The 72,089-nt window shown below is 49.0% G+C and overlaps 1 protein-coding gene across 1 annotated transcript; it reads left to right on the top strand.

The window, feature by feature from the left end:
- The first annotated feature begins 34,591 nt into the window (after positions 1 to 34,591).
- Positions 34,592 to 37,556, top strand: fgf4 (fibroblast growth factor 4). The gene is made up of 3 exons (XM_038806142.1): positions 34,592 to 35,157; positions 36,000 to 36,103; positions 37,380 to 37,556. Exons 1-3 carry the CDS (start codon positions 34,839 to 34,841, stop codon positions 37,554 to 37,556), a joined length of 600 nt encoding a protein of 199 aa, XP_038662070.1. The 5' UTR covers positions 34,592 to 34,838.
- Positions 37,557 to 72,089: the final 34,533 nt, after the last annotated feature.

The following is a 72,089-nucleotide window of genomic DNA, read 5'->3' as shown; positions in this document are numbered from 1 at the left end:
GGAGGCCAGGGAGATCCGTTGATTGGCGGGGTGGACCGCGAGGAAGCAGCGCCTTACTGTGTCTGGGTGTGTGAAGCTTTCGGTGCTCCCGGAGTCCAGCAGGCAAGAGGTCACATGGCCATTGATTTTCACCGTTGTCGAAGTGGTGGCCGGATTGTGAGGACGAGACTGGTCCAGTGTCATCGAGGCGAGCTGCGGGTGGCCACCCGAGGTTTCAGATGTAGAGCGTCGGCGACCCAGATCTGGCGTTCCAGCCCCGTGGGGGAGACAAGACGGCAGCGTCTGGGGATCCTGTAGGGAACAAAATGGTGGCGCCCATGGAGCGCACGTTGCGGGGGCGGGGCAATATGGCGGCGCCCATGGGCCGCACGTGGACTGAGGGGGGATGGCAGCGCCCACTGGCCGCATGTGGACCTGGGGGGAGAAGATGGCGGTGCCCATTGTGCGTTCGGCAGGGGGGAGGGGGCGATTGCGGGCGCGATAGCGGCGACTGCGCGGGCCTGGAACACAGCTGCAAAGTGGCCCTTTTTACCGCAGGACTTGCAAGTGGTGGCGCGGGCTGGGCAGCGTTGGCTGGGGTGCTTCTGCTGACCGCAGAAGTAGCAGTGGGGACCCCCAGGGTACGCAGATTGGCGGACAATCTGAATCTTCTGAGCCTCCGTCGGTGTGGGGTTCGCTGAGTTGATGTAAGCCTCGAAGCAAGCTAGCCAGTGATTAAAGTCCTTTCTGACGTCGGGCGAGTGCGGATCCAGCTGTAGGTGATCTGGTTTGATTCTGATATCAATCTCTTAGTAAATCTGACTGTAATAAATTGATGTGCGATCAATTGCACCAAAGACTCAGATTGGTACAACTGTGGCTTTATTACGGTCAGATGCGGGGCCTCCTACTGCAGCTGGCAAAATGGCCGATCAGAAGGAGAACACGCATATTTATTGGGCTCCTTGTGGGCGGAGCTAGCCGGCAGGGGCTAACGGCGAACCTGTAGTGCAGGACCTACCTTACATCCCCTAATACAGGTGCACACAGTGGTTCACCACAACCACCTCCTCCGGCAGCGAGTTCCAGGCACCCACTACCCTCTGTGCAAAAAACTTGCCTCGTACATCTCCTCTAAACCTTGCCCCTCGCATCTTTAAACCTACTGACCCCTCTACCCTGGGAAAACGTCTCTGACTATCCTCAGACTCGAGCCCCGGGCTGACCTGGGTTTCGGGTGTATAGCTCGCACCCATGTCAGTGTCACTGTCGCTGGTTGGCACCTGGCGCTCTGGCTGTGACTGTGGATAGGGTTGGGGGTCGGGGGTCACCAGAAGGCACCGCCCCATCACCAGCGGATCCTGCAAGACACAAGGCAGGACGCATGATTAGACTACGGGCTGGGGTGGGGGTGTGGAGGGGAGGGGAGTGAGAGTGTGTTTGGAGGGAAGCGTAGGGGCGGTGGTGGTGGTGGAGCGAGGTGTGGGGGTGGTGATGGGTGTGAGGGTGCTAAGAGGGTGGTGTGGGGGTGGTGTTGGGGTGGATGACACATGTTTCACAGGGAACCGCAACTCAGCGGGGTCTCACTTCCTCGCCCAATGCCGACCTCCAGCCCGGCGGCTGCCCTTTCCTCAGGTGTGCTGACCACGTCCAGGGCCCGCTGCCCTGCCATGGTGAGGGGCCGCTGCCCTGCCATGGTGAGGGCCCGCTGCCCTGCCATGGTGAGGGGCCACTGCTCTGCCATGGTGAGGGGCCGCTGCTCTGCCATGGTGAGGGGCCGCTGCTCTGCCATGGTCAGGGCCCGCTGCTCTGCCATGGTGAGGGCCCGCTACCCTGCCATGGTCAGGGCCCGCTGCCCTGCCATGGTGAGGGCCCGCTGCTCTGCCATGTCCAGGGCCCGCTGCCCTGCCATGTCCAGGGCCCGCTGCCCTGCCATGGTGAGGGGCCGCTGCTCTGCCATGTCCAGGGCCCGCTGCCCTGCCATGGTGAGGGGCCGCTGCTCTGCCATGTCCAGGGCCCGCTGCCCTGCCATGGTGAGGGGCCGCTGCTCTGCCATGTCCAGGGCCCGCTGCTCTGCCATGTCCAGGGCCCGCTGCCCTGCCATGGTGAGGGGCCGCTGCTCTGCCATGCCCAGGGCCCGCTGCCCTGCCATGGTGAGGGGCCGCTGCTCTGCCATGGTGAGGGGCCGCTACCCTGCCATGGTGAGAGGCCGCTGCCCTGCCATGGTGAGGGGCCGCTGCTCTGCCATGTTTGGGGCCCGCTGCTCTGCCATGGTGAGGGGCCGCTGCCCTGCCATGGTGAGGGGCCGCTGCCCTGCCCTGTCCAGGGCCCGCTGCTCTGCCATGGTGAGGGGCCGCTGCTCTGCCATGGTGAGGGCCCGCTGCTCTGCCATGGTGAGGGGCCGCTGCTCTGCCATGCCCAGGGCCCGCTGCTCTGCCATGGTGAGGGGCCGCTGCTCTGCCATGTCCAGGGGCCGCTGCTCTGCCATGGTGAGGACCCGCTGCTCTGCCATGTCCAGGGCCCGCTGCTCTGCCATGCCCAGGGGCCGCTGCTCTGCCATGGTGAGGGGCCGCTGCTCTGCCATGGTGAGGGGCCGCTGCTCTGCCATGTCCAGGGGCCGCTGCTCTGCCATGTCCAGGGGCCGCTGCTCTGCCATGGTGAGGGGCCGCTGCTCTGCCATGGTGAGGGGCCGCTGCTCTACCATGTCCAGGGCCCGCTGCCCTGCCATGGTGAGGGGCCGCTGCTCTGCCATGGTGAGGGGCCGCTGCTCTGCCATGGTGAGGGGCCGCTGCCCTGCCATGTCCAGGACCCGCTGCCCTGCCATGTCCAGGACCCGCTGCTCTGCCATGTCCAGGACCCGCTGCTCTGCCATGTCCAGGGGCCGCTGCTCTGCCATGGTGAGGGGCCGCTGCTCTGCCATGTCCAGGGCCCTCTGCTCTGCCATGGTGAGGGGCCGCTGCTCTGCCATGGTGAGGGGCCGCTGCTCTGCCATGTCCAGGGCCCGCTGCCCTGCCATGGTGAGGGGCCGCTGCTCTGCCATGGTGATGGACCGCAGATCTGTCTTTTCCTGTTTCCGGCGGTTATGGGCGGCCTTCACCTGGGGCGGGGGGGGGGGGGGGAGAGAGGAAACTGAAAACGCACAGATTAAACAGTCCGGGCCATGCAGCCGACGGGGTGGATAGCTGGTGGCTTCAGTGGTCAGGGCACCCGGTCATGGCATGTTGTGCAGGGTGGGGGTTTTGCCGCCCTGTGGTTTGGGGAGATGGTGGTGGCGTTACGGGTGTGTGGGTTGGGTGTTGATGCCAAGGGCACAGTGCTGTCTACTCACCCTGGCCACCCTGAGGAAGTCATGCAATTTCTTACGGCACTGAAGGCCAGTCCGGACAGTGTTGTTGATGGCGCTGATGACCTCTGCCACCTGTGCCCAGGGCCGGCGAAGAACGGCGGCTGGCAGCCTTCTCCTCGGGCCAGGATACAGGGTCGCCCACCTCTCCTCCACAGCATCCAGTGGGGTCTCAAGCTCAGTGTCTGTAAAACAGAGTGCCACTCTCCTTACTGCCACCTTGTTGGCTGGGATGGTGAGCGTGTGGGGGGGGGGGGGGGGGGGTGGGGGGGTGGGGGGTGGGGGGGGGGGGGTGAAGTGTGTATGTGCGGCTGCAGCTTGTCAGCCTCCTGAGTGTCAATCGTGAAATCGGCCAATCCGGCACCGTTTCCCATTGGAATCGATTGTGTTCCACGTGGCGCCGGTGCGAGCCCCTCAATAGTCACTGTTGAGCGCATAGTCCAGGTGCGGCACCGGCTTTACTGTCATTGAACTCCACAAATCCTACCCCGGCGTCAACACTCAGTCTCAGGAAAGGAGAATCCCGCCGACAGCCCCGTTGTTGAAGGAATCGGGCATTTTTAAACAATAATCTGATTTGCCACTGAGTGGAATTGCTGTTTTCGGCACTTGGTACTTCTGAAATATGCAGCACAGGCCCCAATGCAGCGTGACTCACAGTACAAAATATTACAGTCACAGTTAATGTGGGACTCGTCTAAATGGTCATTTAATTAACAAATACAATATGCTACATGTTGCATCCGCCGATGCAGATACATCCACTGCAGCCCAGTATATAATTTTCATGCTCGTAAACATAAAGAAAATAAGGAACTCGCATTGATATCACTGTCTTATGATCCTGGGCCAACAGTTTTGAGAGTCACCCACCACAGCTCTGGGTCTGCAGTCACAAGTAGATCACTCCAGATAAGGGTGATAGGCTTCTTTCCCGAAACAACATTAGTGAATCAGATGGGTTTTTAAAATAATCAACAATCACAGAATACGACAGCACAGAAGAGGCCCTTCGGCCCATCGAGTCTGCAGCAACACATAAAAAATACTTGACCTGTCTACCGAATCCCATTTGCCAACACAGCCCATAGCCTTGAATGTTCAGACCTGCCAAGTGCTCACCCAGATACTTTTTAAAGGATGTGAGGCAACCCGCCTCTCCCACCCTCCCAGGCAGTGCGTTCCAGACCATCACCACCCTCTGGGTAAAAATGTTTTTTCTCACATCCTCTCCTAGACCTCCTGCCTCTCACCTTGAACTTGTGTCCCCTCGTAACTGGTCCTTCAACTACGTAGCTACCCTGTCCATAACCCTCATAACCTTGTACACCTCGATCAGGTCGCCCCCAGTCTTCTCTGTTCCAGCAAAAACAACCCAAGCCTATCCAACCTCTTTTCATAACTTAAATGTTCCATCCCAGGGAACACCTTGGTTCATCTCCTCAGCACCCCTTCCTGAGCAATCGCATCCTCCCGATAATGTGGCGACCAGAACTGCACCCAGTACTCCAGCTGTGGTCTCACCAAAGTTCTATACAACTCCCAACATGGCCTCCCTGCTTTTGTCATCTGTGCCTCGATTGAGAAAGGCAAGCGTCCCATATGCCTTTTTAACCAGCCTGTTAAACTGCCCTCTATACTTCAAAGATCTATGGATAAACATGCCATGATCCTTTTTGGTCCCTGAAACTTCCCAGTGTTTTGCCTTTCATTGAATATTTCTTTGCCACATTTCTTCTTCCAAAGTGTATCACCTCACACTTTGTAGGGTTAAATTCCACCTACCACTTTTCTACCCACTTGACCATCCCGTCTCTATCTTCCTGTAACCCAAGACTCTCAGCCTTTCTGTTTGCCACCCGACCAATCTTTGTGTCATCGCAAACTTACTGATCATACCCCCCACATCATCATCTAAGTCATTTATATAAATGATGAATAATGAGGGACCCAGCACAGATCCCTGTGGTACGCTACTGGACACTGACTTCCAGTCACTAAAGCAGCCGTCCGTCATTATCCTCTGTCTCCTACAACTAAGCCAATTTTGAATCCATCTCGTCAAGTTGCCCTGTGTCCCATGTGCATTTATCTTTATAAGCCTCCCATGTGGCACCTTGTCAAAAGCTTTGCTGAAATTCATATCCACGACATCAACTGCACTACCCTCATCTACACACCTGGTCAACTCCTCAAAAAGTTCAGTAAATTTGTTAGGCATAACCTCCCTCTGACAAAGCCATGCTGACTATTCCTGATCAAACCCTGTCTCTCCAAGTGGAGAAAAATTCTCTCCATCAGAATTTTCTCCAATAGATTCCCAACCACTGACGTGAGATTCACTGGTCTGTAGTTCCCTGGCTTATTTCTACAGCACTTCTTAAATAGTGGGACCACATTAGCTGTTCTCCAGTCCTCTGACACCTCCCCCATGGCCAGAGAGGAATTAAAAATTTGGGTCAGAAACTCTGAAATCTCCTCCCTCGCCTCCCACAGCAGCCTGGGACACAATTCATCCAGACCTGGAGATTTGTCCACTTTTAAGCCTGCCAACACCTCGAATACCTTGTCACTCCCTACGTTAATTTTCTCAGGAACCTCTCAGTCTCTCTGCCGGAGTTCCGTACCTGCCTCATCATTCTCTTGGGCAAAGACAGATGTGAAGTATTCGTTCAACACCCAACCAATGTCCTCTGGCTCCACCCACAGATTTCCCCCTTGGTCCCTAATTTTCCTGGTTATCCTCTTCCCATTGAAATACTAATAGAATGTTTTGGGATTCCCCCTACTTTTATCAGCCAGCGATATCTCATATCCCCTCTGTACTCTCCGAATTGCTTTCTGAAGCTCCATCCAGCACTGTCTGTATTCCACCAATGCCTCCATTGATGTGGTCTCCTTGTACTTGCTCAAAGCCTCTCTTTTCCTTCTCATTGGATCCTGAATGTCTCTGATCATCCATGGTTCTCTGGACTTGTTACTCCTTCCTATTACACTGGAGGGAACATGTTGGGCCTGTACCCTCCCCATTTCCATTTTGAATGCCCCACACTGTTCTTCTGTAGGTTTCCCACAAGTAACTCTTCCCAGTTTACTTTTGCCAGCTCCCGCCTTATTTTACTAAAATCCGCTCTCCCCATTCCAAAGTCTTTTTTTACAACTTGTCCATTTCTTTGTCCATAATAAGATAAAATTGCACCATGTTGTGATCGCTATCACTAAAATGCTCCCCCACCTTTACCTGTCTGGCTTCATTCCCCAGAATTAGGGTCTGCACCATCCCTTATTGGACCCTCTCCATATTAACCTAAAAGGTTCCCCTGTATAAACTCTAAGAATTGCACTCCATCTAAACTCTTAACATGATGACTAACCTAATTAATGTTGGGGATGTTGAAATCACCTAATATAATTACCCTATAATTATCTTTGCACACTCCGTGAATTGCGCACATATTTGCTCCTCAATTTCCCGCTGCAGGTCCAGAATAAACACGTAGCAATGTGGCTGTCCCTTTTTTATTCCTCAGCTCTACCCACAAAGCTTCATTTGATGCCCCCTCCAAGATATCATCTCTCCTTACTGCAGGAACTGACTCCTTAACTAATAATGCAATGCCTCCTCCTCTTTTACTCCCTCCTCTGTCTCGCCTGAACATTCAATATCCCAGGATGTTGTGTTGCAAATCCTGTCCCTCCCTCAACCACGTCTCTGTGATGGCCACTATATCACAATTCCATATGTCCATTCTCGCCCTTAACTCATCTGCTTTACATATAATACTCCTGGCATTAAAGTAGAGGCCATCCACCCTTGCCTTACTCTCTTGAAACCTATTACAGCTGTATTCCCTCTGATTTAATAGTTTTACTGTATAATGCTTTGTCCCTATTCTGCTAACAGTCTGTGTATCCTGCCCCTGCTGAGTTATTTAACAATTGTTTCATGGTTATCATTAGATGACTTATAATTCCAGATTTCTACTGAACTCAAATTTCACCATCTGCCGTGGTGGGATTTGAACTCGGATCTGGGTGACTAGCCTAGTGACAATATCACTGTGCCCCTGCCTCAGGATATCCAAGAACCTTCAAGCAATGGGTTCATTTTGAAGTGTAGTTATTAACATCGGCTAGGTTATATAAGCAGCTAAAATTGAAAGAGAATGTCCCATAAGTGGTTAAAAAAAAATAATAGACCAGTGAGTCTTATTTTTATTTGTCAGATTAGTTCAAGAGCAAAATGTTGGGCAGGGCACAGGGATCACTGACCTGCTCGTCTGACATGGGTACAACTGAACAAGCAGATAGTGCCTACTTTAATCGGGCACCCTGTGGCTAAGATCGAACCTCTGACATAACAATATTTCCTCAGTGCTGCACTGAATTTTCAGGATAATTTATGCCATGCTAATCTTTTCTATATCGTTCCAATTTTAGTATATGTGCTGTCAAAGCAAGCACCTCAGGATAATTTATGGGCAAATGCCAGTCTGCATCAATGTGTTCATACACTAAAGGGATATCTGAGCTCCGTACCATCTGCAATACACCTCACTAAAAGAGGCAGAATATTATTAATCTTTATTAATTAATAATCTACACTGCAATGAAGCACTGTGAAAAGCCCGTACTCGCCACATTTGGGTAGCTGTTCGGGTACACTGAGGGAGAGTTCAGAATGTCCCTCGATTGGGGCTGGTTTGACACAGGGCTAAATCGCTGGCTTTTAAAGCAGACCAAGGCAGGCCAGCAGCGCGGGTTCAATTCCCGTACGAGCCTCCCCGAACAGGCGCCGGAATGTGGCGACTAGGGGCTTTTCACAGTAACTTCATTTGAAGCCTACTTGTGACAATAAGAGATTTTCATTTTTCATTTCAAATTATCTAACAACTCGTCATTTTGGACTTGTGGGAGGAAACCGGAGCGCCCAGAAGAAACCCACGCAGACACGGGGACAACGTGCAGTCTCCGTACAGACATTGACCCAAGTCGGGAATCGAGCCTAGGAACCTGGAGCTGTGACGCAACAGTGCTAACCACATTACAAGCATATCCTCAGGGTAAGATCATCCTTGGATCTGGTTGATCACATGCATGTCTTTGTCATCACCTTTGTTTGCAGGGAGTGCAAATTGTATCTCATAGTTGTAAGAATTTGGAAGGGATTATTGAAATCTTCCGTCGATTGAAAATTTCCAGATTACAATGTATTTTGTAAATCAAAACCATCCACAAAACCCCGGACCAGGACCCCTGGAGGGCTGCAGTCCTCATGACCAACACTCAGTCCAGTTTAATCCAAACCAAACTTCGCAGCTCGACAAGAACTTTCTGATCAAATTCCTTCCAAACTTTTTTAAAGCTTTGCCACACATTGCAAGTCACAGTAAAAGAGATTTGAAACATGACTTATTCCCAAACCTGCCAAAAATAATTCACAAGTGAGCGCATTTCTCGTCATCATTTCATGGATGTGGGCTTCAAAATGTCAAGTGGAAAAATCGGTCATTTGGATCTGTGTTGCTGGCGGAGTGCATTTGTAGCCTGTGCCTGGGAAAGCTGCACCTACCTATCCAACCTGACAGCTTCACAGTGAAACAATCCCTCACTGCCACCCATTGAGTCACAGCAGCCACACGGCTCCACAACATCTGACATGTAGCTCAGAGGAATGAGTCAGAGCCACATGTTGAGAGAGCCACCTAACCGGAGGACACAGGCGACCAGGTGCCCCAGCCGTCAAAATGTGAAGTTCAACCGCACAGAACGCGCATTAGAGGCTCAATGTTGCAAAACACTCTCTGCTAATTACAGTGTGCGTGTCTGGACAGATTGCACATGCAGGAACATTGTACTCCAATCGTTTGCACTAGCTTCTTGAAAGTTTTAGATAAAATAAACACAGGGCATCAGCGCTGCACCACATGGATTCAGTTCTGATAATAATCTGTCCAGTCCTAGCTTCAAACAATGTTAGAATCATACAATTTACAGTGCAGAAGGAGGCCATTCGGCCCATCGAGTCTGCACCGACTCTTGGAAAAAGCACCCTGCCCAAGCCCACACTTCCACCCTATCCCCATAATCCCACCCAACCTTTTTGGACACTTAGGTCAATTTATCATGGCCAATCCACCTAACCTGTACATCTTTGGACTGTGGGAGGAAGCCAGAGCACCCGGAGGAAACCCACGCTGACACGGGGAGAAAGTGCAGACTCTGCACAGACAGTGCCCCAAGCCAGGAATCGAACCTGGGACCCTGGAGCTGGGAAGCAACTGTGCTAACCACTGTGCTACCATGCCCCCCTGGAGATTGACAAAGATGTCGCGGACATAAAGACAAAAGGAATGTAAACTGGGACCATGCGGGTACCCATAGCAACACCTTTGGTTTGGACGAAATGAGATATTTTAGAGGAGAAGTTGTTCAATGAGAGGACAGGGTCAGCCAGGCGGAGGAGGTGGACGGGGATTGCTCAGGCTTCTGTTCGAGGAAGAAGCAGTGAGCCCTCTGACCATCCTGGTGGGGAACGGCGGTATAGAGGGATTGGACATCCATGGTAAAGAGGCAGTTAGGGTCGGGAAACGGTAAGTTGTTGATATGATCAAGGGCATCAGAGGAATTAAGCAGTTGAGCCCGAAACACCACATTAGTGTTTCCCTCCCTCCCTCCTCCTCTAACCAAAAACAAAAGGCGCTGTGATGAGGACAAGCAAGGTATGATTCTTATATCTTTCTTTAGTGTACAAGGGCAGAAATGGCAGTTCGGACGATGATATTCTCCTCCTGCCAGATGTGGGAAATCAAGGAGCTTTCTAGCATCCCTGACAACTATACGGGAAGTGTGACCAACAGCGTCTCTTCACAGACTGCGTAGTTTGGTTGGAGCAGCAGCTGGATACATTGAGAAGCACACAGGGGGCTGAGTGTGATAGACATGATCTTCAGGGAGGTGGTCACACCACAGGTTCAGACAGGTAGATGGCAGGCAGGTAAGGTAGGAGCCTCCTGTGTCTATTCCCCTCTCAAATAGGTAGACCGTTTTGGATACTGTTGGGGGGGTTAGCCTCTCAGGGGAAGATACCAGCAGCAACCAGGCCTGTGGCACCACAACTGGTTCTGCTGTACAGCAAGGTCGGGCTCAGTCCAAGGGAGTGACAGTAGCAGGAGACTCGATAGTCAAGGGCACAGTCAGGCGTCTCTATGGCCGCAAATGGGACTCTCGGATGGTATGTTGCATCTCTGGTGCCAGGGTCCCGGGTGTCTCTAAACGGCTACAGGACATCCTGAAACAAGCGGGTAAACAGAAAGATGTCATTGTCCACATTGGTACTAATGACATAAGCAGGAAGAGGGAAGAGGTCCTGCAAAGACAACACAGGGAGTTTGGTTAGGAGGGAAAAAGCAGCACCTCTGGGGTTGTAATCTCAGGATTACTCCCTGTGCCATGTGCTAGTGAGGCGTGGACCAGGGAGATAGCACAGATAAACACGTGGCAAAAGAGCTGGTGTAGGAGGCAGGGCTACAGATATATGGATCACTGAGATGTCTTCTGGTGAAGGTGGGACCTGTACAAGAAGGACAGGTTACACCTGAACTGGAGGGGCATCAATATCCTGGGCGGGAGGTTTGCTATTGCTGTTCGGGAGGGTTTACACTAGTGTGGCAGGGGGTTGGGAATCAGAACATCAGGCCAGTAGGTGTAGAGACTGGGGAAAAAAGTGAGACTGAGATAAACATGGCGCAGAGTAAGAGCAGACAGAGGGAAGCTGCAGGGCTCAGTGGGACTGTAGGTCTGGAATGCGTTTGCTTCAATGCAAGAAATATAACAGGTAAAACAGATGAACTGAGAGCCTGGATTACTACATGGAACTATGATGTATTTGCAATTACGGTGACATGGTTAATAGAGGGGCAGAACTGGCAGCTGAACATTCCGGGAGATCATTGTTTTAGACGGAACAGAAGGGGAAACAAAAGAGGTGGGGGAGTGGCGTTGCTGATTAGGGAGCAGATCACAGCTGTGTTGAGGGAGGACACATTGGAGGGATCTTGCAGTGAGGCATTATGGGTGGAGCTCAGGAATAAGAAGGGTGAAACAATAACGTTGGGAGCATACTACAGACCTCCCAACAGCCCGCAGGAGACAGAGGAGCAGTTGTGTACTCAAAAGATGTGAACAAAACAGGGTAGTTGTGAAGGGGGGACCATTTTACTGGGTCAATTACATAGACATAGAACAGTACAGCACAGAACAGGCCCTTCGGCCCTCAATGTTGTGCCCAGCCACGATCACCCTACTCAAACCCACGTATCCACCCTATAACCGTAACCCAACAACCCCCCCTTAACCTTACTTTTATTAGGACACAACGGGCAATTTAGCATGGCCAATCCACCTAACCCGCACATTTTTGGACTGTGGGAGGAAACCGGAGCACCCGGAGGAAACCCACGCACACAGGGGGAGGACGTGCAGACTCCGCACGGACAGTGACCCCAAGCCGGAAATCGAACCTGGGACCCTGGAGCTGTGAAGCATTTATGCTAACCACCATGCTACCCTGCTGCCCCTTACATTCCAAGTTATCAACCGGACAGGGGACCTTCTACGCACCCCCTCTCCCCCGCATGACCCAGAGTCAGCCATTCCCACCATGAGGGGTAATCCAGCAACATCTCAACGAGTTCCAATACCAGGCCCACCCAAGATGGCTGCCAGACCGCTCATAACCAGAACAAAGACAAAGACAAAGACAAAGAAGGGTCAGCAATCTACCCACCCCACCTCCCAGCAATACCACACCCCAATAAACAAACAAACAGCCACAAGGTGAACAAAGGCCCCTACCCTTCCCCTCCCCTACACTCAACAAAAATCCTAAACTCATTACCTTAAAGAAAAGCCCTAAAGTAATGAGCTTCAGATGCCCCCACTCCTCCGCTCCTGTTAACTAACTTCACAACTATCAGGGTGACCCCCACATAGAGTAAAACCAGAAAAATCATTTACACAACAACCAGACCCTGTCCACATCCAATTGTAGTACGAACAGATAGCGGGAAATAGAAAATCAACATTCATCTCACAAACAACCCCAAAAATACACAATACAGAGCCAAATGTGTCCCAAAACAACCCCAGCAAATCCCCATAATCACATGCTCTCACCCACAATGCAAAACCTCCACAATAAATACCGAAGAAAATAAACCGAGCAACTAACAATTAGTTCGCCCCGAGCACATGCTTCTTTACAAGCTTGTCCATATCCTCCAATGCAACAAGGTAATAGTCTCTCTCCTTAAAAGTTCCTCAAAGATATACAGGGTGTGCCACCACCAATCGCACGTTGCTCTTGTACAACAGGGTCTTTCTTGGCCTTGTTGAATGCTTATTGGGCATTACTTTTATGTGGGGACATCAGTCCCTCGAACTATTCCAATTTCCCCCATACATCACCCAGAAACTGGGCAAAAAGGACCAAAACCAGAGTACCTGGGCAGGAGCCCCCCACATGTGTGACCGCTCACCCCATAGCCACCACTGGAAGTCAGTTAGAGTGTGTTTGACTGCAATGGTCATGTTTCAGTCTGAGATAAAGCATAGTAGTTTGACTGGGGAAGCCCCTGTGTAGTTAACGTGCTTTCAGTCTCTGGAAAGTTAATTCGTTTTAAGCTTGGGGAGATGATGTCCGTGCTGGGTGGAGCTATGAGAGACATTTTGGTTTTTTTCTGAGAAAGGCTTTTTGGAAGTGAGGTCCGATCTGGCAACCCTCGTTTTCTTTGGACCACAAGTAAAAGCCATTTTCTTTCCCAGTAAGATAGTTTTGAAAAAGAGTAATATTTAAAAGCAGAGCAGTCTTGTCTGAAGACAAGGAAGGGGCTGAAACAACCCAGTTGAAGCAGCTATTTGAAGATATTCAGCCAGAGTCCGAGGGGTTCCAACAAGAGCCAGAATCTGTTCTGCAAAGCAAACATTACTCGATGCCCTGTTGATTTTTAAGCTGGATTGAGAGCTGTGTTTCTTTTCTTGTAGTTTAATGGGAAATTGAGTAGTGATGATAAGGGGTAATTGTAAGCTGTATTTTTCAGATCTGGGGCGGAATTCTCCGACCCCCGCCGGGTCGGAGAATCGCCGGGGGTCGGCGTGAATCCCGCCCCCGCCGTACTCCGAATTCTCCCACCCCCCAAAATTCACCGTGGCGTGAATTGCGCCACCCACCTCGGAGAATGGCGGGGACAGGCGCGACTCAATGGGTCCTGGGGCCGCCCAAATTCTCCAGCCCATGATGGGCCGAGTTCCCGCCTGTTTATGCCGGGTCCAGCCGGCGTAAATCAAGGTAGGTCCCTACCGCCGGGGCCCAGCTCTGTGGGCAGCCTCCAGGGTCCTCGGGGGGGGCGCGGGGAGATCTGGCCCCGGGGGGGGGTGCCCCCACGATGGCCTGGCCCGCGATCGGCGGCCCACCGATCCGCGGGTGGGCCTGTGCTGTGGGAGCACTCTATTCCTGCGCTACGGCCGTGTAGGCCTCCGCAATGGCTGACGCAAAGGTGAACCCCTGCGCATGCGAGTGGATGACATCAGCAGCCATTGACACTCCAGCGCATGCGCGGACCCGCGCCAACCAGCGGAGTCCCTTCGGCCCCAACTGCCGCGGCGCCAAAGACCTTCCACGCTGGATGGCAGGACGCAAACCACTCCGGCGCCATCCTAGCCCCTTAAGGTGCAGAGGATTCCACAGCTTTGGGGCGGCCCGACGCTGGAGTGATTCCCTCCACTCCACTGCACCATTTCTGCCCCTCCTGCCCCACCAATTCCCGGAGAATCCTGCCCATGATGTTAAAAAGTTTAATATTGTATTTATAATAAAGTTTAGTTTTAGAAATACCAATGCCCTATTTTTTCATGCAATCACTCCTGAAGCGAATTATTCTTTCCGCACAGTCTTGCTGTGGTGGAGAGGCTTGGACGTTCCGTTGACCCCGAGTCCAATGCCATCGGGAGTCTTCAACTTCTGGCAGAGTCTCCATTCACCCAATTACTCCGGGACCTGTTTGTGGCCAACGAACTAGCAGAAGAATAGCCAAGTAGCCAAGAATCAGGGGAAAGTAGCCAAGGCATGAGAGTGAGGGATCGACCGGGGTGGGGCGGGGGGGGGGGGGGGGGACAGCTAAATCTACGAGTAAAGAAAGGCTAACCACAGGAGAGGGGGAAGGGGGAAGGGGGGCAGAAGGGGGAGGGAGGGGGAAGAGGGAAGAGGGAGGAGACAGGGAACAATAGAGGGGAACCAGAGAGAGGGGGGGGGAAGGCGAGGGAATAAGAGCCGGAAGGAGAGCACGAGAAACGACAATAAACTTGGCAAATACAGTAACAGAGAACAAGGAAAATACGGGTGAAAGATGAGACGAACGGCCGAAGCGGAGGTGAACGTGCGACGGCGACGGCAGCGAAAACAGTCTGGGAGAAGCAAGCAACAACACCAACACCAGACCCATTCTCGTATTGCCCTTTCTGTATTGGACATAACTAATGTAATTGTTTCTCCGACACCCAAATGTATATGTACCTCCCCAGTATCACCCTCCACCCACAAACAGGTGCCTATTTATTTGTTAAACATAATATTGCTGACTGTACAGAATTGCTGTTTTTGAGCTAGTGCACATATTACCAGTTTTTTGTTCTCTTCCATATATATATATATTTTAATCTGTGTACATAACTGTAAATATACTATGTTCAAAAACCCAATAAAAAACATTTATAAAGAAAACCTCCTGGCAGAACCACCTATGATGGTGAGATTGAAGGGGAGGAACCGGACAAAGCTCAATCCAAAACAAATCCTCAACGGAGAATCAGGTGGAAGATACTCGAATTGTATCAACACTGCGATGGGGGATGAAGCCTGCAGCAGCCGGGAGATGCCCAAGTCATCGAGGTTCCCTTGCCACTGGAACTGGACCTATCCTCTGTCAAAGACTGTGTGTCTGCTGCTGTGCATCGGCATACCCACGTTAAAAGATGTCCCTCATCAGGCGTCCACCTAGAGCAAACCAGCTGCCACCCCCCCCCCCCCCCCCCCCCCCCCCGCCCAACATATTCAAGCCCTGCAGTGACCAGCAGGAGGTGATGTGAACAGGACTATGTGATCCTAGCTTCGGACTGGCACGTCGGTGGTGGAGTTGGATTCAGTCGCCTCGCTCTTGGAATTGGAACAGGAGAGAATTTCGGCAGCTTTCTTCACAACTGAGCACCCTCTTCAGGATCTACTCTGCTCGATCCGCATGGGCAAAGGGCTAGAAACGGTGCCCTAAACATAGTCTGTTCAATCCCCAACCTGGCTGGAAAACCACATCCAGCAGCTCATCTGACTGTCGACAGAAAACCAAAGTTTTTTTTTTAAATTTAGCATGTCCAATTGTTTTTTTCCCCAATTAAGTGGCCAATCCACCTACCCTGCACATCTTTGGGTTGTGGGGGCGAAACCCACATAGACGCGAGAAGAATGTGCAAACTCCACACGGGCAGTGACCCAGAGCCGGGATCGAATCAGGGACCTCGGTGCCGTGAGGCAGCAGTGCTAACCATTGCGCCATCATGCCGCCCACAGAAAATCAAAGGTAAACGCAATTTTGGAACCTGGAATGTACGAACCATCATGGATAATGAGCAAAACAATGGACCAGAACAGAGAACTGCCCTTGTTGCCATGAACCCGGGCACTTCAACATTGATGTCGCTGCCCTGCTAGAGACCCGAAGAGCAGGCAAAGGGCAGCCAAGGGAAGATGACGGGGGTTAAATTCCTTCTGGAAAGGAAAACCTAACGATCAGCCGAGGACTAATGGATTTGGATTCGCCATCAAGAACAAACTCATAAACTGAATCTCAAAGCTCCCTGTCAGCATCAATGAAGGCCTCATGACCCTCCATCTCCAACTTGCCAAGAACCAGTATGCAACAGTCATAAGTGCCTTCGCCCCAACCCTTGATGTCAGTGATGTGTCCAAAGAAAGCTTCTACTCCAACATTCCTAAGGAAGATACAATTATCCTCCTTGGGGACTTCAATTTCCAGGTTGGAAAGGACTCCCAATGTTGGAAAGGAACCATTAGAAAGGAAGGAGTTGAAATTTGCAACTCCAATGGTGTTCTCCCGTCCGCCAAATGTGTGAAACATCAGCTGGTCATCACTAACATACTGCTCTGCCAAAAATACAAGTTCAAGACTTCCTGGAGTTATCCATGCACAAAGAACTGACACAGGATCGACTTTGTCATCGTCCAATCCTGAGACCAAAAGGATGCCCTCATCACCAAAGCGATGACCGGTGCAGGTGATTGCTGGACAGGCCACCGGCTCATCCACTCCTCTATGTCCATAAAACTACACCAGAAGCAGCGGGAGATGAAGAAACTACTCAAGAGCCAAGAATGCGAGTGAACTTTCAACAATATCTTCTCCAAAATCTTCAAAATGTCCATCTTAAAGAGTGGAGGAAAACTTAAAAGAGTTGCAAACATCATCTCAAGCTGCGAAGAAACCATTGAATATAGGACCAGGAAACACCAAGACTGGTTCGCCAAGAAGGAGCACACCATCCAAGACCTCATCAACAAGAAGAGGTAAGCTCTCCACGCCGGGCAAAATGGCATAAGGAGCAAGGCAAAGAGGAGAGCTCATCAATTAGCCAAAGCAAAGGTACAAAGAGGAACCAGAGAAATCAAGAACCAATGGCGGACTGAGAAAGTAAGGAGCTGCAACTCCCCACTGATAAACATGACACCTGGGGCTTCTTTAGTGCTACCAAGGCAATATATAAACCTAATACCCTCCGCCTCAAACTGATGAGGAATAAGGATGAAACCCACTCGAGCGACAGAGTAAGCTTTGGCCTTCGATGAAGAGAACACTTCTAAGAACCCCAAACCGTGATACAACCATACATAAGGACATGCTTGAGGGAATCCCCGAACTCCCCATCAAAGATTAACTTGGACCCCCACTAAGCGTGGACACAGTTGAAGCTGTCCTTAAACATGTGTAGAATGGAAAAGCCACAGGAGTGGGCAGGATCCCAGCAGAGATTTTCAAACTTGGAGGAGAAAAGATCACCCGTCAGTTGCTCCTGAAAATCTGGGACAGGGAGAAATTCTTGCCCACCTCAGGGATGTTGTCATCGCCACTATCTTCAGGAGACAAAGCAGACTTTGGGAATTACCGAGGAATCTCCCCACTTTCCATCACTGGAAAGATCATCACCCGTAACCTTGCAAGCTGCCTTCTCCCGTATTCTGAAGAAATCCTTCCGGAAAGCCAGAGCGGCTTATGACCAAACCATGGAATAGCGAACATGATTTTCATTGCTCGGAAATTTAAAGAGAAATACCAGGAGCAACATCGAACATCCTACCTGGCCCTCATTGATCTGGCCAGAGGTTTTGATTCAGTCAATTGGGAAGTGCTCTGGAAACTCTATCAAAGGCCGGCTATCCTGAGAAATTCATCAACATCCTCCAACTTCCCCATGAGAAGATATCAGCAACAATCCTCACCGACTGAAATAAGACAGAAACCTTCGAGGTCAAGGCTGGAGTCAAGCAGGGATGCGCCATTGCTCCACCTTTTTTTCCATCTTCATCACCACCATCCTTCACCTTGTCAAGAAAGGTTTCCCAGTGGAGTGGACATCGTCTACAGGATGGACGGAATACTTTTCAACCAAGAAAAATACTACACTGACATTGCTCATGGATCTCCAGTATGTGGATGACATTGTCATCTCCACTCTTCCAGAAGAGAATCTCTAAGCCATGCTTGACATCTTCGCAGAAGCTTACCGAAGAATTTGTCTCAGCCTCAACTTCGAGAACACTCAAGTCTTTTACCAATCCACCTCAGGACAGAATCTGATCTCCCCCCCCCCATCAAGCGCAATGTAGAAACCCTATCAAACATGAACATATCTCCTACCTAGAGAGCCACCTCTCACCTACGGCTGACATTGATACAGAGACCCAACATTGTATCTAATCTGCAAGGGTCTCCTTCGGACGCCTAAGGACGAGGTTCTTTGATGACCGCATTATCCGTGCTGACACCAACGTCCTCATAGAACATAGAACATAGAACAGTACAGCACAGAACAGGCCCTTCGGCCCTCGATGTTGTGCCGAGCAATGATCACCCTACTCAAACCCACGTATCCACCCTATACCGGTAACCCAACAACCCCACATGGGGTCATGTACATGGCAGTCATCCACCCAACTCTTCTATATGGCTCAGAAACCTGGATTGCGTACAGGCGCCACCTCAAGACCCTGGAGAGTTACCATCAATGGTGTCTGAGACAGATTCTCCCCATCAGCTGGGAGGATAGGGTTACTAACATCTTAAAGTCTTTGAAGGAGCCAAGAGCACCAGCATCAATGCCATAATCATCTAAAACCAACTTAGCTGGGCTGGCCATGTGCTTAGGGAGTCCTGAATGCCAAAGCAAACCTTCTTCGCGCAGCTCAAGAAAGGCTTCCTAAGAAGAGAAGGACAAAGGAAATGTTTCAAAGACACCCTGAAGTTTTACCTCAAGAAATGTAACATGGATGTCAATGCCTGAGAGGCCCTTTGCTCGGAAGAGACTAACTTGGTGGAACCTCCTGATTAAAGGGACAATTTCTTCGAGGACACCGAATGCCAATAGGAGGCCCGGAAAAGGAGCCTGGGAAAGGAATACAAGCGATCTAGAGTCCAAGAACTGATCCAACCTCCCAGAAACACCTGCCAAGTATGCGGTCTAAGATGTGGTTCTAGAATCTCATCAGTCAAGCAATGATCTACAGAACCCATGACCAGTAACATGGAGTTTCTTAGGTGGACAATCGTGCCTGTTTACCAAGAAGAAGTGTCAACCACATTCCTAGGGGTCATATGTCAGCCAGACCAAGTAAAGATGGCAGATTTCCTTCCCTAAGGGACACTAATGAATAAGATGGGTTGATACAACAGTCACCAATGGGTTCATGCTAACTATTACTGAGAGTAGTTTTTTTTTAATTCCAGATTTTATTAATTCAATTTAAATTCCACCAGCTGCTTTGGTGGGATTTGAAACCATGTCCCCACAGCCTTAGTCTGGGCCCTTGGGATTACTAGTTCCTCAGTAGGGGAGGACGCGAATGTTTGCGGAAGGGGTGCCAATCAAGCATACTGCTTTGTCCTGGATGGTGTCAAGCTTCTTGAGTGTTGTTGGAGCTGCACTCACCCAGGATTGAGGGACATAATGGCCTCAGTATTAGTTCAGTGGCAGCATTCTCATCTCTGAGTCAAACAGTGGTGGGTTCAAGTTGCACACCAAAGACGTACTGAAACATCCACAGGAGTACTGACGGAATGCTGCACTGTTGCAGATGCTGTTTTCAGGTGAGACAGTAAACTGAGGATTTATCTGTTCAATTCACTGCACAGAAGTGATCATGTGGCACTAATATGAATATGGATTGTGAATAGCTGTGATCTTATGGCACTCCAGTAGTCACAACCTGTCAACATAAGTATGACTAATTTATCCCCAAACTCTGCTTCCTGTCTATTAACCATTCCTTTATCCATGCCAACATATCATGCGACCCCCCCCCCCGCAACTCCATTAAGCGTTTTCTTGTGTAGTAAATTTTTATATGGCACATTACTGAATGCCTTTTGGAAATCACAGTATACAACATCTATTGGCCGGTTCCTCCTTATTTAATCTATTTTTTACACCATTTAAAAACTCTAAATCATGTTGACTTGTTCTAATCACACTCTGCTTTTCTAAATGCATTGTTAAGACTTCCTTAATAACAGGTTCCAGCATTTTTCTGAAGTCTATAGTCAGATTAACTGACCTATAGTTCCGTCTTCTCTCTCCTCCTTTCCCAAATAGTGGTGTTACATTTTCCAACTTCCAATCTGCCGGGGCCATTGCAGAATCGAAGGAAGTTTGGAAAACTATAAAGCCAGCACAATCACTGCCTTTTCAGAACACAAGGTGTGGGCCATCAGGTCCTTCGTATTTGTTGGATTTCAGTCCCTTAAGTTTTGCCAATACTTTTCCTCTGCAGATGTTGATTACCCAAATTCCTCACTCTTATTAGCCCAAGGTCACCCTTTATTCTGCTTTATAATGTGTCGCTTCCATTGGAAGACAGATACAATGGCCGGAATTGTCCGGGGATCGGGATTCACTTTTCCTGCTGCCATCCCATCCCTTCCGGCTGGTTTTGACGCAGCATGAGGCGGTATCAATGGGAATCCCATTGACAAGCGGCAGGACAATAGAATCCCACCATGGCGGCGGGCCACCCAGAAAGACATGACCGGGGCAGTGGATACTTCTGCCCAACATATTTGTTCATTGTCTCTGCCATTAGGGTCTGGTTTAGCTCACTCGGCTAAATCGCTGGCTTTTAAAGCAGACCAAGGCAGGCCAGCAGCACGGTTCGATTCCCGTACCAGCCTCCACGGACTGGCGCCGGAATGTGGTGACTAGGGGCTTTTCACAGTAACTTTATTGAAGCCTACTCGTGACAATAAGTGATTTTCATTTCATTTTCATTTCATTTTTCATTTCCTCATTCCCCATGATAATTCCTCCCTGCCTCTGCTTCGAAGGGACATACATTTACTTTGGCTAATCTCTATTTACATGGTTGTAAAATCTCTTACAATCTGTTTTTGATGATATTCTGGGGGGGGGGGGGGGGGGGGGGGGGGGGTCGGGATTTTGAGCAACCTCTCTCTCCAACTGTGAGAAAGATCTCGCGCAGGCTCAAAATCCAGAGAGAAGGGAAAAACGTGATTCTCTCCAATGTGATCTGACCGCCACACACACACACACAAGGGTGTATTGCGAATCGTGCTGTGCGAGTCTGAAGAGCTCATTTTAATATGTTAGCGTGCCATTAGTAAGCAGTCTCTCCACACCTTCTTTCTCTTGACATGGCGCATGAAATGGCGTCTTGTGATATCATTCTAGCATCATTTACACAGGTCTAGCCAAGTGTCAGACAATCAAGGGGATCCCTTGGGGGACGCACAGGTATGTATAAGCCCCAGGACATAGAGGAACATGCCCAGGCAGTGGCCCCCAATACAGGTAGGCACTGCCAGGTATGTCACTGCCAGGTACGGCACTGTCAGGTATGGCACTGCCAGGTATGTCACTGCCAGGTATGTCACTGTCAGGTATGGCACTGCCAGGAATGACACTGCCAGGTATGGCAATGCCAGGAATGGCACTGCCAGGTATTACACGGCCAGGTATGTCACTGTCAGGTATGTCACTACCATGTATGTCACTGCCAGGTATGGCACTGCCAGGAATGTCACTGCCAGGTATGTCACTGCCAGGTATGGCACTACCAGGTATGTCACTGTCAGGCATGTCACTGCCAGGTATGGCACTGCCAGGTATGACACTGCCAGGTATGGTACTGCCAGGTATGTCACTGCCAGGTATGTCACTGCCAGGTATGTCACTGCCAGGTATGTCACTGTCAGGTATGGCAATGTCAGGTACGGCACTGTTAGGTACGGCACTGCCAGGTACGTCACTGCCAGGTACGGCACTGCCAGGTACGACACTGCCAGGTATGGCACTGCCAGGTATGTCACTGCCAGGTGTGTCACTGCCAGGTATGTCACTGCCAGGTATGGCACTGCCAGGTATGTCACTACCAGATATGGCAATGTCAGGTATGGCACTGCCAGGTATGTCACTGCCAGGTATGTCACTGCCTGGTATGGCACTGCCAGGTATGTCACTGCCAGGTATGGCAATGTCAGGTATGGCACGGTCAGGTATGGCAATGTCAGGTATGGCACTGTTAGGTATGGCACTGCCAGGTATGTCACTGCCAGGTATGGCACTGCCAGGTATGTCACTCAGGTATGGCACTGCCAGGTATGTCACTGCCAGGTATGGCAATGTCAGGTATGGCACGGTCAGGTATGGCAATGTCAGGTATGGCACTGTTAGGTATGGCACTGCCAGGTATGTCACTGCCAGGTATGGCACTGCCAGGTATGTCACTCAGGTATGGCACTGCCAGGTATGTCACTGCCAGGTATGGCACTGCCAGGTATGTCACTGTCAGGTATGGCAATGTCAGGTATGGCAATGTCAGGTATGGCACTGTCAGGTATGGCAATGTCAGGTATGGCACTGCCAGGAATGTCACTGCCAGGTATGTCACTGCCAGGTATGGCACAACCAGGTATGTGACTGTCAGGTGTGTCACTGCCAGGTATGGCACTGCCAGGTATGGCACTACCATGTATGTCACTGCCAGGTATGTCACTGCCAGGTATGGCACTGTCAGGTATGGCACTGCCAGGTATGGCACTGCCAGGTATGGCACTGCCAGGTATGACACTGCCAGGTATGTCACTGTCAGGTATGGCAATGTCAGGTATGGCACTGTTAGGTATGGCACTGCCAGGTATGGCAATGTCAGGTATGGCACTGCCAGGAATGTCACTGCCAGGTATGTCACTGCCAGGTATGGCACTGCCAGGTATGGCACTGCCAGGTATGGCACTACCATGTATGTCACTGCCAGGTATGTCACTGCCAGGTATGTCACTGCCTGGTATGACACTGCCAGGTATGACACTTCCAGGTATGTCACTCCCAGGTATGGCACTACCATGTATGTCACTGCCAGGTATGTCACTGCCAGGTATGGCACTGCCAGGTATGGCACTGCCAGGTATGGCACTACCATGTATGTCACTGCCAGGAATGTCACTACCAGGTATGGCACTGCCAGGTATGTCACTGCCAGGTATGTCACTGCCAGGTATGGTACTGCCAGGTATGTCACTGCCAGGTATGACACTGCCAGGTATGGCACTGCCAGGAATGGCACCGCCAGGTATGTCACTGCCAGGAATGGCACTGCCAGGTATGGTACTGTCAGGTATGTCACTGCCAGGTATGACACTGCCAGGTATGGCACTGCCAGGAATGGCACTGCCAGGTATGTCACTGCCAGGAATGGCACTGCCAGGTATGGCACTGCCAGGCATGTCACTGCCAGGTATGGCACTGCCAGGTATGTCACTGCCAGGTATGGCACTGCCAGTTATGTCACTGCCAGGTATGGCACTGCCAGGTATGTCACTGCCAGGTATGGCACTGCCAGGTATGCCACTGCCAGGTATGTCACTGCCAGGTATGGCACTGCCAGGTATGACACTGCCAGGTATGTCACTGCCAGTTATGGCACTGCCAGGTTTGGCACTGCCAGGTATGACACTGCCAGGTATGTCACTGTCAGGTATGGCAATGTCAGGTATGGCACTGTTAGGTATGGCACTGCCAGGTATGGCAATGTCAGGTATGGCACTGCCAGGAATGTCACTGCCAGGTATGTCACTGCCAGGTATGGCACTGCCAGGTATGGCACTGCCAGGTATGGCACTACCATGTATGTCACTGCCAGGTATGTCACTGCCAGGTATGTCACTGCCTGGTATGACACTGCCAGGTATGACACTTCCAGGTATGTCACTGCCAGGTATGGCACAACCATGTATGTCACTGCCAGGTATGTCACTGCCAGGTATGGCACTGCCAGGTATGGCACTGCCAGGTATGGCACTACCATGTATGTCACTGCCAGGAATGTCACTACCAGGTATGGCACTGCCAGGTATGTCACTGCCAGGTATGGCACAACCAGGTATGTGACTGTCAGGTGTGTCACTGCCAGGTATGGCACTGCCAGGTATGGCACTACCATGTATGTCACTGCCAGGTATGTCACTGCCAGGTATGGCACTGTCAGGTATGGCACTGCCAGGTATGGCACTGCCAGGTATGGCACTGCCAGGTATGACACTGCCAGGTATGTCACTGTCAGGTATGGCAATGTCAGGTATGGCACTGTTAGGTATGGCACTGCCAGGTATGGCAATGTCAGGTATGGCACTGCCAGGAATGTCACTGCCAGGTATGTCACTGCCAGGTATGGCACTGCCAGGTATGGCACTGCCAGGTATGGCACTACCATGTATGTCACTGCCAGGTATGTCACTGCCAGGTATGTCACTGCCTGGTATGACACTGCCAGGTATGACACTTCCAGGTATGTCACTCCCAGGTATGGCACTACCATGTATGTCACTGCCAGGTATGTCACTGCCAGGTATGGCACTGCCAGGTATGGCACTGCCAGGTATGGCACTACCATGTATGTCACTGCCAGGAATGTCACTACCAGGTATGGCACTGCCAGGTATGTCACTGCCAGGTATGTCACTGCCAGGTATGTCACTGCCAGGTATGACACTGCCAGGTATGGCACTGCCAGGTATGGTACTGCCAGGTATGTCACTGCCAGGTATGACACTGCCAGGTATGGCACTGCCAGGAATGGCACCGCCAGGTATGTCACTGCCAGGAATGGCACTGCCAGGTATGGTACTGTCAGGTATGTCACTGCCAGGTATGACACTGCCAGGTATGGCACTGCCAGGAATGGCACTGCCAGGTATGTCACTGCCAGGAATGGCACTGCCAGGTATGGCACTGCCAGGCATGTCACTGCCAGGTATGGCACTGCCAGGTATGTCACTGCCAGGTATGGCACTGCCAGGTATGTCACTGCCAGGTATGGCACTGCCAGGTATGTCACTGCCAGGTATGGCACTGCCAGGTATGCCACTGCCAGGTATGTCACTGCCAGGTATGGCACTGCCAGGTATGACACTGCCAGGTATGTCACTGCCAGTTATGGCACTGCCAGGTTTGGCACTGCCAGGTATGACACTGCCAGGTATGTCACTGTCAGGTATGGCAATGTCAGGTATGGCACTGTTAGGTATGGCACTGCCAGGTATGGCAATGTCAGGTATGGCACTGCCAGGAATGTCACTGCCAGGTATGTCACTGCCAGGTATGGCACTGCCAGGTATGGCACTGCCAGGTATGGCACTACCATGTATGTCACTGCCAGGTATGTCACTGCCAGGTATGTCACTGCCTGGTATGACACTGCCAGGTATGACACTTCCAGGTATGTCACTGCCAGGTATGGCACAACCATGTATGTCACTGCCAGGTATGTCACTGCCAGGTATGGCACTGCCAGGTATGGCACTGCCAGGTATGGCACTACCATGTATGTCACTGCCAGGAATGTCACTACCAGGTATGGCACTGCCAGGTATGTCACTGCCAGGTATGTCACTGCCAGGTATGGCACTGCCAGGTATGACACTGCCAGGTATGGCACTGCCAGGTATGGTACTGCCAGGTATGTCACTGCCAGGTATGACACTGCCAGGTATGGCACTGCCAGGAATGGCACCGCCAGGTATGTCACTGTCAGGAATGGCACTGCCAGGTATGGTACTGCCAGGTATGTCACTGCCAGGTATGACACTGCCAGGTATGGCACTGCCAGGAATGGCACTGCCAGGTATGTCACTGCCAGGAATGGCACTGCCAGGTATGGCACTGCCAGGTATGTCACTGCCAGGTATGGCACTGCCAGGTATGTCACTGCCAGGTATGGCACTGCCAGTTATGTCACTGCCAGGTATGGCACTGCCAGGTATGTCACTGCCAGGTATGGCACTGCCAGGTATGCCACTGCCAGGTATGTCACTGCCAGGTATGGCACTGCCAGGTATGACACTGCCAGGTATGTCACTGCCAGTTATGGCACTGCCAGGTTTGGCACTGCCAGGTATGTCACTGCCAGGTATGACACTGCCAGGTATGTCACTGCCAGGTATGGCACTGCCAGGTATGTCACTGCCAGGTATGTCACTGCCAGGTATGTTACTGCCAGGTATGGTACTGTCAGGTATGGCAATGCCAGATATGGCAATGCCAGGTATGGCACTGCCAGGTTATGCACTGTCAGGTATGGTGCTTCCAGGTATGTCACTGCCAGGTATGGCACTGCCAGGTATGTCACTGCCAGGTATGGCACTGTCAGGTATGGCACTGCCAGGTATGGCACTACCTGGTATGGCACTGCCAGGTATGGCACTGCCAGGTATTACACTGTCAGGTATGGCACTGCCAGGTATGGCACTGCCAGGTATGACACTGCCAGGTATGACACTACCATGTATGGCACTGCCAGGTATGTCACTGCCAGGTATGACACTGTCAGGTATGGGGCTGCCAGGTATGGCACTGTTAGGTATGGGGCTGCCAGGTATGGGACTGCCAGGTATGGTACTGCCAGGTATGTCACTGCCAGGTATGGCACTACCAGGTATGTCACTGCTAGGTATGGCACTGCCAGGTATGGCACTGCCAGGTATGGCACTGCCGGGTATGGCACTGCCGGGTACGTCACTGCCAGGTATGGCACTACCAGGTATGGCACTACCATGTATGTCACTGCCAGGAATGTCACTACCAGGTATGGCACTGCCAGGTATGTCACTGCCAGGTATGACACTGCCAGGTATGGCACTGCCAGGAATGGCACCACCAGGTATGTCACTGCCAGGAATGGCACTGCCAGGTATGGTACTGCCAGGTATGTCACTGCCAGGTATGACACTGCCAGGTATGGCACTGCCAGGAATGGCACTGCCAGGTATGTCACTGCCAGGAATGGCACTGCCAGGTATGGCACTGCCAGGTATGTCACTGCCAGGTATGGCACTGCCAGGTATGTCACTGCCAGGTATGGCACTGCCAGTTATGTCACTGCCAGGTATGGCACTGCCAGGTATGTCACTGCCAGGTATGGCACTGCCAGGTATGCCACTGCCAGGTATGTCACTGCCAGGTATGGCACTGCCAGGTATGACACTGCCAGGTATGTCACTGCCAGTTATGGCACTGCCAGGTTTGGCACTGCCAGGTATGTCACTGCCAGGTATGACACTGCCAGGTATGTCACTGCCAGGTATGGCACTGCCAGGTATGTCACTGCCAGGTATGTCACTGCCAGGTATGTTACTGCCAGGTATGGTACTGTCAGGTATGGCAATGCCAGATATGGCAATGCCAGGTATGGCACTGCCAGGTATGGCACTGTCAGGTATGGTGCTTCCAGGTATGTCACTGCCAGGTATGGCACTGCCAGGTATGTCACTGCCAGGTATGGCACTGTCAGGTATGGCACTGCCAGGTATGGCACTACCTGGTATGGCACTGCCAGGTATGGCACTGCCAGGTATTACACTGTCAGGTATGGCACTGCCAGGTATGGCACTGCCAGGTATGACACTGCCAGGTATGACACTACCATGTATGGCACTGCCAGGTATGTCACTGCCAGGTATGACACTGTCAGGTATGGGGCTGCCAGGTATGGCACTGTTAGGTATGGGGCTGCCAGGTATGGGACTGCCAGGTATGGTACTGCCAGGTATGTCACTGCCAGGTATGGCACTACCAGGTATGTCACTGCTAGGTATGGCACTGCCAGGTATGGCACTGCCAGGTATGGCACTGCCGGGTATGGCACTGCCGGGTACGTCACTGCCAGGTATGGCACTACCAGGTATGGCACTGCCAGGTATGGCACTACCAGGTATGGTACTGCCATGTATGTTACTATCGAGGGCCTCCAGTGGCAACATGTAGGGAAACTCGCACAGTAGTGACTCCCACTAGTATACTTGATTTCTAGCCCTTTTTGCCAGGTTTAGGGTATATTTAAACTGCATTTGATCAATGGTTTATGGGGCCCACATAAGGGTAATGCCACAAAAAGCCAGAACAAAGAAAATCGATGATAACAATTCATTGACGGTTTTGGAGGCTTCTCGAGGCTCCTCGGTGTAGAAAATGGCGAGGCCGCTCCAATAACGGCCAAGATGCTTGCCGGTGTCTTGGCGGTGGAATTTGAGAATAATGAAGGGTTGTGTCCGGGCACCTTCGTCAGTCAATAGAGGGTGCCCTGGCTCACATTCAGTCACAGTTGGAACAGAGCTCCGAAACGGTAAACGAGCATGGTGTGGCGATTAGGGGTTGTTGTTGTCTTTGACTCATCATCTGAGGCAGCAGAAATCTTCCCGGGAGATTATACAGATTAGGGACTCGAGTGGGAGTTTGGTTTCCACCCCGTCTGAAGTCAATGCGGCTTTCAAAGGGTATTATTGCGATCTTTATAGATCGGAGCCCCTGGAGGAGAGTTTGGTCACTGCGATGTTTTTAGATGGGTTGTCCATCCCATTGGTGGAGAGAGAAAGGCAAAGGGAGGTGGAATCCCTGTTGAATCTGGAGGAGATTTTGAAAGGTATTGGGTTAATACAGACGGGTAAAGTTCCAGCCCTGATGGATTCCCCATTGAGTTCTACAAGATGTTTGCGGGTCAGTTGATTCCATTAATTGTGGACACGTTCGATGATTCCTTGTCCTGTGGTTTGTTGGCCATTTCACTTACACAGATTTTTATTTCTCTGATCCTGAAGAAGATGACGTCCCGACGGAACGTGGGTCTATCGATCCATAACGCTTTTGAACGCTGACGCTAAATTACTTACCAAGGTGTTGGCGCAGCGATTGGAGCCTTGACTCTCAGAGGTGATCGCGGAAGGCCAGACAGGCTTTGTTAAGGTTCTGCAATTGTCGGCCAATATACGCCAGCTGTTAAATATCAGTCTCTCCTGTACCCGAACCAGAGGTGCCGGGTGCCATGGGCGCCGAAAAAGCGTTTGATAGGGTGTATTGAGGATATCTCTTTGAGATCCTTGGGAGGTTTGGTTTGGGGCAAATGTTAATATCTTGGGTTCGGTTACTGTATAGGGCCCCCACGGCTAGAGTCCGCACTAATGCCTTGAGCTCGGGTATTTTTTGTTTAATGGGGTAATGGCCACTGCCTCCACTTCTATTTGCTTTAGCAGTTGAACCACTGGTCATGGCGTTGAGATCTCTTGATAGGTGGAAGGGGATAAGTTGGGAAGGGAACATAGGATGTCCCTGTACATAGAACATAGAACATAGAACAGTACAGCACAGAACAGGCCCTTCGGCCCTCGATGTTGTGCCGAGCAATGATCACCCTACTTAAACCCACGTAACCCGTATACCCGTAACCCAACAATCCCCCCATTAACCTTACACTACGGGCAATTTAGCATGGCCAATCCACCTAACCCGCACATCTTTGGACTGTGGGAGGAAACCGGAGCACCCGGAGGAAACCCACGCACACACGGGGAGGACGTGCAGACTCCACACAGACAGTGACCCAGCCGGGAATCGAACCTGGGACCCTGGAGCTGTGAAGCATTGATGCTAACCACCATGCTACCGTGAGGCCCCCGTGAGCATGGCTCACCTGCTTCTTTAGATTACGGGGCTGCCAGCTGCACGGTTCAATTCCCGTACCAGCCTCCCCGAACAGGCACTGGAATGTGGCGACTAGGGGCTTTTCACAGTAACTTCATTTGAAGCCTACTTGTGACAATAAGCGATTTACATTTCTTTTCATTTCATTTCATTTCAGTATCCGCGATGGCAAATAATGAAGCTACTTAGGAGTCTTGGCTCTGTCTCTGGGTATAAATTGAATCTGGATATGAGTGAATACTTTGTGGTCAATCCCTCGAAGAGAGGAGCCTATCTGGGGATGTTACTTTTTCGCCATGCCAGATCGAGCGTTCATTATCTGAATATCTGGGTGGCCTGATTGGGCCTCTCTTCATAAATTAGATTATGCTAATCTGTTTAATCTGATTTACAGAAGTGGAATAACCTCCTCCTCTCCTTGGCAAGCAGGGTTCAGACTATTAAAATGAATGTCCCCTCGAGGTTTTTAATTCTTTTTCAGTGTCACCCCACTTTTCTCGCTAAATCCTTTTTTGTTTGAGTTAACAGGTTAGAGTCCCCTTTTATGTGGTCTCAGTGATCCGGAGTGGGAGAGTTCCCAGTTATTTATTTTCCATTGCTGTTTGTGGGACCCCATTTCCTACGTTAGGACAATGAAGAAACTTCAAAAGTACCTGGCTGGCAGGTGAACACACCGAGATTGTGAAAGGTTGTACATAAATGCAAATTAGACTTCCTTCATAATCATGTGCACACATGTTTCTCTGAACACTGTCATTCTGACCTGTGTGAAAACAAAGGAAGAATTATGACATTAAGAACCAGTATTTCTCAGTGCAAGAACCACTCACTGCCTTTAGTTTACAGTGTGCCCTGCTCACTGGTACCCAAGACATTTGCATAACTTAACCACTGTGAGGCGATGTGCAGCATGAATGCTGCAGCAAAGTCATCATTTGCGAAGGAATTCTAATCATAGCAAATACTGACGAGTGCACACAGGCAACTATTTCCCAAAGGCAGGCAGATCAAATGAGCCGACTGAATAAAGACATGGGGGCTTGTGTGCAAAGCATACGCAGGCTCGAGCTCAAGTTGAAAGGAGAGGCGGGTGGGAGAGGTCTCCCAGAGGGACTGCAGCTATCCGGGCAGATCGTTCAGGAGAGAGAGAGGCCCACATTCCAGCCCTGGCCCGCAGACCATACAGACTGACTTCTCTTTGTTATACAGAATCAACGAAACGTGAACGTGAGAAAACATCCTCAGCGGATCCTCCACTCGGTGGCCAATTTCTACTTAAAGGGAAAAGCAGAGAGAGATATATGCTTGCTTTATCACTGAAACAAAGTGAGAAAGAACATTCGCGAGCTGAACAATGGCCTCAGGTCAGAGTCAGGGAGTATTCAACATCCACACATCCCAAAAGAAAAGATAGACGATCACTCTTAATGCCTGTCTTGTCCGATACATGCAAAGAACAAAGAAAAGTATAGCACGGGAACAGGCCCTTCGGCCCTCCAAGTCTGTGCCGACCATGCTTTCCGTCTAAACTAAAACCTTCTACACTTCCTGGTCCGTATCCCTCTATTCCCAACCTAGTCATATATTTGTCAAGATGCCCCTTAAACATCACTATTGTCCCTGCTTCCACCACCTCCTCCGGCAGCGAGTTCCAGGCACCCACGACCCTCTGTGTAAAAACGTTGCCTCATACATCTCCTCTAAACCTTGCCCCTCGCACCTTAAACCTATGCCCCTCATAATTGATCCCCTCTACCCTGGGTAAAAGCCTCGAACTATGCTTTTAATTCAACAGAATTGGCAGGTTGGATGTTGGAAGGAATTATAGAATCATACAGTGCCGAAAAAAGTCCATTCAGCCCATTGAACCTGTGCCAGCTCTTGGGGACCAGCCACCCTCTCCCCTTTAAGTCCTTCTTTAAATTATTTCAAGGCAAGGCCAGCATTTGATCATCCCAAATAGTCCTTGAACCAAATGGCTGGTCGGGCCATTGTCGGGGACAGCTGTTGAACTGGAGTCACATGTGGGCCAGACCAGGTAAGGACAGCAGATTTCCTGCCCTTAAAGGACATTAGTGAAACAGATGGGTTTTTACAGCAATCGGCATTGCTTTCATGGTCATCATTACTAAGACTAGTTTTACATTCCAGATTTTTTCAATTAATTGATTTGAAATTCCACCAATTGCCATGCTGGGAACTGTTCCCATGTCCCCAGAACATTAACCTGGCTTCTAGATTATTCTCCCAGTGATATTATCAGTACATCACCATCTCCAGGGCGGCGAAGTAGCACATTCGTTAACACTGTTGCTTCACAGCACCAGGGTCCCAGGTTCCATTCCCGGCTTGGGTCACTGTCTGTACAGAGTCTGCACGTTCTCCCTGTGTCTGCGTGGGTTTCCTCCGGGTGCTCCAGTTTCCTCCCACAGTCCTGAAAGATGTGCTGTTTGGTGAATTGGACATTGTGAATTCTCCCTCTGTGTACCCGAACAGGCGCCGGAATGTGGCAACTAGGGGATTTTCACAGTAACTTCATTGCAGTGTTAATGTAAGCCTACTTGTGACACTAATAAAAATTATTATTATATTATTTTATATATATATATATATACATAGCCACTTGCTTTGTCTGTAAAGTTTTAACCAGATTCCACTTCCCTGTCCAAATCGGAGTTCGCCCTGACAGGCAAATTCAGCTGTAACTTGCAGTGAGAAATCTATTAGAGCTTAAAAGATAAAATAGCATCTTCGACATTTGTGAAGGTCATTGATTTTCCCATCTTCCATTGAGCTGTCACCTTCACCTTAGCCAGGGCCGGGGGGGGGGGGGGGGGGGGTCGCTGTGCCTAAAGTGAAAAAGGGAAAAATATATACTGCTGGCCTCCAAGGAGCTGACTCATTTTAAACTCATTGCGCGCGGATGCACTGTTCTGCCCTTAGGTTCTGACATCTGACCAACCACCTGTTGGCTGCTGCTGCTTGTGTCTGCTCTTAGCAAAGCTGCATCTCAGCAAATCAGGGGAGAGGTTCGCTCCTGCCTAATTGTAAAGCTGATGTTGAACCATCTGAAGCAAGGTCTGGGGCGGGGGGGGGGGGGGGGGGGGGCTATTATCCCAATTCAGATCAAAATAAAACAATTTAAAGGTGTTTGATTTCATTTTCATTAACTCAGGCGCATTGCTAATCGTTTAAAAATATTCAACCAAGAACAACAGGGTAACGGTCCCAAAACCGTTGTTTAGCTGGTGCTAAATCCTGTATTATAATCTTTACAGCGTGGCTTGCATTTTCACAGTGGCTACCGTACAGTATACGCGATATGTTTAAGTTAAAGCGTTGTTTAAAAAATACATTGGACGAGTAGAAATACTTTGACAATGTTTTACATGGTGTATGAACCCAGGCGGTAAACTTTGACAGATGCCATATTATTCAGCTTTATGCAGTGGTCCCGGGTTGGTGACTAATGCCAAGCGCTTTAACCATATCTGTGCGTGTGTAAAAAAGCAAATTTCTGCGGATGCTGGAATCTGAAACAAATAGAGAAAATGCTGGAAAATCTCAGCAGGTGCTGCCAGACTTGCTGAGATTTTCCAGCATTTTCTCTCTCTCCCTCTCTCTATATACATAAGGCCATAAGACACATAAGGCCATAAGCACAGTTAGGCCACTCGGCCCATCGAGTCTGCTCCGCCATTCAGTCATGGCTGATATTTTTCTCATCCCTATTCTCCTGTCTTCTCCCCATAACCCCTGATCCCCTTATTAATCAGTAACCTATCTATCTCTGTCTTAAAAACACTCAATGATTTAGCCTCCACAGCCTTCTGCGGCAAAGAGTTCCACAGATTCACCTCCTTCTGGCTGAAGAAATTCCTCCTCATCTCTGTTTTAAAGGATCGTCCCTTTAGTCTGAGATGGTGCCCTCTGTTTCTAGTTTGTCCTACAAGTGGAAACATCCTCTCCACATCCACTCTATCCAGGCCACGCAGTATCCTGTAAGTTTCAATGAGATCCCCCCTCATCCTTCTAAACTCCAACAAGTACAGACCCAGAGTCCTCAGCCGTTCCTCATGCGACAAGTTCCTCATCCCAGCAATCATTCTTGTGAACCCCCTCTGGACCCTTTCCAAGGCCAGCACATCCTTCCTGAGATGCGGGGCCCAAAACTGCTCACAATACTCCAAATGGGGTCTGACCAGAGCCTTAAACAGCCTCAGAAGCCCATCCCTAATCTTGTATTCTTGCCCTCTCGACATGAATGCTAACATTGCACTTGTCTTCCTAACTGCGGACTGAACATGCACATTAACCTTAAGAGAATCATGAACAAGGACTCCCAAGTACCTTTGTGCTTCTGATTTCCTAAGCATTTTCCCATTTAGAAAATAGCCTATGCCTCCATTTCTCCTTCCAAAGTGCATAACCTCACACTTTTCCATATTGTATTGCACATATATGGTTTATATATATATGATATATATATGTATATATAAAATATTGCATATATATCAGTTTATATATATTATATATCGGTTTATATATATATATATATACACTGCATATATATATCAGTTTATATATATATATTCAACTTATTGCATATATAGCTATCTATACAGGTATCTGTGAATACTGCTTGTATATATATTAAGTATTTATAGCCTTATATACATCTACATTTAGATGTATATATATTGCTTTATGTAGTTATCGTATATTCTTCACATGCCTATCTATAAATGCAGCAAAGTTTGAAAAGTTAATTTCAAAACAACTTTCGTCGCCTATACATTTGACACATGACCCTGGATGATGCGAATTCGGTAAACTGGATTCACTGAGCGTAAAGTGCAGTAGGTGGTGATGTAATAGGTAGAGCAGATGTATATAAATATCAGGGGGAGTCGGTATGGCTGTACTGTCAGAGGAAGAAGACTTCACCCAGAGCTCTCCCTGGGCTCCAGGATTGTTGGTTTGAGGCGGACTGCAAGTTCAAATAGCCCCCCTGAAGCCGCTTCTCCAGAGCAGGGGGCTCCAATGCAGGCGGCACATCCCAGGAGGAACTCGTTGACAGGCTGATCAGTCGCTCTGACTCTCTTATTTTTAATGCGCGCCCAAAATAAAGCGAGAAAGTGGAGCTAGAGTCGAATTATTTTTAGTGCAATCGATTCCCGACCACGTGCGCAACATGTTGATCAGGAAGCTGCGAATTCAGCCGGCCCGCTTGCCCATCCTGCTCCTCGGAGTGGCCTGTGCCCTGGGCGCCCTGGTGCGCGGTGCCCCCCTCTCCGCCCAGCCCAATGTCACCCTGGAGCGCAAGTGGGAGACTCTGCTATCCCGCTCCATGCCTCGAATCCCGGGGGAGAGAACGGAGATGAGCCGGGAGACTGACTACTTGCTGGGCATCAAGAGGCTGCGCCGCCTGTACTGCAATGTGGGAATCGGCTTCCATCTCCAAGTGTTAGCGGATGGCGGAATCAGCGGGGCGCACAGCGAAAGCCGCTACAGTAAGTAAGAACCACTAAATGCTGCACCGCACACCGCTCTGTAATCCCTGAGTGCTGTCCCATCCGGGTTAGGCTTTAGGTGGATTTATAGAAAGATCTTAATTCTCTCTCTCTCTGTAATAATAATCTTTATTGTTGTCACAAGTAGGCTGATATTAAGATTGCAATGAAGTTACTGTGAAAATCTCCCTGGCGACTGTGTCTCCACGATATGCTGATCACTCTCTGCTTGCCTTTGGCAGTTTGGCATTTCTTTAACACTGAACGAAGAGGATAGAAGCAGGTCATCACCACTTTCATACTTATTGCGATGTGACAAGCTCGCCGCCAACGAGTTTGTCAAATCGCAACAAGTGTCCCTCAATCATAAATTTCAACCTTTTGCTCCAGGGTTACTACATTTTGATTTGAGACAACTGGACCGTGGGCCCCTCACTGTTGATGTCCCTGGGGAATGGTTAACCCTGCTCCTGTACTGAAATGTGGACGTAGATAAAATCCCTGTGCATAGAGCGTCCTTAAAGCTGCAGAAAACACGCCTCGTTCTAAGTTAGTGAGTCCTGGTGTAATAGGGAATGTCTCCTGTCTGAGTCCCTTGTGCAAAGGCATTATCTGCCTGCTTGAAGCCCTAACGCCGCCCATTTCTCAAATGAAATCGCCCTCGGCGATAAATGTGCCTTTCTGATGTGCAAAAGGAATCAGGTGCTCTTTCTGCCCCAGCCTTGGTACAAACCTCTTATTAATGGCGCGATGTTGTTGCCACTCGGATCAAGCGCTTCCTCTAACAGACCGTGGGTTTGAAAGGCGGAGACCACTCTGACATGTTTCTTCTCTCTGCACAGGTCTCCTGGAGATCTCCCCGGTGGAAAGGGGAGTTGTCAACCTCCTTGGTGTCAGCAGTGGTTTATTTGTAGCCATGAATAGCAGAGGCAAACTCTATGGATCTGTAAGTACAAACGTGTTATTGTGTGCCCGCCTGCCAGCTACTTCATATCACTTGCTGATGACATGCCAGTGTGTACTTAAGACGACACTTTGAAGGTCTGTTATGTGTTAGATGGGCAATCGAGAGAAACGGCATTCTTGGAGTATTGTATATGTTTTATTGTGTGCCGAGGGTGAAATATAGATAGATGCTACTGGCGTGGATCAGTCTTTCAAGTGCATTCCATTCTCTGAATTGCCAGCCAGCACATGCACCTACTGTCCTTCCCAGTGTAAAATAGGATCAGTCAAAGTGGACCACCCATATAGTAGTCTTCCCACATACAATGCAATGTATGTGTTGCCCAGAATTGTGAGTGTGATTAAGTCACCTTCTTCCAAATTTTTTTGCATAACACTTTATTTGCTACCGGAAATGTTTATTTTTTAAAAAGCAACTTGTAGCAATCGCGTTTTCCCAAATGAAGCAACTCGTTCCGTTTCACCGCCCACTTAGAGTTAGGACATCTCTGAGTCAAATGGTTAATACTGTTGGCTATCACCCCCAGGAGGTTCCAGTTTAACTTTCTTGAACTAAACACCTGCCCTGTTGTACACTGCGACCTTTTAGGTCGATTGCATTTGTTATCAGGTGTTCTGAGGACCCGAACGATAGCAACGTCCATTACATTTTTCTCGATGGAATATTAGCCCATCTCAGCTAAACCTTGGAGTCCCAACTGCTGAAATGAGCCTGAACTTCAGGTAAACGGTGTTTCCACAGGGCAGGTACCAGAAAGGCCAGAGGTCAATAAAAGTGATGGAGAAATGCCGGTGGTCAGGCAGTCAGCTGCCAAGGGGGTTGGAAGAGGGGCTAACTCCACAGAGGCTTGCTGGAAAACAGGGCAGCTCCCGGGGGGCGGGCTGTGATTGTCCATGTCCCCATCACTGTGTGGCACATTCAACTGGGGAGGATTAACATGACCCTTATAATTCAAACCGACCGACTTTCCGGCGAACTTTCAGTGGATTGGTGAAATAAATTGTGTAGCGATTAAGCTAAGAAACGGAAGCTGGCAAGGAAGCGACGAGTGTGAAAGTTCGAGCACCTCCACTGTCTGGACATTTGTTGCACAAGAGTCTCCCAGTCGCTAATCGGCGTGACATCATTTTTTTTGTGTGTGTGTGTAAGTTGTTCCTCTGCAACCTCCAGAGTCTATTGGACCTGCAGAATTAATGAATTGCACATCCGTGTTTTTGCAATAGTGCATTAAGAAAACTATCTTCTTACCTTGCAGGTTTACTACAGCGATGAATGCAAATTCAACGAAATTCTCCTACCCAATAATTACAACGCCTACGAATCCAACGCATACCCAAACATGTACATGGCGTTAAGCAAGAATGGCAAAACAAAGAAGGGGAACAAGGTTTCACCCATCATGACAATGACTCATTTTCTGCCGAGAATTTGAGGGTGGGGGGGGGGGGGGGCAAGGGGGTCCTCCTTAGACATTATCTCAGGAAGGAAGAAGAACTGTTGGGTTGGCGCTAACCCACAGTCGGTGCACTTTCAGGAAAGCTTTATGCAAGATGAGTAGGTCTGTGGTATATTTAAATTAATCGTGACTAAATATTTAAGTATGTATATTTTGCTCAGAAGGTTTATTTATAGTTTTTTTTGTTGCTGATTTTATATTTCTGCCAAAGTTGTTCCGCGTTGCACAAGGAAAGTTATTTGGTGCATCGTGTGTGTGTGTGTGTGTATGTGTGTTGTCACAGGTGTGCTGTTGTCACATGTTTAAAAGGTGAAACTGAATTCCTTTAGACAATGGGGTTGCACTGTTTTGTTGAATAATCTGGCGTAATGGGGATCCGCGTTTTGTTCGTTTATTGAACTGTCTTCTCAGAGTACAGTCTTAGTCTTCACCCCGAAGCTTTGGTTAAATCTGTCCACTCCTACATGTCTGCTGGTAACAATGTTGGCATCTGACCTCCTCTGCGCGCTCTTTGCTGTGTAATTTCATTGGAATCCGCCTTCTTCTGCGACGGAAAATGCAGCGTTGAAGTACTAACCCACAAATCTGTTTTAGATCTGCTGCTGCTGAACTTTGAACTCCCCCGCAGTCAATCTTTGTCACATCTTCAGGTCAGGGGCTATCCTTAACCTACCTACAAGCGACAACATTTTAGCAATTGTAAGCGAGCCACAGGCTTCAAAGGAGCATTTTCAGCCCTACCCCTGGCGCCTTAAAGAATGACACGATTTAGACCCAGTGTGTGTTTGCCAATGTAGAGCACAGGCATGGACCCCCGTATGAATAATCTACTAAAAGATTGTCTGTGATGACTCCTGGACTTTTTTTATAGTCAGCATTGTGGAGGAGATGTGCACACAGCTGCTTTCTTATAACTTTCCATTCCTTCATTCAAAAATTATCTACCTCATTTTAAGAACCCGGGATAAAAGTCTCCTCACAAAAGCTGCGGAGTAATTCGGGACTGCGAGTTTGCCCCTGAAATATTGTCAGTGATCTTGAGTCAACACGCGACCATATGTAGCCAGGGGTAGCCAGTAGGGCGTCTATTGCATCCTAGTTGAGCCTTGTCACGTTTGAGCTATCTTTACCCAGTGATTTACTTTTAGTAAGGATAATCATGGTGAAAATATTTGCAGACAGCTGTTAGACTGCACTATATGGTCATTGCGTAACCCTATATTTTCTTTATATATTTTCAAACCGGACCTCAGCACCTCTCAAGTAAAATTAAACAGCAGCGCGGTTTTTATTGAAACAATAGGTTTGTGGGAGAGTGGAGGGGGGAGGGGAGTGGTGAACAAACCCTTTTCATAGTTTGCAATAAAAAAAACTAAAAGAGACAAATGCTGCCCATTCAGTCATGTGGTAAAGTTGGGGGGTCTAGTTTCGTATTCCAGATGGGGGGGCTGCCATAAACTGCATACAGAGATTCTAAGGCCCTTATGTTTTTTTTAAGTCTTGTGCTCTGCTCAATGCTGATAATATTGGGGAGGGGGGGCGAATTCCTGGCTTGCTCACTTTCTGGATCCGACAATAGCAAAAAGTTTAGTTCCGTTTTCAACATTCCTTCTGATAGGCTGCTATTCGTTTGACTAGAACCTTTAAGGGTACTAAATGGTTTAGCTGGGGTGACCTTGGGGAAGCACGCTGCTCAGAACCAAATCCAGTCACATCAGCAAAATCTTGCCGGCTCTGGGTTGACTCTTTCCTTCTGTTTTGAACTTAGAGAGGTTGTGCGTGCTAAAACATCCACCTCTGACCATCAGCTTTCCTCCTCCAGCGGGGAGAATGTCTTGTGAGTGAATTGCCGGTGTTCCTTCCAATACTTCTGTGCGTAATTTGAATCATTGTCAACATCCTGTGGCATAAATATCTGTCACTTGTCAGGGGAGGGGCACAAAACATTTTCACTTTGCCTCGTTTGGCACTAAATTAAGTTGGCATTCTGCATTGGCACAGCCAATGTAAACCTGGGGATCAAATCAATAGATAGCTGAGGCAACGTGATAGAGCATTGAGCAAATGAATGAACTACTTCATTCACCCAGCAACCAATAAGAGTACAAGGAGTCAACAATAAAGGACTGGAAATTTGAAATGGGAAAAAAGCTCTGGAAGTGCAGAACAGGTCCAAAAGCATCTGCGAGGGGATAAAATGCTTGATTTATTCGGTATATAGACCCCAATGTTTTGATTTCAATATTGAGCTTATGACACTTTCATGTCAATATTTAATTTATTCCACGTTTACAGGAAAAGTTAGTGTAAATCTTTGTTTTCAGGCAAAATTAGCACTGTGGTAATATTCCCATGCACATTACACTCGGGACTATATAGTTGCATTTGTTACAGTCTGCAAAATGATAGCTGAGCCTATGCTGTTGCAAAACCCGCACTTTTTTTTTCTTTCACTAATACTCCATTTTCATGCTGCTATTTTGGATTGGGTCAAGGTTAGCACAGCATTTCGAACAGATACTTGGTAGAGTAGTGGGTCAGTGAGAACAAAGTTGTTTCAACTTACCAGTCTGACCAGTTGCCTTGTCGGTCCTTGTTAATTATGCCTTGGGATGAATAGGCATTGAGTTTTTGAACTATTACTTGATATGGTCGTCATATGATATTTAAGCGTTAAATCTGTCGGAATGTGCCTGTAGTTTTATACAGCTGATGTTTAATATTGTGTTGTATGTGCTGTGCACATTGGAAGGAATTATATAAATGAAAGCTTATCTTTTACCTGTGTCAGTGTATAAATTAAAAGTAATTTTAAAGTACGTTTCTGAAATTGTGTTGTTATTGATATGACTCGCATTAACAGATTCGAAGGGTAATCTTGAAAATTTAGTGGGAACAGGAGAGAAAACACAAGTTTTCTCTAATTTATAAGAAGTGGTTTCCTCTGTTTCACTTTGTTATTGGTTTCCTGATGCATCTATCATACATTCTGGTGACTGTGACATAAAGGAGTCACTGAAATACTGTAGGAAATAACCATGCGACTGATTCCGACAATTAGAAGACCGGATCATGAGGAAATAATGGAGAAACGGGCGGTGGGGGGGGGGGGGGGGGTTCAGCTTTGAAAGAAGGAAACTGAAGGGGGGAGAAAATGGCGTAGAAAATGGAAATCTGGGCACCAATGTAACTTAAACCATGAGGGTAGGACAGGTGGTTAGAGATATTCGCATTTTATGGACAAAGAGACTGCAACACCACTATTAACAATCTATAACACTTCTTTCCAAGAAAACATACAGTACATTATTTTACAACACAGTTGAAATATATGCAACGTTAATGGGTTTATCAGTGTGCATCTCCCTGCTGTAATAATACCACTATCATTCAGTGCAGTGGGGGATAGTTGGATAAAGTGCAGCACAGGATGATGCTAATGGCTTTCAATTCCCTCCATGGGTTTGTCCACCCCCCACCCCCCTCCCCACAACTCCTACCACAACCCACCCATCCCCCACCGCCTGCCCTTGCTCTGCCCCATGTCTGTTTAATGCCCTCCAGCCCTACAACGTTCCACGGTGTTTACATTCCTCTAATTCCAGCCTCTTGCACATGCCCCATACCAGCGGTGGCAGTTCTCTCTACCTTGCCCAACGCTTGATGTGCGGCGGTGCCTTTCAAGCTAAATAACCACTTGTCTCTAACAGAGAGAGATGCCTTTGGTCCCTGATTGACAGCGGTTAATGACCATTAGCATTTAGTGCAGCAGAGATTATTTAAGAAATTGTCTCCTGCATTACAAAGAAATGACAAGCAGGAAAGGACCAGTTTGCCCATCAAGTCAACCCTTAGTGCCCGGAGCATTATGGCGGGCCATTGCACCCCCTGCCCCACTGTCCACTGCCAGGCTATCACTTAGGAGAGACAAAAAAAGGGGGAAAAGCTGGTAAACACCTCACCATCCCCCTCTTTGACTCATTGCTGTTACAAGTTTATTCTATAAAGGACAATGTGTGAGATGTTTCAATTGTGTTGAAAAGTATTGCGTGCACGATAAAAAAAAAAGAACATCTTGCGTGCATATGTACAATTTGGATTGACTCTGATACTGAGCTTGTTTTTTTATACATTCCACAATGAGCAAAATAATAATTAGGCTTTGACCAACGAGGAAAGAAGGGAGCTTGAACAACATTCTATTGTGATGAGTAACGAAGCAGTGCAGGGAAATCATCCGGTCTACAAGAATATAGCAGGTTCTTTAAACTCCATTCATTTATTTGACTAACTTCAAATGCTGCAACATAAGTGGGATGGATAAATTAATCTTTTGTAAACAGTAAACATTCCTGCAGCTACTGATGTACTCATCCACACCCTCATCTCCATATATTAATCCCCAATAAACCATTACTCTCTTGCACCCTGGCCATTACCCCAGTATGGGCCCCACCATGGGCTGTTTAGCACACTGGGCTAAATCGCTGGCTTTGAAAGCAGACCAAGCAGGCCAGTAGCACGGTTTCAATTCCCGTAACAGCCTCCCCGAACAGGCGCCAGAATGTGGCGACTAGGGGCTTTTCACAGTAACTTCATTGAAGTCTACTCGTGACAATAAGCGATTTTCATTTCATTTCATTTCACCTCCACTCTCTTAAATCCAAGAGATGCAGGTTTGAAGGATATGGGAGATGATTGGTTTCGCCACCCAGCACCAATTCTGGTTGGGTCATTTAAAAAACAATTGGGTTTTGTTCTGATTTGGTAGAACCGGAATGCTAAGATAGCACAAGTGGCTAGCACTGTGGCTTCACAGCGCCAGGGTCCCAGGTTTGATTCCCCACTGGGTTACTGTCTGTGCGGTGTCTGCACATTCTCCCCGTGTGTGCGTAGGTTTCCTCCGGGTGCGCCAGTTTCCTCCCACAGTCCAAAGATGTGCGGGTTAGGTGGATAAACGGGTGCTAAACGGTCAGGAGGGGTTATTGGGTTATGGTGATAGAGTGGAAGTGAGGACATAAGTGGGTCGGTGCAGATTTGATGGGCCAAATGGTTTCCTTCTGCACTGTATGTTCAATGTTCTATAACCCTTGGCTTCTTTTCCTACTGCGGACCATCTTCTCAGCCCCTTCTCCGCTGTCTCCTCCAGCCTCACCTTCAGCAACAAGATAAGGAGCTCAAGGCCACGCAGTGGCACAGTGATTAGCAGTGTTGCCTCACACCAGCAAACCGGGTTCAATTCTGGTTTGGGTGACTCTGTGGAGTTTGCCCGTTCTCCCCGTGTTGCATGGGTTTCCTCCAGGTGCTCCCATTCCCTCTCAAAGTCCAAAGATGTGCAGGTTAGGTGGGGTTACAGGGATAGGGTGAGAGAATGGGCCTAGGTTGAGTGTGCTTTCAGAGAGATGGTGCAGACTCAATGGGCCAAACGGCCTCCTTGTGCACTGTAAGAATTCGAATTCCATGGTTTATCACTCAGGTTGGGTCAATCTCCCAATCATCTGTCTCTGCTATGTCCTTCTTTTCTACTAGTCCACCAGGTTAAACCTTCTTTAACCATCACCCCTTCTCCAGCTCTGACCTCACATCTTCCTCCAATTTCTCTACTTCCCCTCATTAGTTTGCTGATCTCATCTTGTCCATGAGACCCACCTCCTGGTCCTTCAATCTAATTCTCATTAAACTGTTGCTTGTCCCACTTCCCCTCATGGCCCTTATGTGAGCTAACATTGTAAATGGTTTTCTACCTTCAGATCTTGTCCCTCTTTCCTTTAAGCCTGCCATAATCACCCCTGTTGTCAAAAAAGACCTCTTCACCCCATCATCCTTTCAAACTGTCATCCCGTCTCTAACTTCCCTTTCTTCTCCAAAGTCCTTGAACATGTTGGTGCCTCCCAAATCTATTCCCATTTTCCCCAGAACTCCACGCTCCATGTTTGAATCAGAGTCAGACCTCACCCCTGCCACAGGACTGAAACAACTGTGACCCAGGTCACCAATTATATCCTTTGTGACAGTGGAAAATTTCTTCCTTCTCTTTCTCACCCTTCTGCAGTCTTTGTCATGGTTGGCGATATCATCCTCGTCCGACGCCTCTCCTTTGTTAACCAGCTCTCACGTGGCTCCATTCTTATCTATCCAAGATTCACTTGCAATGGCTTCTTTTCCTGCCTCCGTACCATTCGTTCTGGTGTCTTTTAGGGTATATATTGTCCCATATATTTTATATATTGGATAATATCCTCCTACCTCTAATCCACATTCTGTCCTTTTGTGACATTGTTTTCACTTTCCACATGAATGCTGACAACACCCAGCTCTACCTCAACAATTGGGGCAGCACGGTAGCATGGTGGTTAGCATGAATGCTTCACAGCTCCAGGGTCCCAGGCTCGGTTCCCGGCTGGGTCACTGTCTGTGCGGAGTCTGCACGTCCTCCCCGTGTGTGCGTGGGTTTCCTCCGGGTGCTCCGGTTTCCTCCCACAGTCCAAAGATGTGCGGGTTAGGTGGATTGGCCATGCTAAATTGCCTGTAGTGTCCTAAAAAGTAAGGTTAGGGGGGGGGGGGGGGTTGTTGGGTTACCGGTATAGGGTGGATACGTGGGTTTGAGTAGGGTGATCATTGTTCGGCACAACATCGAGGGCCGAAGGGCCTGTTCTGTGCTGTACTGTTCTATGTTCTATGTTCTATCTCTTCCAAATTCTCCATTGTTGCTAAATTAACAGACTTCTCACTCGACATCCAGTGCTGCATGAAGATTTTTTTTCTTAAGTATTGTGAAGATTGAAGCTAATGATTTTCGTTCCCACACCAAACTCCGTTCTCTGATAACTGCCTCCTTTTTTCTCCCGGGCAACATCCCAAGTTTGAGCCAGTCTGTTTACAACCTTGTCACCACATTTAATGCCAAGATGGGCATCTGACTCAAATTCGTTCTATACCTCCATAATATTGTCTGAATTTTTTTCCTCTTATCTAAGGTCATCTACTGCAAAAACACTCATTCATACCATTGTTACAGCTAAACTTGACTGTTCCACAGCTCTCACCCCTAGCTGGTCTCCCACATTCTTTTGGATGTAAATTTGAGGTCATCTACTACTTTGTTGTCATGTTTCAGCTTGCACAAGCCACATCCTCCGATTACTTTTGTGCTCGCTGATCTATATTGGCTCCCCACCAAATAATGCCTTTACTCTAAAGTTATCATCTAGTTTTCAAATCCTTCCATGGCCTTTTATAATAATAATAATAATATGTCTTTAAATAATAATCTTTATTGTCACAAATATGCTTACATTAACACTACAATGAAGTTATTGTGAAAAGCCCCTAGTCGCCACATTCCGGTGCTTGTTCTGGTGCATAGAGGGAGAATTCTGAATGTCCAAATTTCCTAACAGCACGTCTTTTGGGACTTGTGGGAGGAAACCGGAGCACCCGGAGGAAACCCACGCAGACATGGGGAGAATGTGCAGACTCCGCACAGACAGTGACCTAAGCTGAGAATTGAAACTTGGGACCCTTGAGCTGTGAAGCAACAGTGCTAACCATCCACTACCCCTCACCATTTCTGTGTAATCTCTTCCAGACCCATAGCTTTCAAACTAACTGCCTTCCCCTAATTCTGGCCTTGTGTGAATTCCCAATTATAATTGCCCCACCATTGCTGGCTGCTCCCTGATTGCCTGTGTACCAAGCCCTGCAATTCCCCCTTTTACAGCTACCCCCCATAAACCTCACTTTAGATTAGTTGGGAAAAGAGACATGCCGTTGAATCTTTTTGTCTTGCACTTATCAGGACTGATGGAAGAATGCCAAAATATCAAAAGGAGCAACAATTTATATTGCATGAGAAAAGGGTGCTGATTGGTTGGCAAAGCAAATCAGGTTATTGAGGTGCTTCATTGGAGACCACACCAGGGAGGCATTGTTCCCCCACACTTGTGTTAAATTTTAAAAAGGCATAAGGGTTGGACTGTGCAAATGAATATATGTAGCTTTTAGCATGCGTTAAGTGAGCTACATTGTGAGTCCAACTGATAATCTTAAATAGGTCGTTAGTACAATAGACATTATTCAACAAGTGCTGTCTAATTACGGAATCACATCTAATATTTGACATATTTTGAGTTTTGCAGACAGAAAGTTCATGGACACACATTGTGCCTGTTTCAGCTAAACAAAATAAGTGATAGCCATTTGTTAGCTCATTCCACAGGGAGTCAAGGTGCCAGGATTAAATTTCAAACAATGCTTGGCAATTAACTGTCAGTCACCATCAATTGTTGCATTCTCTATGGCGATGCCTCTAGTAATCAGAGTCCACTTGCCAACCAACACCCTATTTTCGTACAGTATGCACTTGTTGTTTCCCCTGACATTGATATTCTTGCGATTGTCCTGATGAATGCAAGATTAAAAGCTTCGAGAAAATGGCTTTTTTCAGCAACACTCAAGTTGCTCTACTACCAAATTACTATTCAGAGTTTTGTAATCATGGGTTGGTTGAGCACAGTCCAAATTCTGCCTATTGTGATCGGCTGTTTGATATGACCTGCCAATGATTTTTACTGCCTACGTACCTGGCACCACAACAGCATTGAAATTCATACACCACATAAGCCATTTGTTTTTATTTATAAATGATTTTTATTGGGTTTTTGAACAAAGTATATTTACCGTTATGTACACAGAGTGCGATATATATATACAGAAGAGAAGGGCACACACAAACATACCAAGAAAAAAAAAGTAATAAAAAATAAATAAAAAATAAAATAAAATAACTGGAAGGCGTTACGCACCAGCTCAACAGCAGCAACTCTGTACATAGAACATAGAACAGTACAGCACAGAACAGGCCCTTCGGCCCTCGATGTTGTGCCGAGCAATGATCACCCTACTTAAACCCACGTAACCCGTATACCCGTAACCCAACAATCCCCCCATTAACCTTACACTACGGGCAATTTAGCATGGCCAATCCACCTAACCTGCACATCTTTGGACTGTGGGAGGAAACCGGAGCACCCGGAGGAAACCCACGCACACACGGGGAGGACGTGCAGACTCCACACAGACAGTGACCCAGCCGGGAATCGAACCTGGGACCCTGGAGCTGTGAAGCATTGATGCTAACCACCATGCTACCGTGAGGCACCATTGACAATATTATTTACAACACATAAGTAGGCATTTGTTTGTTGGGGGTGGGTGGGGGGGAGACAGGGGAGGTGGATATACATTTGGGTGCCGGAGAAACAATTACAGAGGGTAATACTCGAATGGGTCTGGTGTTGGTGTTGTCACTTGCTTCTCCCAGATGGATTTCACTGCCGTTGTCGTCTCGCTTTCACCTCGGTTTCAGCCGTTTGTCCTGTCTTTCGCCTGGATTCTCCTTGCACTCTGTTCCTGTAGATGCCAAGCTTGTTATCGTATCCCATGCCCTCCTTCCGGCTAGCATACCCCTGCCTCCCTGGTTCTCCTCTATTGTTCCCTGTCTAGTCACTCTTCCCCCCCCCCCCCCCCCCCCCCTTCTATCTCTCCCTCTCATGCCTTGGCTACTTTCCCCTGATTCTTGGCTACCTGGCTTTTCTTCTGTTTATTCGTTGGCCACAACCAACACATAAGCCATTTGTGTGGTAGGCGGAATGTTTTCTTTGGCTTAATTGCATCATTCCGTTGTTGGACAATATCATTCGCCTTGCAACTGCATAATAGCAGTGTGAAACGGCTTACTTCACCCGTTCTTCGAATTCGCGTGATACCTTATCCTTCCAGGGTAATTTGAGATAGGCTGGGTACTTTCCGGGTCTAAAGGTAGTGACCTGAGGACGATTTGTGAGTGTGCCCAATACACAGCTACCAATAACCTGATCCGGGAAGCCATTATCCTGGAGGATAGCTTTGGTGCGGCCGATTTCAGTGTCAAGCTTGCACAGTGGGCAAATGGCTCATCCCGACCACAAGCTTACCTTTCATTGGTCAATGTGCACTTTGGGGTGACTGCAGCTTCACACATTATAAGATTGACCTCATCGGCAGACTTGTAAATTGGGTTTGAACCATTTGCTCTTTGCACAAGCTTGACACCAAAGTTGGGCGCATCAAAGGCACCTGTGGGATAATTGCTACCATGATCACGCCAGACGTGGAGGCGACTTTCCCAGTTGTGGGCAGCTGTAAATTAAGGGCCATAAGTATAGTCCAGTCACCAATAAATCCAGTAGAGAGTTCAAGAAAATTTTCTTTCCTCAAAGAATGGTTAGAACTTAGAACTCACTACCACGAGGAGTATTTAAGGCAAAAAGAACGGTTGTCGGGGAAGTTCAATAAGCACATGAAAGAGGAAGGAATAGAAATTTATGCTGATAGGGTAAGATGAAGAGGAGTAGGAGGAGGTTCATGGAGCATAAATATTGGCAAATGATTATTTGTGTTGAAGGCCTGGTTCTGTGCTATAAATTCCATGTAATATAGTTGCTGTTTCAGGCTTTTTCATTCTTCTATATTTGAGTTTTTAATCTGAATTTGTTCCTTGTATTCTTCTCATACCATTTTAAATGATTACTATTTTGTGGAGCAAATGTTCTGCATAGTGTTATATCAAAAAGCATCACATTATTCACAGGGTTGTGATTGTATCCTTAACATGCACCAAGAAGACTGATTAATACTCTGTTTTTCCAGATTAAGTATTGCACAAGTGGGCTATATACCTTAAATACGAATGTCTTATTGCACAGTAAAACTATTTACTAATCAATTAATTGATGTCAAATTTTTGATCTGCAATTCTCTTGTGTAAAGCGAAATAGGTTTAGCACTGATGCCTCACGGCGCTGAGGACCCGGGTTCAATCCCGGCCCTGGGTCACTGTCTGTGCAGAGTTTGCACATTCTCCCCGTGTCGGAGTGGGTTTCACCCCCACAACACAAAGGTGTGCAGATTAGGTGGATTGGCCGCACTAAATTGCTCTTAATTGGAGAAAAATAATTGGGTATTCTAAATGTATTTTAAAATGGGAGAATTCACTTCATTAAATCACTATGACCCATAGCTGCAAGAGAGCACTGTTGTAAAAACCTTTCACACATTCAAATTGTCTTCGCGCTGCAAAGGTTCTGATTTGTAGTGCCATGGTAATGTGATTAGCAACCCATTTGTAAACGGTAGAGATAAACAACACCAAATTACTTTCCTTGACACATCTCACACTGCGTGAGTGAGGAGAGCTGCAGTAGTCAATAAAACATTTGTGTGTGTGTTCAAGCAAACATGTGCAGGATCAATGCATAGGATGAGGGGGAATGATTTGCCACAACAAACATCAACCCTTCTGATAAAGTAGTTAGAATTCAGACTATTCGGCAACTGAAAACTATACAAGTATTCCTTTGATCTCGCGACTCTCTTCCAAAATTTATTTTTCAGAAAATAAACAATTTGGTCAGTAGATTAATGCATTATGTATCACTTTCAGTGACCAACACTTTCACCTTGTACAGTATAGACCAACTATTACTGTAGGCTGCATAACAATTGAATACATTTTATATACGCCACCAACACCTTGATTTTGAAATTCTCATCGTCATATCAATCCTCATATTTGTGTTGCTTATCTATATAATTTACAAATGGGTTGCTGATCACATTACCGTCGCAGTACAAATCAGAATCTTTGAAATGTGAGGAGTTTGGTCTTCCCCCTTTCTACCTCTGTAACTACCTCCAGCCCTACAACCATCCAGGAGCTATCTAATTTTCTGATGCTGACCTCTTGTTCTCAGTTGTTTCCTTTCTAACCAGTGTTGAGGATGCTACAGCCATTTGGACTTAAATTAATTCCCTCCTTAAACCTATCTTCTTCTCTTTCCTGCTCCTGAAAATACATCTTTCATCAAACAGGTGCGAAACTGCCCGAATACTTTGGCTCGGCTGTATTTTCTTTTCACTAGATCACACTTCTGTGAAGCACATTGAGATATTTTACAACATTAAAAGCACTATGTAAATGCAAACAGTTGTTGTTGATCCAGTGTTCCATTAGCTTTTAACGTGACTTCATGACGATTCTAAATCTTGCTGGTTTGCTTATTTCACAAACTGTGAAAGAGCATTCTCTTGCAGCTACAAACTGTGAAATAAGCCTATATTTATCGACATCAGATATTTTGTCAACTATTGTCACCGATCAGGGGCTTGGTTCTCCGTTCCTGAGGCTAAGTGTTGGCGCCAATTGAGAATCTGTGGTGTTTCACAACGGGAAAATTGGCGTGAAACCCTTCACCAATTCCAGTACCGGTGAGGGGTTAGCACCCGCAAAATGTGCAGAAAACAGCGGCAGAATCGACGGATCCAGGGCCCCACTTGCGCCGATTTGGAGGGGGTGGAGAATCACCAACCTGTTTCAAACCGCCGCCTGCCCTGACTTCGGCGTCAGGAGCCATTCTCCGCCCGATCTCTGCTCTCCATTTCGGCGTCGGGCTACGGGGCAGCACGGTAGCATTGTGGATAGCACAATCGCTTCACAGCTCCAGGGTCCCAGGTTCGATTCCAGTTTGGGTCACTGTCTGTGCAGAGTCTGCGCATCCTCCCCGTGTGTGCGTGGGTTTCCTCTGGGTGCTCCGGTTTCCTCCCACAGTCCAAAGATGTGCAGGTTAGGTGGATTGGCCATGCTAAATTGCCCTTAGTGTCCAAAATTGCCCTTAGTGTTGGGTGGGGTTACTGGGTTATGGGGATAGGGTGGAGGTGTTGACCTTGGGTAGGATGCTCTTTCCAAGAGCCGGTGCAGACTCGATGGGCCGAATGGCCTCCTTCTGCACTGTAAATTCTATGTAATTCTATGTAATCCCGCCCCAAATCTTCCACTGGCGAATTGATGCTGAATTTACTGGGATACTGATTTGTATATGTCACAGTGAGGCTCATGGCAAATCAGAGGCAGCATAAACAATCACCAATAAAGAAACTTAATTCTAAGGAAGAGAACCAATAATGACTTTTTAAAAATCATGTAGGCAGAATCATTTTAGTGAAGTGGTGGACATCAAAGAGATAAGTTGTTAAAAGATACTTACACCCAATATAATTTGCACCATGGGTCTAACATTCAAGCATGGAGGTTGTTCCCCAGACTTAGCTTGGGCCTCTGTGCTTGTAATCTGCGTTCACCTGGGTGTGTAGCAGATAGTGAACAAGGACAAGATTAACTTGCTGTGTCTCTCTCTATAAATACAGCTGCAGTCTATGAAGTGCAGCGATCCAGCACACGCAGGACATCCAGATAATCAGTCGTAATTGGACACAGAATATGGTTTTCTTTAAACAATCAATCACGCATTCAGTGCATTTATGATCATCCAATGAAAAAGAAAGCTGGGGAAATGCAACATGATTTAAAAGCCACTTGGCAAACCTTTCTGTTTGTTTTCAGCAGCATGGTGCAATTATTTAAGTCATGTCAAAATGCATTATCATATTGCTTGTCTGTGATACCATTGTGCTGAAAAAGAGGTGTTCACAGCTCCTAGCACTCCCCCACCATAAACAATTTGTCAGAAATCCCTCCTTTGCAAAAGAACAATGGCCCTCTTAAATACAGCTTATTCTATTTCTGCCTTGGCTCACTGGTAGCCACCTGCATTTAGTTCAGAATGTGTTGGGTTCCAACCATACTTCAGGGATTTAACAATATCATCTAGGCTGCCACTTCAGTGCGGTGATGGGCAAGGATAGCAGGCATATGGGGACACAGCCGCCTGCAAGTTACTCACCATCCTGACTTGGAAATGTATCGTCTTTCCTTCACCGTCGCCGGAATAAAACCCTGGAACTCCCTCCCTAACACCACAGTGGGTGTACCTACGCCACATGGACTGCAGAGATTCAAGCAGGCAGCTCACCCCCATCTTCTCAAGGGTAATCAGGAGTGGGCACTCAAAATGCTGGTCTAGCCAGCGACGCCCACACTCTGAATTCGTCAACCATCAGAATCCTTTGGGGGTGATCATAAACCCAAATCTTCAATGGAGCAGCCATAAAAATAGGGTGACTATAATAGCCGGTCAGAGGCTGGAAATTCTGAGGTGAGTAACTGACCTTCTGACCACCTAGAGACAAGGCACACATGTGGAGCATGAGGGAATATTCTCCACTTCCCTAGGTGAGTGAGCTCCAACAATACACAAGAAGCGTGACATCCTCTGGGATAAAGCAGTCCATTTGAGCGGCACCAAGTCCACGATTTTATCCACTCACTCCCTTTATCGGCAATGTAAGTATGTCTATTCATGGGAAGGAGGACCGACGCCCTCGTCTTTGCCTCCCTAATCGCCTGCCGGAGAATCCTGCTCAGCTGGCGGTCAGCAGCACCACCCAAAGCTGCGGACTGGCTGTCCGACCTATCGGAATTACTCTAAATGGAGAAAATCAAATTCGCCATCCGAGGGTCGGAGGAGGAGGGCTTCCACAAAACATGGGGGCCATTCGCTTGGTTGTTCCAAGACCTGTTTAGCCAACAACTAAGAAACCAAAGAATAGGAGGGGACCGGCACAACACAGCAAGGAAGTTGGGGTGGGGGGGGGATGCAGGGAACCCATTGATGCCCAACAAAAGGAGCATGAGAAGCAGTATCAAACACCAACATAACAGTAACAGGGCACAAACACAGATGAAGGAAGAAGGCAAGACAAATGACCAAGGTGGGAGGGGGGGGGGGGGGGGGGGGGGGGGGTAGGAAAAGAAAAGTAGGGGAGGGGGACAGAGGAAACAGCCACAACCAAAAAAACAATGGGGGAACGAAAAAAAGGAAATCGTAACCGCTACTGTAAATAATGCAAGAGAAAGAACGACAGTGTATGTATGTAAATAATTCAAACCGACAGATCTGGTTTAGCGGGCTGGTTTAGCTCACTGGGCTAAATCGCTGGCTTTTAAAGCAGACCAAGGCAGGCCAGCAGCACGGTTCGATTCCCGTACCAGCCTCCCCGGACAGGCGCCGGAATGTGGTGACTAGGGGCTTTTCACAGTAACTTCACTGAAGCCTACTTGTGACAATAAGCGATTTTCATTTTCATTTCATGTGTAAATATTTTCCTTTATCCTCTGTCTCCTACTGGTTGTCCACATTTACCTAGTTTTATATACCACAGAAAAACTCAATAAAAACAATTTTAAAAAAATAACAATGTTAGTATGTACCACATACAGGATACAGTGCATGGAGCGAATAGAACGGAGGTTCACTAGGCTAATACCAGGGTTGGTGGAATTGTCCTATCAGGTTTGACTAGACCAGTACTCGCTAGAGTTTAAAATGATGAGAGAAGATCTGATTGAAACGGATAAAAATCTAACAGGCTGGACAGACTAGATGCCAGGAGGATGATTCCCTGTTTCAGAAATCTAGAACCGGGGAACACAGTCTCAGGATACAGGGTAGACCATTTAGGACTGAAATCAAATTTCTTCAATCGAAGGGCAGCGACATGTTGGAATTCTCTACCACAGAAGGCTGTGGAGGCCAAATCACTGAATGTATTCAAAAAAGAGAAAGATAGTTGTTTTGATTTTAATGGTATCAAGGGATATAGGGAGAAAGTGGGAATATGGCTTTGCGATCGAGGATCAGCCATGATCATTTTTAATGGTGGAGCAGTTTGAAGGGTTGAGTGGCCTCCTCCTGCTCCTAGTTTCTACATTTCTCACCCAGTATCCTTCAACAGCATCTACCAAACCCACAACCTCCACCACCAAAGGCAGCAGAAGCATGGGAACACCACCAACTGCAAGTTCCCCTTCAAGCCACACACCCTCCTGACTGGGAACTGAATCACCATTCCTTCGTTGTGTACTGGGTCACATTCCCAGAATCCTCTTCCCAACAGCATAGTGGCTGCATCTGCCCTAAATGGACTTCATTGGTTCAAGAAGATGTCGCATCACCACCCTCCCAAGGGCTTCAGGGATGGATAACCAAGGCTGGTCTTCCCACTGATTCCTACATCCTGTCAGATTATTTAAAAAATGAGTATAGCTGTAAAAAGAGACAGCTGTCAAAGCATGCCACCAAACTTTGGCTCACAACCAACTCCTTCCACCCCTCCACTCTCTCAAACTGATCAGACTGCCTGCCCGATAACCATTACTGGACGAGTTATATTTCCTTCAATTAAATATCAGGAAGATCAAACCCAGTATCTTTGACCCCTGCCAAAATGTCTGTTCCCTAGCCACCACCTCCACCCCTCACCCAGGAAACAAGCTAAAGCTGCCTGTTTGCAATCTTAGTGTGATATTTGACTCCAAGATGAGCTTGCAATCCCATACCTGTCCCATTGCTAAGACCACTTTTTCCACCTCTATCTCACTGCCTGACTTTGGCCTGACTTTGCTCCCACCTAGTTCATCTCTCATCCATGCCTTTGTTACCTCTAAACTACTCAAATGCACGGCTAACTGGGTCCCCTCCGTAAATTTGTGGTGATCTAAAACTCTGCTGCTTTCTCCTAACTTGCACCAAATTCCGTTCACCCTTCATTCCCGTGCTCGCTGAGCTACACTGGGCTGGATTCTCCGATTTTGTGGTTATGTCCGGAGGAAGCATCTGGTCTCACGACCAAAAAGTTGGCACCACCTCCGCACCGATGCTCCCCCCCCCCCCCCCCCCCGGTGTGGGGCTAGCAGCTGTGCCACGTAAAGCCCCCGGCTTTACCTGCAGATACGGACGGAGAATGGCTGGGTCCGTGGCCGCGCATGCGCACAGCGGCGACGTACGGACCTGGCCTGCCAGATACTGCCCTCCCATAACCCCCTTCGCAACCCCCAGACCAACCCCAACAGTCCCCCCCCCAGCCCCCAACAAAGCCCCCACGGCCAGGGGAACAGCTCCCCTCCCCCTGACTGTGGCGGTGTGGGACACAGTCCGCAGCCTCCATGCGAGGACCCCGAAAAGTGAGAGGACACGCGACCAACGCCATTGGGAACACGGCCCATCGGGGAAGTGCCTCAGGTGACATCTGAAAAATGGCGCCTCCACCAATTCCGGCGTAAAAATGGATTCTCCGGCCAATCGACGAACGCGATTTTGCGTCGGGAATCGGAGATCCCACTCATTGTCTCCAAAATAATGCCTTGATTTAAAAATTCTCATCCTTGTTTTCTAAACCCTCTGAGAACTTACCTCTCCCTAGCTCTGCAATCTCCTCCCATGGCTCACAACCCTCCAAATATCTGCACTCCGCTCACTCTCGCCTCTCGAGTATCTCCAATTTCTAATGGCTCTACCATTGGTGGCCCTGCCTTTAACTGCTAAGTTAATCTGGTAAGAAGTCTCACAACACCAGGTTAAAGTCCAAAAGGTTAATTTGAAATGGCAAGCTTTTGGAACGCTGATTCTGCTTTGGGTGAAGTGGAGGCAGCTTCACCACTTCACCTGAGGAAGGAGCAGTGCTCCGAAAGCTAGTGATTCCAAACAAATCTGCTGGACTTTAACCTGGTGTTGTAAGACTTCTTACTGTGCTCCCCCAGTCCAATGCCGGCATCTCCACATCATTAATCTAAGTTTTGGAATTCCCTCCTCTGCTGCTCGCCCTGACTTTCTTCCTTCAAACCCCCCCGAAAGCCTGGCACTTTGACCAAGCTTTTAACCATATCTCCTGATGTGGCGCAGTCATAATTGTTTCTAAATGCCCCTGTGAAGTACCTTGGGGCATCTTTTTATTTGAATATTGCCATGTCATTACAAACTGTTGTTGGTGTCAGCGCAGAGAACATTATTCGTTGGAGGTTCCATCACTGAGCTATGTGACTCCTGTGGATTTTCAAATTATGTTCCTGTTACTAAACAGCTACTAAAATGGTTAAAAATCATGTTGTCTCCAAATCCAGGCTTTGGAAACACAAGACCCTCACTTCAATGGCATACAACCTTGATGTCACCAAGCCATTCAAGGAAATTAGCATTTATGCAATTGCTAAACAGAATAAATTGCTGGTAAATTGAATTGGATGTGCTGGGAGCAGAGACAAACACCCATCACAGTGGGAGGGAAGGGTGGGGGGAGAAGTTACATTTCACACATGATTTGCTTTCACGTCCCTGTAAACGTGGATCCAATGGGCACTGGTCAGCTGACCTCCTCACCAAACACGTATCAATATTCAGCCGCCAGGCGGCAGAGCAGAGCAGATTATTTGTTCGGATTCTCAGTCACGCATTCCATCACAGTGGCATCAATCAACCTGTGACATCCCGACCACCTGAAAACCTGCACAAGTTGACTTCCCACAGGATTTTGAAAGTTAAATGGAAAGCTCATTGGTTACAAAAAGGTATCAACTTACTAAAATTTAAGTAACTAAAATTTCTTATTGGGTCCTCAAATTGTCAAAAATGCTTCAAATCCAATAAATGACGTTTCCAAGTACAATTAACGCTGTTATGTATGCAAGCACAGCAACACATTTGTATATGGCTGGGACTCACAGAAAGAAATGAAATGATGGATTATTGTGCAGCAATAATACAAGACACATGGTAAGGTCACTTTGCATCTGTGACGAGAACAGTACAATTCAGGCATGGGTTCTTCTGTTTTCGATTAAGGATTGAATCTTGATCAAGATCCCAGAGAGAGCTCTCAGGCTGGATTCTCCGATTTTGAGGCTATGACTGGTTTTACGACAAAAAAGTCGGTGCCCCCCCTGCACCGATTCTCCAACCTGTGAGGGGCTAGCAGCCTCTTACCGATTCTCCAACCTGCGAGGGGCTAGCAACCCCTTACCGATTCTCCAACCTGTGAGGGGCTAGCAACCCCTTACCGATTCTCCAACCTGTGAGGGGCTATCAGCCCCTTACCGATTCTCCAACCTGTGAGGGGCTAGCAGCCCCTTACCGATTCTCCAACCTGTGAGGGGCTAGCAGCCCCTTACCGATTCTCCAACCTGTGAGGGGCTAGCAGCCCCTTACCGATTCTCCGACCTGTGAGGGGCTAGCAGCCCCTTACCGATTCTCCGACCTGTGAGGGGCTAGCAGCCCCTTACCGATTCTCCGACCTGTGATGGGCTAGCAGCCCCTTACCGATTCTCCAACCTGTGAGGGGCCAGCAGCCCCTTACCGATTCTCCAACCTGCGAGGGGCTAGCAGCTCCTGCACCGATTCTCCAACCTGCGAGGGGCTAGCAGCCCCTTACCGATTCTCCAACCTGTGAGGGGCTAGCAGACCCTTACCCATTCTCCAACCTGCGAGGGGCTAGCAGCTCCTGCACCGATTCTCCAACCTGCGAGGGGCTAGCAGCCCCTTACCGATTCTCCAACCTGCGAGGGGCTAGCAACCGTGCCACGTAAAACTCCCGACCTCTCCGATATAAACAGCCAGTGAATTTCCGGGTCCCTGGCCACGCATGTGCACAGCGACGACCTGCAGCGGTCGCAGCATCCAACATGGCGCCGGCCGTGCGTGAGCCCGGCCTGCCAGATAGTGCCCCCCCCCCCCCCCCCCGGACACACCCTCGCCACCCCCGGACTCCTCCCACCAGACCCCCAGCCCTCGACGAGGCTCCCCCCCTCCGGCAGCAGCACGGCTCCCGCCCGACTGTGGCGACGCTGCACACAGTCCGCAGCCGCCACGTCGGGTTCACGAAAACTGAGAGCACACGTGACCCGCACCGTCGGGAACTCAGCCCATCAGGGGCAGAGCGTCGGGGGAGAGTCTCCAAGTGTCACACTAACGGCGTGCGGTGCGCTCCGTGATGCCGCTGCTTTAGAGGGGGCAGAGTCTGCAAAAACAGGTGCAAACAGGGATTCTCCGCCCGATCGCCGATTACAATATCGGCGTCGAAACGGACAATCCTGCCCCTCAACTCTTAAACTAGTTCTATACGTTTCTTTAATCTGAGTCAAAAAGCATACAGGTACTCAGCTTTAACATTTAACCCACAATGCTGCTGCTTCCTTGAACCTGTTGCGCTAAACTCCAGGCATGTAATACATCTGTGATCCCTGAACACATGGGATACAATGCTGCCATTACAATGCAGTACAAAAACCTTGATGAAATGATCCATTCCTTCATAGCTTTATGGAAGTGCCACCATGAAGCAGTTTAATAGTTCTGAGAGAGTTGCATTGAGGTGACTGGTCACATTCCAAAGAAGTGGATGGATTATGATGTTCTCGCCATTCGTGTGCACACATCATGAATGCATTCATTAGCACATTGCTGGCAATTTTCTCAGTTTGTCGTTGTACATTGCTGATCAGCACTCTGCATTAGATTGGATATGAAAGGGTTGACATTACTTCTTTTTTCCCACACTATGTCGTACCTATTATACGGCTTATTTATATTGCAAAGCTTCTTCCTACATTTACAACGTTTAGCCCCAGTGCAAAAAGCTGCCACACTTTGTGTGTACGGGGTGATTTATACAGCTGCTGAATCCCCTTTAGAACGAAGGCATGTACATAATCCTCTTACAGTCACAGTTTCCAACTACTTCTTTGGCAGGAACGAAAGAAACACTTTGAACATAATGCCTTCTCCAATGGTTGGGAGGGTCTGCACAGGTCAGTGATCAGAGAGCCACTTTGCTGGTCGCACAGCAGTGACCAGGAACGTGCCAGCATGTCATGCCCACTGCAACCAAAGAAACGCAGCCACTTGCACTTTCACCAACAGCCCACTTCCCATTCATCAAAGGTTTACAGGATAAGGCTCATTTGATCTCACACTTGCAGAATACCAACCATACCGTCTTCCCATTACAGCATGTAGCTGCTTCTTAGATGAGGCCAGTACCTCATTTAAGAAACAGCTTTGACCACCTTCTTCGGTAACTCAACCCCAGCTGTCGATCACCCTTTGTGCAAAGAAATAGCTTCTGACTCCTATCCTAAATTAGCACTTCATGACCCTGAACTTGTGCCCTATTGTCCTGTAGTCTTGGCTATCTGAAAGTGCTGCACTGGCTTTACTCTCACTGTCCTTTTAAAAATGTTCATAGAATTATAGGATTACAGAAGAGGGACATTTGGCCCATTGCACAGATCATTGAAAGAGCTATTCAATTAGCTTCAATACTCCACTCTTTCTTCATTTTCTTCTCATATTTTCTTCCTGAAGGCAGGTCTTGCCCACAGTGCCATGATCCCCACCACATCGAGGCTCCAAATCCACACCAGGCAGAACTGGGATCAAACGCTGCCCTGTTAGCAGTAATCTGATCCACATTGGTCATCCAGCCAACTGAGCTAACCAGTGCTCCCAGGAGTCTGAGCTCCACATCGCTCCATACTACAATATTGTGATACCCGATCAGGAATCTCTCCTGCTTTCACTGCCTGCCATTGGGTTATGGTGGAAGTTGATACTCAACCTGTTCGACCACATCCATCAGGTCCTGCAGTGGGACTCAAACCCAGAGCTTCTGGTACAGAGGCAGACATGTTGCCCACGGTGCCACAAGGCCTCCCTATGGGCGGCAAGGTAGAACAGTGGTTAGCACTGTTACCTTATAGCGCCAGGGACCCGGGTTCGATTCCCGGTTTGGGTCACTGTCTGTCTGGAGTCTGTATGTTCTCCCCGTGTCTACGTGGGTTTCCTCCAGGTGCTCCGGTTTCCTCCCACAAGTCCCGAAAGACATGCTGTTAGGTGAATTGGACATTCTGAATTCTCCCTCTGTGTACCTGAACAGACGCTGGAATGTGGAGAGCAGGGACTTTTCACAGTAACTTCATTGCAGTGTTAATGTCAGCCTACTTGTGACACTAATAAAGATTATTATCATTATTATTACCCCCACAACCCTTAACAATGTGCAGGGTAGGTGAATTGGCCATGATAAACTACCCCCTAATTGGCAAAAAAACAATTGGGTACTCTAAATTTATATTTAAAAAAATTCTATTTGAGCACTTCAGTTGATCCAATTTGTGCCGACCAAGCTTTATCAATTGCTTGACTAAACGCAGACTGGGCGATCAGTTTGCAGAATAACTCCGATCCATCAGCAAGCAGGACCCAGACCTTCCTGTCGCTGCCATTTCAACTCACCATCCTGCCCTCACGTCCACATGTCCGTCCTTGGCCTGCTGCAATATTCCAGTGAAGCCCAACGTAGGTGGAACAGCACCTCACCTTCCCATTAGGCACATTACAGCCTTCCAGCCTTATCATTGAGTTCAACAACTTCAGACTGTGAACTCTCTCCTCCACCTTCACCCCATTTTTGTTTCTATCAATTTTTTTCCACTTCTTCCATCGATCTGTTCCCCCGTCCCCCCACCCCCCCCCCCCCCCCCCCCCCCCCCCCCCCACCCCACTAGGGCCACCTGTTCCTAGTTGCCCTTTGACTTGCTGCTCACTTTTGTTCTGCCAGTCACATATGCTGATCTCTTTCTGAGCCGCTATCACCTCCCTTCCGAGCCTTAGTCACCCCAGTTTACATTCCTTTTGTCTGCTGTCTTTGACGCCGTTGTCAATCTCCACCTATCACTGGCCCCCTATCCAGCCGCCCCCCCCCCCCCCCCCCCACCGCCCCCAGTCCCGCTACAGCACAACTCTGATTTCCAGTTCTCTCCAGCTTTGACAAAGAGTCATCCAGGCTTTGGGCAGCACGCTAGCACAGTGGTTAGCACAATTGCTTCACAGCTCCAAGGTCCCAGGTTCGATTCCCCGCTGGGTCACTGTCTGTGCGGAGTCTGCACGTTCTCCCTGTGTCTGCGTGGGTTTTCTCCGGGTGCTCCGGTTTCCTCCCACAGTCCAAAGATGTGCAGGTTAGGTATATTGGCCATGCTAAATTGCCCTTAGTGTCCAAAAAGGTTAAGTGGGGGTTACTGGGTTACAGGGAGAGGATAGATACGTGGCCTTGAGTAGGGTGCTCTTTGTAAGGGTCGGTGCAGACCCGATGGGCCAAATGGCCTCCTTCTGCACTGTAAATTCTATGATGAAATGTTAGCTCTTTCCACAGATGCTGTCAGACCTGCTGAGATTGTGTAGTATTTTAAAACAAAGAACAAAGAAACGTACAGCACAGGAACAGGCCCTTCAGCCCTCCAAGCCTGCGCCGACCATGCTGCCCTTCAAAACTTAAGTCTTCTACACTTCCAGGTCTGTATTCCCTCCTATTCATGTATTTGTCAAGATGCCCTTAAATGTCACTATCGTCCCTGCTGCCACCACCTTCTCCGGCAGCGAGTTCCAGGCACCCACTACCCTCTGTGTAAAAAACTTGCCTCGTACATCTACGCTAAAATTTGCTCCTCGCACCTTAAACCTATGGCCCCTAGTAATTGACCCCCCTACCCTGGGGAAAAACCTCTGACGATCCACTCTGTCTATGCCCCTCATAATTTTGTAGACCTCTGTCAGGTCGCCCCTCAACCTCCTTCGTTCCAGTGAGAACAAACCAAGTTTATTCAACCTCTCCCCATAGCTAATGCCCTCCATACCAGGCAACATCCTGGTAAATCTCTTCTGCACCCTCTCCAAAGTCTCCACATCCTTCTGGTAGTGTAGCGACCAGAATTGAACACTATAATCCAAGTGGGCCGAACTGAGGTTCTATACAGCTGCAACATGACTTGCCAATTTTTATACTCAATGCCCCGGTCAATGAAGGAAAGCATGCCGGATGCCTTCTTGACTACCTTCTCCACCTGCGTTGCCACTTTCAGTGACCTGTGGACCTGTACACCTAGATCTCTCTGACTGTCAATACTCTTGAGGGTTCTCCCATTCACTATATATTCCCTATCTGTATTAGACCTTCCAAAATGCATTTCTCTCTTTGTTTATCAATTTCTTCATCAGGCTGACTTCAGAGGAGGTATCTGTGTTCTCTGGTACCATTGGCCCTTTATTTAAGACAAATAAACTGAGGGAGGACCTTGGGCTTTTGTGATCTAACAACTATTAATTTTATTGTTGGGATGGGGGAAACTTGCCGTATTTGGGATCAGGCACAGCTTCAAAAGCACCGATGCATAACCCAGGACACATGTTTACATGCCTATCTGTAGATTGTGAAATTGCCACTGTATTCAGTCGGAGGGATTGGCATCAATATTGTGTACAGTGTCTTTAACTCAAATGACTTGTGTTGCTTCAATACTGTAACTTAAAACGGTAATTTAAAACCTCAATTTGTTTGGCAACATTGATTTCCTTTGAAACTCCCTCTTGCAGTCAGATGTAAATGAGGCCACAGCTGTGCTACGTTCTGCCAGTGCTGTTAGCCTCCAGGTGGCTAATCACTGTATTTGCTTCAATCAAACTGGTTGATATTTAAACCCACAGCTTTAACCTCCCAAAACTTCTGACTTTCTTATAATCCTTCCTTTACACGAGGGAGCTGGGCGTTTCTGGCAAGGCCGGTATTTATTGTCCAGCGCCCATGAAAACCCGACGATAAACTGCCTTCTTGAACTGCTGCACTTTGTTTGGTGTAGGTAAACCCACAGTGCTGTTAGAGAGGGAGTTCCAGGATTTTGACCCAGTGAAGGTGGTACAGTTTAAGCTCAGGGAGGTGTGTAACTTGGACTGGAACTTGCAGGAGATGGTGTCCATGCTGCCACTGCCTTTGTGCATCTAAATGGTTGATGCCACTGGTTTGGAAGGTGTTGTGGAAGATGCCTCGTCAGGTTGTTGCGCTGTGTCTTGTAGACGGTACATATTGTGGCCAGTGGTGGAAGGAATAAAAGCTGGCTGCTTTGTCCTGGATGCTGTTGAGCTTCCTAAGTCTGTTGGAACTGCTCTCATGTAGGAAAATATTCCATCACACTGACTTGGACCTGATAGAGGTAGAAAACCTTTGGGTAGTTAGAAGGCAGGTTAGTCACTGCATAATCCCCTGCCTCGGAACTAGTCTTACAACCACAGTATTTATGTGGCTGGTCCAGTTAAGCTTCTGGTCAATGGTAACCCTGAAGAAGACAATGATGGGGATTTAACATCCTGCGCCAGGCAACAGCACTCTCCTGAACCCTGATTCTCGCACAGATTCGGCATTGGGTCTAGTAACTGCTGACACTAAAGATGTGAAATCCTTCATTGGAACCCAGAACTAAGAAAATTGTTCCTCTACTATTGCTGCTCATTGAACATTGAACGGAGACCATTGACTCACGACTGATTCATAGACAAACCCTTCGGCAGGGAAAGAAATAGGGAAGAAAATAGAAACGTTACATTATTGAGTTACATGGACCAGACTCTCGTTTGAAGGTACTCACTAGACTTTTTCATATTTAAAAAAATAAATAAATGTAGAGTACCCAATTCTTTTTTCCCCAATTAAGGGGCAATTTAACATGGCCAACGTACCCTGCACATCTTTGAGTTGTGGGGGGTGAAACCCATACTGACACGGGAAGAATGTGCAAAATCCACATGGACAGTGACCCGGGGCTGGGATCGAATCCGGGTGCTCGGCGCCGTGAGGCAGCAGTGCTAACCGCTGTGCCACCGTGCCGCCCAGCTTTTTCATATTCAGATGGTTATATATTTTTACCATCGAATCAAGTGTACTAAACTCTAAACCATTCAAAGGATTGAAAACTAGCAAATAAATGTCCCACTTGCTTAACTTCATTTCATTTTCAATTCCTTTTGTTCAGGAATCTGTACAAGCCAATCTTACCCTTCAAACAAATCACCGAAGAAAGAATTTCAGGTCATTATCCCAAAGGTTTTTGTGGGAATGTGCCTCCCACCTTATATTTCCTATATTGCAACAGTGAATTTGCAAGCCCTGCATTGGCTGTAAAGCACTTCGGAGGGTGTGAGAGTCATGAAAGACGCAACATAAACACAAATTATTCTTTCTTTTCTATACACACAGCTATATTAGCACAAGCAATGCAATAGCAATTGGTGCACTTTTTTTTGAATAAATTTAGAGTACCCAATTATTTTTTCCAATTAAGGGGCAATTTAGCCTGGCCAATCCACCTATCCTGCACATCTTTTGGGTTGTGGGGGTGAAACCCACACAAACACAGGGAGAATGTGCAAACTCCACACGGACAGTGACCCAGGGCTGGGATTCGAACCCGGGTCCTCAGCGCTGCAGGCAGCAATGCTAACCACTGTGCCACCGTGCTGCCGCAAAATTGGTGCACTATTGACAGTTTTGGGAGGCAAGTCCTATTGTGGCAAAGCTGATTACAATTCAGATATTCACATTCATTTATATTAACTCTTGTCCTGTTCCTATCTGTCCTCCCCTATTTAAAGTTTCAGCTCTGAAGAACATAATTGCAGGTGAATCCACCTGCTGTTCCTGAACCACACTGACCACATTGCAACTATATCTATGTGTGATTTTGTCATTTATTTTTTGTTGGACCAGTTTTTAGTGACGATTTTTTCTCAACTTCATGCACCTTCCAGACGCAGAATCTATAGTACGTACAACTGAACTGAAAGGTGTTTTTATTCATTCCCGTGACGTGAGTGTCACTGGCGAGGCCAATATTCATTGCCCATCCCTAATTGTCATTGAAAAGACATTGATGATCCTCCTTCTCGAACCACTACAGTCCCCAGTGCTGTAGGGAGGCTGTGCCAGCATTTTGAACCAGTGACGGTGAAGAAATGGTGACTATATTTCCAAATCAGGATGGTGAGTGGCTTGGAGGGGAACCTCCAGGTGGCGGGGTTCCCAGATACCTGCTGCCCTTGTCCTTCTAGATGGTAGGGGTCGGGGTCTGAATGGTGCTGTCTAAGGAACCTCGGTGAGTTACTGCAGTGCATCTTGTCATGCTGCCACTCGTGGTGAAGGGACTGAATGTTTTTGGATGGGGTTGCTTTATAGAACCATAGAATTGAACCATAGAATTCCTACAGTGCAGAGGGAGGCCATTCAGCCCATCGAGTCTGCACCAACCTTCTGACAGAGCATGCACCCTACCTAGACTCACTCAGCGGCCCATCCCCATAACCCCACCTAACCTACACACCTTTGGACACTAAGGGGCAATTTAACATGGCCATTCCACCTAACCTGCACTTCTTTGGAATGGAAGGTGTTGAGCTTCTTGAGTGTTGTTGGAGCTGCGCTCATCCAGGTAAGTGGAGAATATTCCACTGCACTCCTGACTTGTCCCTTGTAGATGCTGGACAGGCTTTGGGATGTCAAGAGGTGAGTTACTCGCCACAGGATTCCCAGCCTCTGACCCGCTGTCATAGCCACAGTATTAATATGGCAGTAAATTTGCATACACATCCATATTTATCCACAAAAGAGACAATAAAATCCACTTTTTTCTGAATTAGATACTTTACAGACTGGGTCCCAGTATCCGCAGCATTAGATTACTAATTCAGTTAGAATGACTTCATTCTAACACGCAACTCGCCTCTGTTAAAAAATCTGGCAGAATCCCCCTGGCCAGTGGCACAATTGTCAGCACACTATGGTGATGTTGGACACTTTCTGTACCCCCTCTCTCTCCCTCAGCAGTCATGGCACCTGTTCCACGATTTTTAAAACACAAGTGAACCTCATTGCCAGCAACTCCCCCAGTGGAGGCGGAGATTCACGGAGGCCCGGAGAATACCGGGGCAGGCCCGATAATGATATGCCAACAGCGTTGACTGTACACGAGGAGTGGAACGCATTGACGCCGCCGTCGAGGCACCGGAGAATTGCGATTTGCCGAGAAACCGGCACCCTCCACGATTTCGGTGTCAAAACCAATTCTCCACCCAATCGCGTTTCCCGATTCTGGAGTCAGCTGATGGAGAATACTGCCCAGGATCTATTTCTATTATAAACACTTCAATTTACTTTGGCATTCTGGCATTCCATATTTTTGCAACTCTTTGTGTGAAAAATTGTATTTCGTGGATTGTTTCGTTAATCACATTAGCCCAGTATAAAAGCTTAGGAGACCCGAGAAGATAGATTGAAAAGAGGGTTAATTCAACAACAAAAGTAAAGGCCAGAACATGTCGCACAGCAGCAACGTCCCAAACAGGACGCCCATTCTAACCAATCTCGGTCTGGATGAAATTTCTAAGTGGATTTCCATCAGTCACAGCTGATGGCTCTCCGCCCACTAACGGGGGAGTTTGTATTCCACGAGCCCAATTGGGTGTTCCCGTGGGTCTCATGAGGATTATAACACCCCTCCCCCCCCCCCCCCACCGAAATCCGAATGTTCCTCAGTAGCCGGTTATATAGGGGGTCTCCTTTGCTGCTTTGCCTGTGGCTATGCTTCTTGCAACTGTGGGGCCAGATCGAGGGGCGTGTATCGTGTGGGGGAACGCCTTTCTTCATCCACTGGGTGCTGCCTGAGTTCTGTATCCGACCATAATGTCCTCTGAGAGTACTGAGGATTCCGGGTCCATACCGGACGCTGAGTAATTTGCATCCTGCTGGCCTGGGCACAGGCCTCTGGAAGGGAGAGCCCCTTGGTTTTCGGATGGCAGGCAGGGGGAGCGAAGGACAGACTTATCCGGCGTGGTTTGCTCTGGGGCAGGCCCCCTGTCTTTAACATGGTCCACGTGCTTTCGCACTATTCGATCTCCAGTCTTGATCGAGTAAATCCTGGTCCTGTTTCCCTCACTATAGCCCCTGAGATTCATTGAACTCCATCCCCAAAATTTCGAACGCTGACCATGTCGCCAGGTTTGAACCCTCAGTTGCACATTCGGTGATCGTGATATTTCTTTGGAAGGCCCTGCTTCTTTTCTACTTTCCCGCCAAAGTTCGGGAACATTAAACTCAGGCGGGTCTGGAGGCGTTGGCCCATCAGTTACTCTACTGCGGCACCCTGATTGTAGCAAGTGGTAAAGAGGAATCGTGCCAGCTTCGTATCAATGGACCCTGCAGTCCGTGGATGCTGAAGGACTGGCGCAACATCTCGAAGATGGCGTGCGATGGGGTGGAAGACATTTTGTGTACCTCCCATCCAATTTGAGTGGGCGTCGATCAGGAGCAGAAACATTGTCCCAAGAAAGGCCCAGTGAGGTCAGCGTGCAATCGCACCCAGGGGCATCCCAGCCACCCCTCGCCACCCTCAGTGCTTCTTCCTCCAAGTGGTGAACAACATGGAGGAGCACCGATCCATCAGCTGATGGTGGCCGGTACGTGGTAATCAGCAGGAGGTTTCCTCGCCCATGTTTAGCCTGAAGCCCTGAGACTTAATGGGGTCCAGAGTGGATGTTGAGGACTCCCAGGGTAACTCCCTCTCGACTGTACACCACTGTGCCCCCCCCCCCCCCCCCACAACCTCTGCTGGCTCTGTCCTGCCTTCCACTTGCGGTGCTTCACACGATTATTTCTGGTTCTGTTTTGAGAGTGTGTGCAGAGTCACCAACAAGGCAGTCACATTTGGAATAAGCTTCCCATAATAGTTGACAGGTCCCAGGAACGGCATCAGCTCTGTCGCATTCTCAGGAGTCCGGGCTCCCTTGATGGCTGGATGTGTTCCTCCATCGGATGGAGCCCGTCCTTATTGACTCGATATCACAGGAATGTGACCTCTTTCGCCTGAAAGATACACTTGGCCGTCATCAGGCGAACACCCAGGTCGGACAATCATGGAAGGACCTCTTCTAGGTTGTCAGGTGTTCTTCCTCAGTGGCTCCTGTGATAAGTCCATCGTCTGGGTAAACAGCCACCCTAGGGAGCACTTGGCGGATGTTTTCCATCACCCGCTATTGCACAGGTCGATGCACCCCAAATGAAAGCCGGCCCACCCCTGGACTGGTCACGTGTCCGCATGGGAGAGCGAGACAGTGGGAGGAGCCGCCACTGCCCGCGAGAGCGCCCCCTACAGGGGTGTACTCATACAGCCCCCTGTGGATGTTGAAAGTGACGTATTTTCTCGATGCTGCGACTAACTCCAGCTGGAGGTAGGCATGGTCCATGTCCAGCTTTGTAAAAGAATGGCCGCAACTAACTTCACACCCAGTTCCTCTGAACATAGCATGGTTTATCTGTCCAGACAGCAGGCCTAGAGAACAATTTAACGCGCAAAACGCAGAGTCCCATTTTGGGCACACTTAACAGGGTCTTTCTCATCACCAAGAATGGTGTCCGCCATCAACGTGACTCTGACGTTTTTACTGACCACATTTCCTGCTCAGCTCCTCAGTGCAGGATGCATTCGGGGCACCATTTTTAAATGTATCCCGATCTCTCGACCCCCCTCGGAAACCCATTACAGCCTCTGGACCCCTCCAGTGCCCCACTTACCTCTCAGGGGGTCCTCGAGCCCAGTCACCCCACCTCTTAAGGGCAGGGCACCCCTGGGCCTGATCCATGGTACAGGCAAACTGGCAACTGGACAACTGGGCACTGAGAGAATGGCACCCTGGCAGTGCCCCTGCCACCCTAACAGTATCACCCATGTACCCTGGCAGTTGCAGGATGGCACTGCAGGGTGTCCAGGTGACAGTGGGAGTGCCAGGGTACCACGCTGCCGAGAGCACGACCACCCAGGGGCCTCTGATTGATTGGGAGACTCCCAGGTGCCAGTACACCTGGTCCATGTTAGTGTGAACCAGTACAAACGGAGCCATGGCGCAATCTCCCAGGCATGGGCGTTAGCCCCGTGGCTTCGGGAGAATTGGGCGCAGACATATGTAAAATATGTTAACCTAGATCTGGCCCAGAGAGGGCACGGTCCAGGTCGCGACACCTTGCTAGATCTCGCGAGACTCTCCGAACTTCACAAATCCCGCGAGAGGCCTTGCATGAGACTTTCCAACCTCATCACATCACCGAATCAGGTACAACAAGCCTATTCGAGGCCCCCCCCCCCCCCCCCCCCCCCCCACTTTGTTGGTCATATTATCGTTGCCACACAGGAAGACGGATTTGTCCGGCTTCAGCACTTGGACCACTCTGGGAACTGAACCAGGCGTACGATGCCCAGGTTCTCCTGACAGATCAGCTCATCAGCCGCCTCCGACAGCAGGGCATATCGGACCGGACAGGCTCTAAAATATTTGTGCTGCGCCTCTGGGACGACGTAGATTTTAGCCGTGGCAACCTTTATCTTTCCCAGGCCGTCCTGGAAAACTTCTGGGTACTTCCCGAGGGCTTCATACAAACCATCATTACCCATCTCAAAGACTTGTTGCCAGTCCCAAGGGAGTTGTTGGAACCAGTCACGGCCAAGGAGGCTGGGTCCAGGTCCCTGTACCACAATCAAAGCTATCCGAACCCACTGCTGTCCTTGGGTAACTGGAGCCACCGCTGACCCAATGATGGCCAATGGTTCTCCGGTACGTCTTTCGGGACTTGTGGGAGGAAACTGGAGCACCCGGAGGAAACCCACGCAGACACGGGGAGAACATGCAGATTCCACACAGACAGTGACCCAGCGGGGAATCGAACCTGGGACCCTGGAGCTGTGAAACAACTGTGGTAGCCACTGTGCTACGGTGCTGCTCACGGTACCGCATCCAGGATCGCCGCCATTGTTTTCCTCGTTGCCAATATAAAAGCTCAACAGACCCGAGAAGGTAAATTTAAAGGAGGTTTAATTCAACAACAAAAGTAAAAGCCGCCACGCAGCTCACAGCTCCAAGGTCCCAAACGGGACAACTATTCTCGCCGACCCCAGTCCTCGCCCACTTGTCGATTTCCACGAGTCCCAGCTGATGGGCCTCCGCCCACCAACGGGGTAGCTCGGACTCCACCAGCCCCCAAGGGAGATCAATTGGGGTTTCCCCATGCGTTTCGTGTGGGTTATTACACCCATTACTGTAAGATTATGGGCGCAATGTAACAGAAACATTTCTAAGTGTGGTAGCGAGCGGGAACTGCCGTGAGCTTCCCAACTTTGGCCCAGCGACGCCATCACTGGTATCAAACGCCAATCAGTCCACTTAACGAGGCCCCACAGGCTTCATGTGCAAATGATCGGCCCACCAGCTGATTTGCCGGGACCGCGCTCGCAGCTGCATTGAAACCGATCCCCCAGAGCAAACGGCACACAGCACGCAGACATGGCGGTGAGTGACCAGCCCCACGATTCAGGAAATGCCTACCTGACCAGACTGTTGGAGGAAGTCGAGTCCAGACGGGATGCCCTGTTTCCCTGAGGGGCTCAGAGGGTCAACCACAGGGCAGCCTGGGAGAAGGTGGCAGCGGCCGTCAGCTCGGGGAGTGTGACCAGGAGGATCGCCATTTAGTGCCGCAAGAAGGTCAACGACCTCCACCAGGCCGCCTGGGGTAGTTGGCACCCCCCCCCCCCCCCCAGTACCAACCCCGCCCGCCACCCCTGCACCCCTGACAACCATGCGCCTGGCACCGTCCAACACCATACCGTGGAGGGCCAGACATCAGAGCCCTCAACCCACACCAGGACATGGCCTGAAGGCCGTGAGGGTGGCCAAGGAAAGATCGTTTACCGGCGTCGAGGTTGGTGTACAGCACTGAGGTGAGGATCCACCAGCCGTCACCCAGATGACCGGTCACATGTGGGTTGTTAATGTCAGACACAATGATCCCTCCCTCTAAACACATATCCATTCTCCCACAGGTACTTCACCCAATGGTGCCGGCCCATCGGGGGTGATTCCCCCCCCCCTCCCCCCACCACCCCCTCCCCCCCACCTGCCCCACCTCCCAAGAGAACACCTTGGAGGGCAGCCCCGAGGAGATCACAATATGTGCGGCACGGCTGCCGTCCCATCCTCCACCAGCGCAGACACACACCTCAGTGGGCAGTAGTGGTCAGCCTTCTGGGGCACAATCTGGTCAGCACTGCACAGGTTCTGATGTACATTAGGTGGAGGAAGGAATGCCCAGGTGAGACAACAGCTTGAGGTCTGCTGGATCCCAGGACCCAGCGGGGAAGAAGCTGTTTTTGAATCTGTTTTTGCTGTTCTGATGGAAGAAGTTGGAAGAGTGAGTAACCCGGGTGGGAGGGATCCTTGATTATGCTGCCCGCTTTCCCCCGGCAGCGGGAGGTGTAGATGGAGTCAATGGATGGGAGGCAGGTCCGTGTAATGGACTGGGCGGTGTTCACGACTCTCTGTTTGAAGGACCAACAAATGCTTTCAGACCTTGGTCCGTCACCGGCACCCCCTCTGTGTCCCTCCCTGGCCTGATGGGTGGCTGGATCGACAGGGTGTGGCTGCTCATGCCTCTGTAGACCCTGCTGCCGCTGCCTTCTCCAACCTCTGGTTGTCTGGCCTGCCTCAGCACCATGAGGGCAGCACCCACAGGGTCCAAGATAATCATCCATCTGTAAGGAATTAGAGACGGTAAGAGACAGACAACTAGTGGTGTCTTCGACCCCGGGACCCTGCAATACCCCATGGCTCATCCCCCCACCTCACCCCCTCACATCCGCGGCCATCCCTCAAGGTGCCATCCCTGCACACGCACCCACCGCCAAAACAGCGACCGCTGGTCACCGGACCTCAGACCCTATACGTCAAACACCTGCTCGTACAATTACCTGGATCAGGTGCTGGTCCCCTCCCCAATGCACACACCCACCCTCTGGTCTCGGAAATGTCCCCGGTGCTGGGGCCCAGCCCCTGGCTGTTCAGATGTTGGCTGCTGCATCCGTGGTGTCACCTCCCAGTGTCCAGGCCTCAAGATCTGATTGGGATGCCAGGCAATAACTCCCACATGCTACATGGCGCACCTACCCACAGGAATCCACTTGGATTTGTGAAGTGCTCACTTAACCACGATTGCCAATTTCCTATCAGCAATAGCGTTCAGCCGTGCAGCCAGAGGCTGCCACAGTCAGTGGGAGTTCGGGATGAATGGTGGGACTGACAGGCAGGAGCTGGAGTTTCCCCCATTATGGGTACGCACGATCCAGAGAGTGGCGTGGAGGACCCAAGAGCCCTGAAGCACCCACTACCGGGGCACCCCCTCCCCACCTACTGTGGGAGGCTCACCCCTCGACACCTCAGCCCCCGCCACCCCTCTACCGAGCCCCCGCATGACCACTTGATGGGGAGGCGGATTGATTACGGGAAGCTGTTAGATAGCGGGTCCTTCCCGTTAATGGAATGGAGATTGGCTTTAATTGGTGAGTATCGGTTTCTCGCCAGGCCACGGCGGGATTCAGTTGTCGCCAATGGAACGGTCCGATTAGATCACAAACCGATTGCCGCCTGGCAGGTTGCCTGATTTTGACCCACCCCCCACCCCCCCCCCCCCCCCCCCCCCCCCGCGATCTAATGGCCGCATCGAGCTCTTGCTCAAGTGCGACACAGCTGTTAAATTGCACCCTGTGTCTCAGTAAAATGTCACAAACAAAACCTTTCATCCATATTAGCCAGGGGCAGCACGGCAGCACAGTGGTTAACACTGTTGCTTTACAGCACCAGGGTCCCAGGTTCGATTCCCGGCTTGGGTCACTGTCTGTGTGGAGTCAGAACACTCTCCCCATGTCAGCGTGTGTTTCCTCCGGGTGCTCCGGTTTCCTCCCACAAGTCGCAGAAGACGTGCTGTTAGGTGAATTGGACATTCTGAATTCTCCCTCAGTGTACCCGAACAGGCGCCGGAGTGTGGCGACTG

The sequence above is a fragment of the Scyliorhinus canicula genome, chromosome 9 (assembly GCF_902713615.1).
Source record: "Scyliorhinus canicula chromosome 9, sScyCan1.1, whole genome shotgun sequence".
Classification (NCBI taxonomy): Eukaryota; Metazoa; Chordata; class Chondrichthyes; order Carcharhiniformes; family Scyliorhinidae; genus Scyliorhinus; species Scyliorhinus canicula.
The sequence above is the reverse complement of the archived record's forward strand: the minus strand, read 5'-3'. Positions and strand labels throughout refer to the sequence as shown.

Bases quoted from the DNA above. Each gene is read 5' to 3' on its own strand.
- fgf4 (XM_038806142.1), top strand. From the start codon at position 34,839: ATGTTGATCAGGAAGCTGCGAATTCAGCCGGCCCGCTTGCCCATCCTG. The intron at 35,158-35,999 runs GTAAGTAAGAAC...CTCTCTGCACAG, and splicing joins GCACAGCGAAAGCCGCTACA to GTCTCCTGGAGATCTCCCCG. The intron at 36,104-37,379 runs GTAAGTACAAAC...CTTACCTTGCAG, and splicing joins GAGGCAAACTCTATGGATCT to GTTTACTACAGCGATGAATG.